General features: G+C 48.1%; 2 protein-coding genes across 3 annotated transcripts; one reads left to right on the forward strand and one right to left on the reverse strand.

Moving 5' to 3' along the window:
* The first annotated feature begins 25574 nt into the window (after positions 1–25574).
* On the forward strand, positions 25575–27104 carry C14H16orf54 (chromosome 14 C16orf54 homolog). The gene is made up of 2 exons (XM_069486628.1): positions 25575–25660; positions 26289–27104. Exon 2 carries the CDS (start codon positions 26289–26291, stop codon positions 26961–26963), a length of 675 nt encoding a protein of 224 aa, XP_069342729.1. The 5' UTR covers positions 25575–25660; the 3' UTR covers positions 26964–27104.
* Positions 27105–45806: 18702 nt separating this feature from the next.
* On the reverse strand, positions 45807–59923 carry QPRT (quinolinate phosphoribosyltransferase). 2 transcript variants are annotated; one of them, XM_069485977.1, is made up of 5 exons: positions 59832–59923; positions 56743–56781; positions 47259–47794; positions 46654–46785; positions 45807–46584 (listed from the first exon to the last, which is right to left on the reverse strand). In XM_069485977.1, exons 1-5 carry the CDS (start codon positions 59842–59844, stop codon positions 46378–46380), a joined length of 927 nt encoding a protein of 308 aa, XP_069342078.1. In that variant the 5' UTR covers positions 59845–59923; the 3' UTR covers positions 45807–46377. The 2 variants fall into 2 exon arrangements, with proteins under 2 accessions (XP_069342078.1, XP_069342079.1); XM_069485978.1 differs by lacking the exon at positions 56743–56781 and having other exon boundaries at positions 59832–59921.
* Positions 59924–63454: the final 3531 nt, after the last annotated feature.

Consider the following 63454-nt stretch of genomic DNA (forward strand, 5'->3'; position numbering starts at 1 on the left):
GAATAGTCGGACACTACCACCACCAGCTTGCACCCACCACCAAGCCTTCTCTCACAAAGGTCTCAGCTTTCAGCCCCTCTGCTTCAAATAGAATTGTTATTCCCTTCTCTGGCCTCCTATGCTGCTTCCCGCATCCCTCTGTTAGGGCTCTGATTACCCTGCACTGCAATTTATCTGTTTACATGGAAGCCTTCCCCACTAAATTGACAGCTCATTCTAGGGCAGGGACCATGTCTCATCTTCTCTGAATTCCTGGCCCCTAGCTTCACACCTGTCACGGAGTGGGCCCTCGTAAATGATTGTCAAATGACTAAGCAAGGCCTTTGGCCTTTGGTCTGGGCTGCAGCAAGATGTCTAGTAAATGTCCCCCTTTGTCTTTGTACACGTCTATGTCTCTTTTCTTCCAGGGTTTGTATTTAGGTTTTAATTTTTTCATTTGTAATTTGTATATTTTAGAGACAAGATCTTGCTCTGTTGCCCGGGCTGGAGTGGCACCATCATAGCTCACTGCAGCCGCAGACTCCTGGCCTCAAGTGATCCTCCCACTTGGGTCTCCCTAAATGCTGCGACTACAGGTGTGAGGCACCACACCTGGCCAGGTTTTCTTTAGTTTCTTATTTATAATTCCTTTGGAGAAATTCTGTACTGGGAATAATACTGGACGTAAGGACAAAATTCTGGGTGTGAATTTACAGAAGCCATTTCATTCTCTGGAGCCTACATTTCTGCATTTATAAAATGAGAAAAATAAATGAATTCTACCTCCCTCAAAAGGTAAGGTTCAAATACAAGTTCTCTATATACAAACACTCTTTGTTCAAAATTGTCAGGCTAGGCGTGGGTTGGGACACCTCTAGGGCAGCCTGGGTGGCTACAGCAGCACTAGAGAAGGTCCAGAGACCCAGACGCAGGTAGGTAAGGACACAGTGCTGAAGCCAGGAACCTGCAGCAACGCACCACGTGTTTGAGGACAGAATCTTGTCTTACAAAGAGACCTGGGCTCAAAGCTGGGCTCCAGCCCTTGCCCGATAGGTGGCCTACTGAGCTTTAGTTTCTTCATCTGCCAATTGGAGATAATAAAACCAACCAATTTTTGCCAACCCCCTGGCACAAGCCTGGGATGAGGTAGGTACTGAGTAAGTAAGTGTTTATTCTTTCTTCAAATTTTCATAAAATACTGTGGTCTTTCTTTTTGGCCCCTTTCAGACAAAGTGGATCTGGGCAGCTATTATCTTACTTGCCTGCGGTTAGCTATATTTCATGGTTGAGCTTGAGCTCAGATACTAACGAGACTGTCAAATGCATCCTAAGACTTGAAAATGAATTTTCAGTCAGTTGGTTTGGACAACTGAAGCTCGAGTTATTTGTGATCCTGGTTTTCATTTCCTTTTTTACTGAGGTGTAACTCACATGGCAACTTTGTTTAGCCTCTGAGTTTTCGCTTGCACAGTGTCCCTATCTTTTACTGAATTGCCTGACAGCTGCAACTCTTTTCTTTTCCTTTCTTTGGTTTATTTCCCCTTCGTTCCTTTTATTTGTTTTCCTCCTCAAAACAGTCATCACTCTCCAGAATATGTGACAATATGACATTCTAAGGGATGAAATTCCTGTCTACCTGAAATGTTAGAATCAGCCAGACCTAGTGCGCAACCACACTGGACAACTCGCTACCACAGCGGGACGGAGCCGAGGCTCTCCCGCTGGGATGCATTGATTTCTTGCTGTGTGTCGGGAAGAATTCATCTAAAAATATGAGCAGATTTGGTTTCCTTTGTAAATCGCATGAGGCTCAAGGAGTCATCTGCTCTCTGCGTGCGATGTCTGCAACGTGGGCAGTGTGGGTGCCGGTTGAAAGCAGACTCTGGCGTGTGCCTCGGGCACGTTGTTTTGCTTCCCTGTGCATCTGTTTTCTCATCTTGAAGAAAATAAAAGCGGGTGATGGCCGTAATTACCTTTCAGCATTGCTGTGAAACGCTGCGCTGCCGTGGGCGAGGCGAGTGCCCGGGAAGGGTTTCTGTAGAAAGCCACAGAAGTCCTAACCCCCCCCTCGTGTTTTGGTTTATAAACCTAAATGGCACATTCCCAGCACCCCATACGTAGGCTTCCATTTTGTTCTTTTCCTTCCCAGCTGGACGCACTGCGGAGCGACCGGAGCCCCGCGCACGCGCAGCTGCAGCCCGTCCCTGCGTTCAGCGTCCACTGCGCTTCTCAACTTTGTCCCAGTTGTCCCAAGTTTACGAGATCTGCGTGTCTTCTCCAGCGTCATCACTTCTTCACGCCCACTCATTTTATGCAAGCAGCGGGCCGGCCGCCCCGGCGGAGGAGGGAGCCACAGCTCTCTGGCCCCGCGGAGGAACAAGACAGACGGAAAACGAAAGCATGCCATCGCACTCATTTGAGGACAGTGCTCAACTAACCCTGGAACACTGTGACACGGGCAAAGACAGCTTGAACTCCACGTGATCGAAGCCCTTACCGAGGGCGCCAGGGAGGGGGACGAGGCGCGTGTTTCCTGCCCGGGCGGGGCGCGCAGCCTCAGAGGGGCGACAGAAATGAGTACTGCTCCACGGTGCGGTGGGGACAGTGGGGCATCCCTGGGACAGGAGGGAATGTGGCCCCTGGCGGGGCCAGGGAAATGTGGTCCCAGCTGCCAGAATTGCAGAGTGAAAAGATTGCAACCTTTAGTATTGTAAGGTTTCTTTGAAGTAGTCGCACCGGAAAGACGAGCAGAGTTGAAAGGGATAAGTAAAGAGGCTTTATTGGGGCGCTCCCGGGTGGGGGTGACGAGTCCCCGAGAGAGGGACCCAGGCGAGCCTCACAGTGCCACGAGTGGAACTAGAGACGCCGCGCTGCCCAGAAGTCTGAGTGGGTTTATATACGTTTTTGGGGGGGGTGGGGGATGGGAGCCTCTTTGGCCAGGAGATGTCGGCGCGAGGAATGAGGAATTTCTTTATTTCAGCTTTGAGGTGGGTATTCAGGAATAGGAGGGGCTTCTTTTTCATTAGGGAAGGGAGAGGTGCCTGCCACCAGCCTTACAAGTGTCAGAGTGTAGTGATTTTTATAATCTTACGTTGCTGCACCAGCCATTTCAAAGGTGTTTAGCTTTCTCGTGCCCAAAGCAGGGCCCGGCGACACTGGACACAGTTGCCAGTTCTCTGCCTCCTCCAGACGCTCAGTGTGGTGGATCCAGGTATCTACCTTATACAAGCGCCTCTGTGGCCACCTCCCCCTGGGACAGCTGGATACAGCCCACTCGACTCAGCCCACTGACACCGGCACCCCCTGGGGACTGTGCACACGTGCCACAGTGCCCCTCTCGGGCATGGCGAGACCACCTAGAACTCGCGCCCGCTTGCCTTAAACACTGGGTCAGTACTTCCCCTGGGGACTCTGGACCCCAGTAAAGGCTTTGGCTCTCAGGTCTCTCCCCACGCTGCCCTCTTCTCTCTGGGTCTGTAAGTAATAAGAAACTGTCTCTTACTTCGTGTGTTTTGTTCCGTGGTCTCTGCTGTGTCTTACTTGACCCGCACACCTGAACCTGTCTCTCGTTCCAGGCAGGGCTCTCGTAGCGAGCGGCTGTCTTAGCTCATGGCCACTCTCCAAAGAGGGACCTCAGGGCCAAATCAGAAGAGATCACGACACAAAGCAGGCGAAGTGCAGTTTTGCCACTCATCTCAGGCAAGTTATGGAACGTTTCTGAGCCTCAGTTTCCTCATTAGTAAAGGAAGAATAGAGTTCCCTTCGAGGGGGTGCACTACATGAAATCTGAAAGTGTGCTTCGCAAATTCCTAGGGACATAGAAGACTCACACGGGAGCAGTGGAGACGGTTGGACGGGGCAGACAGTCAGCAGCAGGTGCAGAGCGGGAGGAGGAGGAGGAGAGGACCGGCACAGCTGTGGCTGCAGGACCTGGAGTGCTCGCTAAGTCCTGGCGACAGGACTAAAGGAAAGTGGCTGTACTGGTCCAAAGTAGAAGAGTTACGAGGAAGGTGTGGCAGGCACACAAGGCTGGCGAGTGCTGGCAAGAGCAGCTGAAGCAATGCAGGATAAAGCCAATGTCACAGAGGAAGTGGAGTGAGGTCAGGCAGGTGCAGAGCCCGTGAGGGACTCCGGGGTGTGAGCTCCAGTGTTGACAGGGCCCGTGCATGGAGTGGAAGAGGCGGCAGGCTCAGAGCCCCAGAACAGGACGGCCGACATCGAGCAGCCCTGGATGGTGACAGGTTCATCAAAGGATCTGCCCCTCCTGACATGGACCAAGGCGGGGGAACAAAGTGTTGAGTGCCTGCTGTCGGGAGGCACTCGTAGCTTATATGAACCATCTCATGTTATCCCCCCACAGCCATTCAAGATGGAGATTAGTGAAAACTAGAAATTCAGACCCAAATTAAGTAGCTTGCCAAGGGTCTCACAGCTGTTAAGTAGGGGGCTCAGATTTGATCCAGGGCTAACAGGCTGCAAAGCCAGGTTCTGTCTACCCCACATTTCCCCCAAAGAGGTGGCACTTGGGAGCTTTCTAACGCGCTCTCATTATCTTTGTCAGCTCTCAAGTTTGGAATCTTGGCAGCCACATAGAGGAGAGGTCTGGCAGGCCCTGAGCTCGGCTCTGTCTTTGTTCCCTGCTGGCAGCAATGTGGCCATGGGTGAGGGCCAGGACCCTTCCCTGGGTCGGGCCCCACTGCAGAGAGGTGAGGGTGAAGGCAAGGACAGCAGGAAGCACCTGGACTCTCTTGCTGTGGACTCGAATGTGCCTCACGTGACTGACATGCTTGCTAAGCCGTTCGTTCAGTGGAGGGAATAGGTCAGATCTGGGTTCAGATTCTGCTCTGGCACCTGCTAGTCATGTCACTTCAGATGACATTCACCAACGTTCTCAGTTTGCCCAGGATTAGAAGGCTCAGTGCCAAAAGCAGGACAGTGCTAGGCAAAATGGGATAGGTGATCGCCCCAGACAGCCCCTTAACCCCCCTGGGCCTCCGTCTCCAAGTGTGAAACAGCCGTGCGCTGCTTGCTCTTTTAGCTCAGACCTGCCTCCTCTGCCTCTCGCCATCTGGAGTTGTGATTTTCTCCAGAGAACGTCCGGGCAGGAGTGCCACCGAGCCCCGCCGGGACAGGGAGAAGTCGGAACTGGCTGCACATTCCTTCATCTGCTGAAGCCCAGCTTCTGCAGGGCAAAGCGCCTTTCCGCCAACATTCTGTTTGGAGGCCTCAGCTTTTGCTCATGTTGTGGCCTGGACCACAAATCGTGAACCTCCCACCCTTGATCACGTCCCCTACCACCATTCTTGGCTTCTGCCTCTTGCCACCAGCAAAGCATGGCAAGGTCCAAGCACACCGTACTCAGCAGGGAGCGGTGGGGTAGGGGCTGGGGGTGCATAGATGAACGCACACTGAAACACGAGACCCAGAGCTCTGGTCACGGCAACATCACATAAGGAGAGGTGTTTGGGCTGCAGCCGAGATGGGTGGCTTCAAGTGTGGCAGGAAGAAAGACAACACTCTCCCTGGCGGACTGTCTCCCCCGAGCCTGCTGTCTGTTCTCTTCTGGCAGGAGGCTGGTGGCCTCCACATTTTGCCCAGTAGCAGGTTTGTGCTGTGTTCCTGACAGTGCGGGGAAGGGAGCGAGGGGCCATTGTTGCTGCAGGAGTGTGAGTTCTGAGGAGAAAGTAGGGAGAAGTGGGTGAACTTAGCAGCTGTAAATTTGGCCACCATAGTTCCTCAAAAAGTTAAACAGGCTGGACGCGGTGGCTCATGCCTGTAATCCTAGCACTATGGGAGGCTGAGGCGGGCGGATTTTTTGAGCTCAGGAGTTCGAGACCAGCCTGAGCAAGAGCGAGACCCTGTCTCTACTAAAAACAGAAAGAAATTATATGGACAGCTAAAAATAGATATAGAAAAAATTAGCTGGGCATGGTGGCGCATGCCTGTAGTCCCAGCTACTTGGGAGGCTGAGGCAGGAGGATCACTTGAGCCCAGGAGTTTGGGGCTATGGTGAGCTATGATGACACCACTGCATTTTAGCCCAGGTGACAGAGCAAGATCCTGTCTCAAAAAAAAAAAAAAAAAAAAGGGAACAAAAGGAATGAAGTACTGGTACGCGCTATAGCACGCATGAACCTTGAAAACATTATGCTACTTGAAAGAAGCCAGTCACAAAGGGTTACATGTTGTATGACTCCGTTTATATGAAATGTCCAGGATAGACAACTCCGTAGAGACAGGAAGTAGATGAGGGGCTAGGGGTAGGAGGGGCAGGACAGAATGGGGAGTGGCTGCTAATGGGTTTGGGGTTTCTTTTGGAGTTATGAAAATGTTCTGAAATTAGATAGTGGTGATGGGTGCACAGTCTTGTGAATACACGAAACCCCACTGAATCGTATAGTTTAAAAGAATGAGTTATATGGTATGTGAATTATTGCTCAATAGAAATAATAATAATTTTTTAAAATTTGGGCACCCAGTCCTGCTTCATGCAGAAAGTGCAGCAGTGGAGTGATGCATTTAGGATCCAGCTGATGCCCCTCGGCACTGAGATGAGAGTGACAGAGGGTAGAATTTGGCTGGATGAGTCCCTGGGAGCCAGGACACAGGTGGGTTTCGCAGTTGGAATTCAGGCAGCTGCCGGCCCGTGGAGGGAATAAGCCTTCCTGATGAATGGGGCAGTTACGACCAGGCAGGTCGTGGAGGGCATGAAATATGATTTCTTGAGAAGATCCATCTCCTGCAGAACCAGGCTGGGCCCCTGAGTGTGGTCAGGCCTGTCACACACAGGAGTCTGGAAGAGACATGGCAGTCCCTTGGGTCCTCCTTTCTCCTGGGAACATCTCACGGGCAGCAATATGTCACAGGGTTTAGGGCCAGGAATGGACATTGGTGACTTTCCAAGTGGCATCATGACAGAGAAATGGGACCCGCAACGCGTGGCTGTGTGATCAGGGTTTCCCCTATACATACTCAGCTCCATTGATTGCTTCTTTCTGGGGGACCACAGAGATCCATCAGCTCACTTCAGTTTCGGGCTGCAGAGAACCGTTAAGGTAGGTGGTGGCCGGATTGGGAGGGCGGGATCCAGGCAGAAGTCAAGGAGGTGCCTGGGGTCCGTTAGCAACCCCAGCGGGTAGCTCACCAACCTCCCAAATCTCTGTTCCTTTGAGGACCATGTACACTGGGCCTGGCACCATCTGGACCTTCTGATTGGAGAGGACATAGCCCAGAACTGTGGCCTCCAGGTTTGCAAACACGTTCCCTCAGAGGCTACACTGCTGGAAAAGTCTGCTTCCTCCCCTCCCATCTGCCCCCTCCCCAAACAAATCAAGCAGTTCTATCCAGAAAGCCTTCCTAGGAACACAAAGGAGGGGCACGTGATGAAAGTATACTGAGACGAGCAGGAGCTTGGGCCATATTGGTTGCTAGGGCTCAAGATACTGCTCTGTAATTGCTTGGTTGCTTGTGTGTCTCCCCCGATGAGTGCAGGGCCCATGTCTGATTGGTCACTGTTGAATCCTGGTGCCTAGCACAGTGCCTGGCACATAGTAGATAATAAATACTGCTTGGATTTGTAGTTTTACTCGTAGCCAGCCACCCAAACTCAGTTTAGGGTCGACAGTGTTGTGTTTCCCTCCAGCCAGTAAGGAGTCCTAAAGGCAGGGCTCCATACCTGAAAATAGCTGGCTCCTTTCCAGACCATAATCATAGCTACCTGCTGACTACAGCTCCATTCGGCTGGCATTGTCAGGGATTCTGACACTCCCAGACACACATGAGCACAAGCACGTGCATGCATGCACACATACACACACACACACACACAGAAGTGGGAGCACACCTGTATACACGCACTCCAATCCCTATTGGCTTCTCTTCCTGAAAATCAGGTGTCCAGCCTCACTTCCAGCATGATGTATCTGCTAGTGGACTTGGCTTGGCTGCCTTTTTTGTGAATCTAGGCCAATCCATCCCAGGTGGTTCTTGATCATTTTTCTTGGAAGCAAGCCCAGAAGCAGAGTCATTCCTTAGGCAATCCCGTGTGGGTAGACAAGCATCATTTACTCCTGGAAGCCTTCCCTGCACGCACTTTCCACCCACCACAAAGAGAACCCCAGCTCTTCTTAGTCTTTGGAGAAGTCATGAAGGCATCCAAAGGGATAAGGTTTCAGCTGAGTCTTGCTGGACTAGCAAAAGTTAGCCAGATATAAGGTCATTCCAACCTGAACAGGAAAGGAGATCATGTATCCCAGTACCTACTAAAGTGCCAGATCCCTGGACTTCTACTGGATGGATGAATGGATAGATGGATGGATGGATGAATAAATAAGTACATGCATGAGAAAGTCAGACAGTGAACCTGGGGAGCTGTGAATTGTCTGAATGTGAGATGGTGGCATCAGTGTTAAAATTCAGGCTGGAAATTTGCGTTTGGAGACAGATTATGAAAGGCCTCGTGTGCTAAGTGGGGGAATTTCAACTTGATCTTGTTGGCAGCAATAGGCCCTCAAAGAGTTTAAAGCAGGAAGGTGATAGGATCAAATCTGTCTTTTTTAAATTAATTAATTAATTAATTAATTTATAGAAAACAGGGTCTTGCTCTGCTACCCAGGCTAGAGTACAGTGGCCCAATCATAGCTCACTGTAGCCTCGAATTTCTGGGCTCAAGTAATCCTCCTGCCTCAGCCTCCCAAGTAGCCAGGACTACAGGTATGCACCACCACGCTTGGATAATTCCTTTAAAAATTTTTTTTGTAGAGATGAGATCTTACTATGTTGCCTAGGCTGGTCTTGAGCTCTTGGCCTCAGGTGATCCTCCTGTCTTGGCCTCCCAAAGTGGTCGGATCATAGGTGTGAGCCCCCATGCCTGGCCCATATCTGTCTTTTTAAAAGATTACCCTGGATAAGACTGGGATGGAGAAGAAATGAGAGTGAGGGCAAGGACAGCAGGAGTCTAGCAAGATAGACAGGGAGAGAGTCTGAATTGAGGTGGTGGTAGTGGGGAGGGTGAGAAGCAGACAAATTTGTAGGTATTTTACATATACAATCACCTGGCCCTGCTGGCTGTTGAAAGCAGTGAGGAAAAGGAAAGATTCCAGGATCTATTTCTGGAATGTCTAACTCAGCAAACTGGGCTGGTTGTGATGCCATTTATTTAGACAGACATGAAGGAGAACAGGTTTAGGAGGAGGAGATGATGGGTTTTTCAAAACTTTTTATTAAGAAATTTTACATAAATATAGAAAAGTATAAAAAAGGCAATGTGCTCCATAATAATAAAGCTGTTGTTTAAAATGTTTTTTTTTATTTCAGCATATTACAGGGGTACATATGTTTAGGTTATATGTATATTGCCTTTGCCCCACCCAAGTCAGAGCTACAAGTGTGTCCATCCCCCAGACGCTGTGCACTACACCCATTAGGTGTGTATATTCCCATCTCCTCCTCCCTCCTCCCACCTGCCCGACACCTAGTTCGGACTTCCAGCACTATGTCAAATAGAAGTGGTGATAGAGGGCAACCTTGTCTGGTTCCAGTTCTAAGCAAGAATGCTTTCAATTTTTCCCCATTCATTATGATGTTGGTTGTAGGTTTGTCATACATGGCTTTTATCATTTTGAGGTAAGTCCCATCTATGTCTATTTTGTTAAGTGTTCTTATCATAAAAGGGTGCTGAATTTTGTCAAATGCCTTTTCTGTGTCTATTGAGAGGATCACGTGGTCTTTGTTTTTACTTCTATTTACGTGGTGAATTACATTTATAGATTTACATATGTTGAACCATCCCTACATCTCTGGGGTGAAGCTCACTTGGTCGTGATGGATTATTTTTTTGATAAGCACCTGTATTCGGTTCGCTAGGATTTTATTGAGAATTTTTGCATCTATATTCATAAGGGATATTGGTCTGTAGTTTTCCTTTTTTGTTGAATTCTTTCCTGGTTTTGGTATCAGGGTGATGTTGGCTTCATAAAATGTGTTGGGGAGGATTCCTTCCTTCTCGATGTTGTGGAATAATGTCTGCAGGATAAGCACCAGTTCTTTGCAGGTCTGGTAAAATTCGGGTGTGAAACCATCTGGTCCAAGAATTTTTTTTAGGAAGGTTTTTTATTGTTGCTTCAATTTCGGTACTTGGTATTGTTCTGTTCAGGAATTCTATTTCTTCCTGATTGAGCCTAGGGAGGCTGTGTGTTTCTAAGAATTTGTCCATTTCCTCCATGTTTTCAAGTTTATGTGCATAGAGATTTTTACAGTATTCATAGATGATATTTTGTATTTACATGGTATCAGTTGTGATTTCTCCTTTCTCATTCCTGATTGAGCTTATTAGAGTCTTTTTTGCTTCTGGTTAATCAAGCAGGAGGTATGTCAATTTTGTTTATTCTTTCAAAGAACCAACTTTTTGTTCTATTAATCTTCTGTATAGTTTTTTTTTATTACTGATTTCATTTAGCTCTGCTCTGGTCTTGGTTATTTCTTTTCTTCTACTGGGTTTGGGATTGGTTTGCTTATCTTTTCTTTGAGATGATTCATTATATTGTTGATTTGTGATCTTTCTGTCTTTTGGATATATGGATATAAATTTTGGCATTTATGGATATAAATTTTCCTCTCAGGACTGCTTTAGCTGCGTCCCACAGATTTTGAAAACTTGTGTCTCCTTTATCATTTAGTTCAAACAATCTTTTGATTTCCATCTTAATTTCTTCCTTAACCCAATAATCATTCTGCAGAAGGTTGTTTAGTTTCCATGACTTTGTGGAGAGATGAGTGTTTCTGTTGGAGTTGATTTCTAATTTTATTCCACTGGGGTCTGAGAAGATGCATAGTACAATTTCTTTTTTTTTTTAAATTTGTCGAGACATGTTTTGTGGCCTAGGATATGATCAATCTTAGAAAATGTCCCATGAGCCAATGAGAAAAACGTATATTCAGTGGGTTTGGGGTAGAATATTCTGTAAATGCCTGTCAGGGCCATTTGTTCTAGAGTTCCCTTTAAGTCCATTCTGTCTTTGTTTATTTTCTGTTTGGAGGATCTGTCCGGTTCTGTCAGAGGGGTGTTGAAATCCCTGGCTATTATGGTGCTGCTGTTTATTATGTTGTTTAGATCAAGTAGGATTTGCTTCATGAATCTGGGTGCAGCTGAGTTAGGTGCATAAATATTTAGAATCGTCATGTCTTCTTGTTGAATTGTACCCTTCACCATTATATAATGACCATTTTTGTCTTTCATTACTTTTGTTGATTTGAAGACTAAGTTATCTGAAATCAGAACTGCTATGCCAGCTTTCATTTGGTTTCCATTTGCATGGAATATTGTTTTCCATCCCTTTACCCTGAGTCTGAATGCACCGTTGTGGGTTAGATGTGTTTCCTGAAGACAGCAGATACTTGGCTTGTGTATATTTGTCCATTTGGCCAACCTAAGTCTCTTTAGTGACAGTTCAAGCCATTCACATTTATTGAAAGAATTGATAAGTGGGGTGGATTTTTGTTCATCCTGTTGAGTTGAACTTTGTTGCTTTGTTTTCTCTCTTGAGCCATTGTGATATCTGGCCTTTGACCTTTAGCTTTTGGATGATTTTACACTGGTGAGTGTCTGTTGTGCTGATCCATGTGTAACACTTCTGAGTACTTCCTGGAGAGCAGGTCTTGTCTTGATGAAGTCCCTCAGTGCTTGCTTGTCTGAGAAGGTCTTTATTTGTCCTTTGTATGAGAAACTTAGTTTTGCAGTATACAAAATTCTAGGCTGGGCATTATTCTGCTTGAGAAGATGAGCATGGGGCCCCAGTCCCTTCTGGTTTGTAAGGTCTCAGTTGAGAAGTCTGCAGTCAATCTGATGAGTTTTCCTTTGTAGGTTTTCTGCTGCTTTCACCTTACAGCTCATAGGAGGGCCTCTTTTGTGTTTATTTTGGCCAGTCTGATGACTATGTGTTGTGGTGTCTTCCAGTTTGCAATAAATCTCCCAGGAGTCCTTTGAGCTTCTTGTGCCTAGATATCTAGATTTCTAGCAAGGCCAGGGAAATTTTCCTCCATTATGTCCTCAGATAGTTTATCCAACCCTGTGTATTTTCTTCTTCACCCTCAGAGATGCCTATGATTCTTATGTTAGGCCTTTTCACATAATCCCACATTTCTTATGGGCTTTGCTCTTTTCTCTTATTTCTCTGCTCTATCTCTGTGACAAACTTGTTCAATTGAAAGGTGTTGTCTTAATCCCTGAGATTCTTTCTTCTGCTTGATCTAGGCTATTATTGAGGCTTCCCACTGTGCTTTCTAATTCCTTGAATAAATTTTTCACTTCCAGAAGTTCTGATTGATTTTTCTTTAATATTTCAATTTCTTTAGTGAATTTTGCATTCATTTCCTGGGGGTGTGTGTGTGTGTGTGTGTGTGTGAGATTTCTTTGTTTTGGGTATCCATTTTATCTTGCATTTCATTGAGTTTTCTTACGACCCATGTTGAAATTCTTCTTCTGTCATTTTAGTGCACTGAATTTGGTTAATGTCCATTGCTAGAGAGCTGGTGTTCCCTTTTGGGAGTGTCCTTTCAGTTTGATTCTTCATGCTTCCAGAGTTCTTTCGCTGATCCCTTCCCATCTGGAGCAGCAGTTGCTTCTTACCTTTGGCTTTTCATTTAGATAATCTCATTTAATTTTAATTAATTTGAATTTGAAGAACCACATGTGGCTAATGGCCACTGTATTAGACAGGACAGGTCTAGTGGATCTCGATGAGGGGTGGGCATATCCGAGTAACCAGCTTGTGCTCTTATTACTACTGCATTCCTTCTCACCCTCCCCAACTCAGGTCTTAACAATGGTATAAGAATCTGGCAAAGGAGGGTGAGGGATGCCTAGGGGTAAAATAGGAACACTTAAGAAGATCCCACAGGTGATTCTGAAGTGATATCCTTACCCACCCGGTAAGAACCATTGAAGTGTAGTGTTCCAATTACCTATTTTTTAAGAGATGGGGTCTTACTATGTTGTCCTGGCTTGAGTGCAGTGGCTATTCACAGCTGTGACTATGGTGCAGTAAGGCCTCAAACTCCTGGCCTCAAGTAATCCTTCCGCCCTCAGCCTCCCAAAGTGCTGGGATTATAGGTGTGAGTCAATGGGCCCAGACTGTGACTGACTGCTAATGAAGAGAATGCAGCAGAAGTGACACAGTATGACCCAAGGCTAGGTTAAAAAAAGGGATAGAGCTCCCACCTGGCTTGTGCTCTCACCCTGTCTCTCTTTTTCTTACTTTCTCTCTCTCTCTCTCTCTCACCTCCCCATGCTTGCCCTTGGAACCCAGCTACCGTGTTGTGAGGAAGCCCAAGATACCTGTACGTGCCCTGGCTAAAGTCTCAGCTAGGGTCCCAGCTGACAGCCAACATTAACCACCAAATGTGTAAATGAGCCAGTCTTCAGATGATTCCAGCCCCAGCCTTCCAGCTCCCTCAGCTGATGCCAAGTAGAGCAGAGATGCACTATCCCCATGCAGCCTGGCCCAAAGCACAGATTGTTAGAAAAATAAATATTGCTATTAGGTCATTAAGTTTTGGGGTGGTTTGTGATGTAGAAATAGGTAACTGGAGCTGGGCATGGTGGCACATGCCTATAGTTCCAGCTACTTGGGGACTCCTGAGCCCAGGAGTTCAAGACCAGCCTGAGCGACATAGCAAGACCCCACCTCTATAAAAAATAGAAAAATTAGCTGGGTATGGTGGCACGTATCTGTAGTCCCAGCTATTCAGGAGGCTGAGAGAGGAGGATCACTTGAACCAAGGAGTTTGAGGTTGCAGTGAGCTATGATGATGCCACCACACTCCAGCCTGGGCAACAGAGCAAGACCTTATATATAAAAAAAAAAAACCAAAAACCAAAAAAAAAAAAAAAAAAAAACAAACCAACCAGTCACTAAGACCAGCCCACATTCAAGAGGAGAGGACTTAGACCCAGCCTTTGGATAGGAGGAGTGTCAAAGAATTTGCAAACATGTTTTAAAACCACAACATATGCTGAGGAGCAAAGAGGACCAAGGACAGAACTCCCAGGAGCATCACTATTTTAGGGGACGACTGAGCCTGTTCCTGCTTAGATTTTCCCATCACACAAGGTTCAGTAACGCGTAAGCACACAGCGGCCCAGAAGCCAGCTCTCTAGTCTATGAACAAATAAAGTTTTCTCTCACTGGTTCTAGGCACAGTCAGGCTCATCCCTGAACACCTGGCCCCAGGAGTACCCCCTGCCCAGAAGACATCCCCAAAGGCCTGTTTTCTGGGCTTCTGACCTAGAAACTTGTCTCTTGCACATACTCCTTGAGTAACTTCCTGATTCCATTTCCAGAAAGTCTTTCGTGGTGGAATGGAGGGGGTCCTGAGGGGCGGGACTCCTGGGTTCTGACCCCCACCCTGCAGAAGGCTGTAAAAACAATGCAAGTTTATTTGGGAGTGGGAAGATTATAGGGGATAATTTTCTTCTCCATGTTTGAATTTTTTATAATATTAGTTTAAATTTTTTATTGTGATAAAATATGCATAGTATAAAATTTACCTTTTTAACCATTTTTAAGTTATAGTTCAGTAGCATTAAGTACCTTTATGGTGCTGTACAGACATCGCACCACCCATCTCCAGTTTTCCAACTGAAAGTCTATACTCAGGCCGGGCGCGGTGGCTCACGCCTGTAATCCTAGCACTCTGGGAGGCCGAGGCGGGTGGATTGCTCAAGGTCAGGAGTTCGAGACCAGCCTGAGCGAGACCCCGTCTCTACTAAAAATAGAAAGACATTATATGGACAACTAAAAATCTATATAGAAAAAATTAGCCGGGCATAGTGGCGCATGCCTGTAGTCCCAGCTACTCGGGAGGCTGAGGCAGTAGGATCGCTTAAGCCGAGGAGTCTGAGGTTGCTGTGAGCTAAGCTGACGCCACGGCACTCACTCTAGCCTGGGCAACAAAGTGAGACTCTGTCTCAACAACAACAAAAAAAAAAAAAAGAAAGTCTATACTCATTAAACTGCAAATGCTGTCAGAATAAAAAAAGACATGAGAAAACATACTTAAACACAAAAAAATTACTTCTGCAAGGACATCTGTCCAACAACTGTCTCCAACCTCAGACTGGCGTCACCCTTGTTATTGATCTTTGTAGCCAGGGATAATTATTTCAAAACAATTATGTCGTCCTCCTCACTTTTCCTTCAAAAACCTTTGTCTTCCTTTACCTCCCTGAATATGCACATAGTTTACTATGGCAGGCACATTCCCGCTGCAATGCCTAGTCCCAAATAAACATCATCTTCTCTTAGAGAGCCTCTCTGTTATTTAGGTTGAAAGATAGGGTGTCAGAAAGGGGACCTGGAAAAGATCACTGTCGGAAGGAAGTGGCAGTTCTTGGAGCTCTCTGCCTACATGGCTCGCCTTTTCTGCCCAGTGAGTCTCCTCTCAGGCCAGACCTCCTTCTTTCTGGTAGATGCTCTTGAACCTTATTTGGGATCTGATTTGGATAAGGCCACCTTAATAACGAACCATGTATCCCTTCTGGGATGATAAAAGACTTTTTGTCTTTTCTTAAGTCCGTTCTGGTATAAACACAAGTGTCTTTGGGATTTTACAGAATTTACAGAATTCTTCACAGAATTCTGTCTGTGAAGCATGTCTTTTCTGGTGAATTTACTTTCATTGTGGTCTGTGCGCTTAGTTTAATATTTTGTTTGATCTGCACGCCTGGGTGAAAACTCTCATGAACTCTCTTACCTTGATTTCTTTTGGTTTAGTTTGATGCCTTTCCTTGAACTCTAAAAATCTTCCAAGAGCAAAAATAAACATTCTAAATGGTGAGTACAGAATGGCTAATTAGAAGCCACTAGGGTGGTCACGACCATCTAAAACACCAGTCTAAACTCCTGAAATTATCTGACAGGATTTATAGGATGTTCTTTGCTCAAGGGATTAATAAGAGATGGAATGAGATTCTCAAACATCAAGGCATGCCGGGTTTTCTGGGACTTTAGCTGGCTGCATTTTTATGTCTCGTTCTTGTGCACATGTTTAAACCAATGGGCAAAATTACATCAATGAAAATTCAGAGCTCAAATGGTCATTATTTGAAAAACCTTCAGGCATAGAGTTAGCATGTAGAGCCTCCTAAGTTCTCTATCGCTACTCTTTTTTTTTTTTTCTGCCTACCTTGAATCTGCTGACTTTTCTACTAGGGTTGAGGTAAAACTCACTGCTATGGCCTTCCAGCCAAGAATAGAAGAGTTAAAGGGCTTTCAAATTAATGGCTTTACAAATTACAACAGCTCCATTGTAACCAACAACCTAGACTTTTTTTTTTTTTTGAGATGAGGTCTCACTATCTCGCCCGGGCTGGAGTGCAGAGGCTATTCACCGGCGCAAGTACAGCACACTACAGCCTCGAACTCCTGACCTCAAGTGATCCTCCCCCTCAGCTTCCTGAGTAGCTGGGACTATAGGTGCACACCACCGTGCTGGCTAGACACCTTTTAAAAATACAAATTAATTTTGCTTGATTAACAATTCCTTACAGTGATAGAACACTTAATTGAAAAATTAATAATCTAAAAGAAAAAGAACTAGACAAATGTTTATAAAAGTTGGGCTCTCAGATCAAACAGATCAAAATCTTGAGCTCAGAGCAATGATGTAAGGTATCTGTGTCTACCATAAAAATTTTGCTTTTTCTGCCACACAGGGTCCAAAAAGCAAAAACAAAACAAAAACCTGCTAGAATTCGTTCTTGCCCACATTTGCTAAGCAAGCAAACAGACTGGCAAACAAAAGATGGATTTGTTATTAGTTCAAGGTTACTTGGAAATTTCATTATTCTTATACAATGCAGCCAGTCCTGACTAAAATGTAAATGATTAGAAATTTAACCCTAAACTCATTTGAAAATGAACAAAAGAAAAAAGGGGGTAAAACAGGTTTGGTTTTGTTTTTGTAATCAAACTTCCCTGGAAACTGCTTTATCCAAAATTTTGATCCATGGTCTTCATTAGACCACCCATCAGGACAAATAAAGTTTAGCCATGTGAACGGGTCTCAGTTTTGTCAGAAGTATAATTTGGATCCAACTGTCTTTTGTAAACTGATGAGTTGATATTACTATCTCATGATAAAAATTCTATTAATAAAATGAAAGCTATAAGATCTTTATTTGCGTGTGTGTTTACGCAAATGTACATATACTTCACGTATTATGCTATATGTTGTGTCTGCGTGGTACAGTCTGGCATACTTGGCCAGAAAGCACTTAAAGAATTCTATTTAGATAAATAGGTGTTCATGTAAAATATAAAATAATTAACCCAAATGCTTTTTAGTTCATGTGACTTAAGTGAATCTTCAGTAAATAAGCTGGCTTTAAAATTATTGGTAAAATAAAAATAGAAATGTCTTCAGAATTGTCTGCATGCATTTTTGCCTGGGTTAACCGGTTAGGCAGTTTTATATTTGTCTCTGCTAGATGTTTTAAAGTATCAGGATTTGACACGAAGGTTTTAAGACTATAAACCCAGCCTCAACCAAAATGATCTTTGTATAATTTTTTGATAAGACTAATTTAATATTGTTGATTTAATAAAAACAGCTGTACCTTCTGCATTATCAATAAAGTACTCATATATTTAATTTTAAGGCTCGTACTTTGTTGAATAACTGATATTCACAGACTACAAAAATGGTTAACAGGGAAATAATGAAATAATGACTAGCTTGGTCTAATATGTAGTTTCCGTGAGTAATCTAGGTAAACTGTTAAAAAATAAATAAATTGGGCGGGGCGGGTGGCTCATGCCTGTAATCTCAGCACGCTGGGAGGCAGAAGTAGGAGGATTTCTTGAGGCCAGGAGTTTGAGACCAGCCTGGGCAACACAGTGAGACCCCATCTCTACAAAAAATTTTAAAAATTAGCAGGGCATGGTGGAATGCATCTGTAGTCCCAGCTACTCAGTAGACTGACGCAGGAGGATTGCTTGAGCCCAGGAGTTTGAGGTAGTGAGCTATGATAATACTACTGTGCTCTAGCCCAGGCAACAGAATGTGACCCTGTCTCAAAAAATACATAAATAAGTAAATAAAGTGCGCCAAAAATAGATATGCTTTTAATAAGAAAAAAATTATTTTAAAGCACATAAAATATGTTTTTTAAAAAAGTAATTTTGTCTAATTCAGAGGTTATTTAGAGGTTATTTCAAAACATGGATTTAGAAAGGAAACAGAAACACAATAAAAAGGAACTAGTAAGTAGGAAGAAGAGATATTTAAAATGTTATGGATATTAAAAGTGTATTTTTGGTAACAAAGGTTTAAAAAATAATAATTTTGCATAAAGAAGAATAAATAAATTTGCATAGAAAAGAATGTTGGGTGGTAAATTTTTGTCCTAAAATAAAATAACTGGTTATTTAAAAAAGAAAGTATAGTGCAAAGCAGAAAGTACAAACATGTCATAAATGGCCAGAATAAGTTGTGACAATGTTTGTAAAGGGGAAATTTACGAAAGGAATTTTATGTGTAAATTTGTGAAAGGAACTGATTTGCTCTTAGTAAAATTGCTAAAAGTTTTGATTTTTAATTCTGAAATGAGTTTGTTTAATAGCCATCTTCCAAACTATGGACAGTTTCTATTTCTTCCACATTTCTTCCTGAGATCTATGTAATTTCCCTAATTTCAGGTTGGAAATGCTGTCTTTTTCATTCAGAGTGGTAATTTCATTTCTCAAGGTAAAATTTTTGTTTTTGACACTTCTCGGATTCGCATCTCCAGGGTTCAGCTCGTGGGGTATCAGGTGTGTCTTGCCGCACAGGCTTTGCAGGTCGTGCATCATTGCCTTCCGCTCCCCTTTCTCCCCTTAGAAAGGTGTATCTTTTGCTTGACTGAAGTGGTAATTCTCCCCTTCCACCTTTTCATCAACTTTTATAACTGTTTTTCTTGAAGTCTAACTCTGATGCTGAAATGTTTATCTTGAAGGCCTAGAAAAGCAATGTTTTCCTCCAGTATAACTTGATTCTGTACTCTTGGCTTTTCTTGATGTGTATGAATTATTCCATGTAACTGGGAAACTTCCTATGCTGCTCAGGGTACTAGTTTTCTTGTTTACATTCCCCTATGATATGGTGTACACTTATAAGGCTGGACACATTCTTTGAATGTCTGATTAAATTCAGGTATCTTTTTCATCAGGTTTGACTTCCAAGTTATCTAAACGGGCTTCCCATAAAGAGAAGAGATCACACTGCAGGAGGGGTTTTTTGTTTGTTTGTTTGGTTGGTTGGTTGGTTTGTTTTATTAGAGATGGGGTCTCACTTTGCTACCCAGGTTGGAGTGCAGTGGCTATTCACATGTACAAACATAGGGCACTCACTACATCCTCAAATTCCTGGGCTTAAGAGATCCTCCTGCCTCAGCCTTACAGGCTGTGTCACCATATCTGGCTTGCAGGAGGTTTTTCTTTACCTTTTTGGTTAACTGGCCTGAAAACAAAGAGTTTATGTTTCATCAAGATAATTTCCTGTGTTGTCTTTATTAGGTTTCTGATTACTTAGGAAAACTAAGCTTCAAAAGGGGTAAGGTTTTTATATCCATATAATGTTCTGTATTGCCTTTGAAGTCTTTTGATTATAACTCTGGTTAAACAATTGACATTATTTTACAGTGATCTGTGATTCTGTTTTGATCCAAGTGTTTTGAACCTTTTGACATCTTTGGCAGGCTGCCCCAGGATCAAAATCCTAAATTATGTCTTTTTGACCTAGAATTAACTTGGCATTTTCCAGTTGGGCCCTGGAGAGCCACAAAGAATATACTTCTCGTCTTGCAGAGATTTTTTTTTTTTTTTCATTAGAGATAGGGTCTCACTCTGTCGCCCAGGCTGGAGTGCAGTGGCAGGATCATAGCTCACTGCAGGCTTGATCTCCTGGGCTCAAGTGATCCTCCCACCTTAGCCTCCCAAGTACGTAGGACTATAGGCGCACACCATCATGCTGGGCTAATTTTTCTTATTTATTTATTTATTTGTAGAAACAGGGTCTCACTGTGTTGCCCCAGCTGGTCTTGAGAGATATTAAATGATTGGGCTTATTTGGTAAATTGTATGGGAGACATTGTCAAATGATAAGTGACACTAGATCTTCTTTCAGTTACATTTAAGTATGTTAATAACATAAACGTTTCAAAAATTGGCTGGGCATGGTGTCTCATGCCTATAATCCTAGCACTCTGGGAGACCGAGGTGGGAGGATTGCTTGAGGTTAGGAGTTCAAGGCTAGCCTGAGCAAGAGCGAGACCCTGTCTCTATGAAAAATAGAAAAAAACTAGCCAGGCGTGGTAGCACCCACATATAGTCCCAGCTACTCGGGAGGCTGAGGCAGGAGGATAGCTTGAGCCCAGGAGTTTGAGGTTGCTGTGAGCTAGGCTGACGGCACGGCACTCTTGCCTGGGCGACAGAGCAAGACTCTTGTCACAAAAAGAAAGTTTCAAAAATTATTTAAGTTCATAGAAATATAATAGATTAGTCATAATTTTGGATGTTATGTTAAACCTTTTCTAAAGTTATATTTGTATGGCTAGGTTATTGATATGAATATCCTAATGATTATATAAAATTTATAAAAAGTCTGATGATCCTGATGTGATGCAGTCATGATTCTGGTTGATATCTTAACATGCTGCACATAATAGAAATAAAATTTCCTTGTCAATCATGAACTTTCACCAGATTTTTAACCATGGATATTGGTTAAAATATCAATATCCATATTTTTGTCATCCACAGCTATCTATTTGAATTCTTCTCTAAAATAATTTGCAATCAGCTATAGTCCAAAATTGCTTTTCATGGAAAAGACTCTACGTAATAAGTGCTCTTGAACACAGATATTCTGACAACATTAAGACCCAAATAAAAATTTAGACTACATAAAAATTTTCAGAACTCTACTAAAAAAACTGATGGGTTCATAAAACTGCTAATAAAGATCAAACAAAACAAAAAACTAATTGTGTGAAATTGAGTAATTGATGAAGATAATGTTTTTATGGCTTTTAATTAAAACATTGTTGGTTCTTTACTTAAATGTTTTATTTTCCAGATTTAAGAAGACTCTTGTCTTAAGCTATCTATAGTTTACAATCATTTGGTAAAGTATACTTTTGTAAACAAAGATGGAAGCATTTGCTTTTTCTCCTTACTTGATTCCTCCAAAATTTGGAAACTATTCATGAGCATTCTTATTATTTATGACAATAAAATTATTTACATAAGTTCAACAAAAATCAGCTCTCTCTTTATAAGCAGGCTACAATTAGAAACATTGGTTGCATTACCAGAGCTTTGACTGAAATATCATATTGAGAATGTGGGTGACATTCCTGGCTTCAAGAGTTCCCAACCTTACAGTGAGTGAGTAAAAACCATCATTTCTTGGCAGGCCCAGAAACCTTAAGAGTGTAAGTAAAATCTAAAGTCTGCCTTGGTTTGGCTTCCTAGTCTCAAAAGGTTTCTAAATTTGAGATTCCCGTGTGATCAATGCAGAGAGAAAAAGGTCCGTTTCTAAAGACTGTGATGCGCCTGTTGCTGGATTGTAGCCCTGTGCGCTGTTTTCAAGTTCTTGTTCCCTACCTGTAGACCGGACTGGATCCTAAATTCTCCTTATTTCCTACAACTCTCCAAGTAAAAACAAAAACTTCTGTTTCTGTAGCCCTATAAGCTGAAACTAGATGAATTTTCAGAAGCAAGCCTTGTGTCTGCTGTCTGAGCCACACAAGTTTACCAAACCACTGGATGCTGGGACCAGAGACATCCAAACTGCACACCTGGAGGAGAAGTTGACATTTTCATGCCATAGACAGCTTTTCCCAAGATGTCAGAAGAAGATCCCATATCATAACGACTCTCTTACCGCACTTAATGCTACCTTTTTTACTTGGCAGGATAATGATGTAATTGAAATTTCACAATCAGTAGCTTCTGCTGGTAACTTAAGAGAACCTAACCTAAGGAATCCTTTTAGTCTCCATTGCTTTAATAAGAAAATGTCTGTGCTATTGCTAATACTACATGCTTTACCTGGTTGTATTCCTCTGGAAAAGCTGAGACCCGTGCACACAAAATAAGAGAACGGTACACATGGACTGGGCACCGTGGCTCACTCCTGTAATCCTAGCACTTTGGGAGGCCAATGCAGGAGGACTGCTTGAGCCCAGGAATTCGAGACCAGCGTGGGCAATGGTGAGACCGTGTCTCTACAAACAATTAAAAAACAAAACAAAACAAAAAACAGGCCACACGGTTATAAAGGTCTCACCTAATTCCCAATGGTCATTTAATTTATTCAACTCGTTGGGTTTTGTTTTTTTTTTTTGAGACAGAGTCTCGCTCTGTCACCCAGGCTAGAGTACTGTGGCGTCAGCCTAGCTCACAGCAACCTCAAACTCCCAGCCTCAAGCGATCCTCCTGCCTCAGCCTCCCGAGTAGCTGGGACTACAGGCATGTGCCACCATGCCCAGCTAATTTTTTTTCTATATATATTTTTGGCTGTCCAGATCATTTCTTTCTATTTTTAGTAGAGACGGGGTCTCGCTCTTGCTCAGGCTAGTCTTGAACTCCTGACCTCGAGCTATCCTCCCGCCTCTGCCTCCCAGAGTGCTAGGATTACAGGCATGAGCCACCATGCCCAGTCAACTGGTTGTCTTTAAGCCTAGGTTCATGGTTCAAAACCGTTATGCAAACTGGAATTGTCATATTACTATTCATTTTACTTTGTATCCCCTTTTTAAGCTTTTTATTTGTAATTTGTTAAATTTTTTGCAGAAGTACAATTCCTAACAAAAGAATGCTGGCCCAATACATTGAGGTGATAGCAAAAGGCAAGGAACAGACAAACTGAACTTAATAATGAACTCCAGGTAGACTTAGCCTGAGAGCTGCTCCCTTCAAACCTCCCTTATTGCTCAAATGTGGCCAAGAGGGTTTGACACTGATTCCTAGTTGCCAAACACTCCTCCATCCTTGGGATGAGACCAGCGACTGGAACAGGTCCATCCTGGCATCAAGGGACATCAAAACCTAACTATAGGATGATTGATCAGTAATGGTTTCAGTGAAAGATCTTGATTAAAAGGGGATATGATCAGAATCAAAATGGAGTCACTAGTGTTAAAAAAACAAAGAGAAAACCTGACAAGCAGAGCCTGGGAAGGCCACGAAGAGAGGCTTCTCATGCCTGGTAACAAAACTATCACGAAAAACTCTGCAAAAACCACAACCTTGCACAAATGTCATTGCAACCTTACACACACAAAAAAAATACTTCTGCAAAGACATCTCCCCATTAATGGCCTGTCCAACCTCAGACTGTTGTCACCCTCTTATTGGTCTTTGTAGCCAAGGATAATTATTTCAAAACAATTATATAATCCCCCTCATTTTTTTCCTTTAAAAGCCTTTGTCTTCTTTTACATCTCTGAATATGCACATAGTACACTATGGCAGGCACATTCCTATCACATTGCTCTATTCCCAAATAAACATCATCTTCCTTTAAAGAGCCTCTTTCTGCTTGTTATTTAGGTTAACATATTAATCCCCCTCCCCCCAGCCCCTGGCAACCACCCTTCTACTTTCTGTCTCTATGAATTTGACTACTTTAGGTACCTCATGCAAATGGAATCACATAATATTTGTTCTTTTATGACTGGCTTATTTCACTTAGCATGTTTTCAAGGTTCATCCACATTGTAGCAGGTATTAGAATTTTCTTCCCTTTTTTTTTTTAGATAAGAGACGGGGTCTGGCTCTTGCTCAGACTGGTCTTGAACTCCTGACCTTGAGCGATCCTCCCGCCTCAGCCTCCCAGAGTGCTAGGATTACAAGCGTGAGCCACCGCGACCAGCCAAGAATTTTCTTCCTTTTTAAAGTTGAATAATATTCCAGTGTGTTTGTGTGTGTGTGTGTGTGTGTGTGTGTGTACATTTTGTCTATCCATTCATATACCAATGGATGTTTGTGTTGCTTCCACTTTTTTGGCTATTGTGAATAGTGTTACTGTGACCATTAGTGTATAAATATCTGTTCAAGTTCCTGCTTTCAATTCTTTTGTGTATATGTGTAGAAGTGGTAGAAGTGGAATTGCTGGATCATCTTTATGTTTCATTTTTTGAGGGAACAGTTAAACCTTTTAAAGCTTCTGTTTTAAGCAAAGAAAGCTAAGAATCAAAACAGCCAGTTTGATAACCTTAGTCACAGAAAACCCATATCTGATCTTTCCGGTTTTTAAGAATGTTTACTCTTCTAGAGGTTTTTTTTTTTTTGTTTTGTTTTTTTTTAATTGAGACAGGGTCTTGCTCTGTTGCCTGGGCTGGAGTGCAGTGGCAACATCACAGCTCATTGCAGCCTTGAACTCCTGGGCTCAAGTGATCCTCCTGCTTTAGCTTCTCAAGTAGCTGGGACTACAGGCACGCACCTCCAGGCTGGGCTAATTTTTTTTTAATTTTTTTGTAGAAATGGGGTCTCACTGTGTTGCCCAGGCTGGTCTTAAACTCCTGGGCTCAAGCAATTATCCTTCTGCCTCGGCCTCCCAAAGTGCTGGGATTGTAACCAGCCTAGAGGGATTTTTTTTCCCCCTAAAGAAAGATAATTAAAAGAGGACATACATAATTTTCAGGTTTTACTTATTTATTTGGATTTTAAAAAATAAAACATTTTTTGATTGTAGTAAAATATACATAACATAAAACCATCTAAACCATTTTTAAGTGTATACTTCAGCGGTATTAAGTTAAGGTTTTATTTCTAAGGCTTGTAGTCTCATTAAATTCTAACGCTAAGGCTCAGAGTTCTGGCACTCTCCACTCCCCCCTGCCGGGCTGCACCCTGTGCTCCTCCTGGCCCCTTCCTCCAAACCACCAGGACAGAGCGGTCTGAGTCAGGCTGCTCTTGTGACCGTCTTTTGTAAGACACTAACGTTTCAACATATTTTTGTAGCCTATCACATTAAATAGTTGTCATTTTGCAAAACAATATTTTAACACCTATTAAGGGCTGTGTTGTGTGCCGGGAGTTTGCCAGACCAAGTATTTATAGCCATGCTCCACCCCCCACTGTCACAGGCACACACACACACACACACACACACATAGGTTGTGTGACTTTGGGCATGTCACCTCCCTTCCTTAGACTTACTTTTGTCATCTGTCAATGCGAGAGTCAAACTAGACAATCTCTGAAAGGCTCCTGGACTCCAGACCCTGAGGGCGCTCCAGCACACTCTGCCCCAGGCTCCTCCAACCCAACCGCAGGACCAGGAGACAGGAACAGAGGTGGCAGATGTTTGGGGTCTTGGAAACATTCGCCCTGGGGCTGGGGCCTAGCTGTGGGGTGAGACCGAGCGCCACAGTCACTGCCCATTCCGGCCCCGCCTTACCCCAGGAAACGCCTCCTCACCGCAGAGACCACATCCCCTGGGTTGCCTTGAAAACAAACACTCCAAGGGGCAGGGGAGTTGGGGTGCAGTTGCCCGGCAACAGGTGGTGCCCTCTTTTCCGCCCACACAGAGGCCAGGCCTCTCGGCGCCTTTCAGCTGCCTGTCCTGCGTCCTCCCGGCCTGCGCAGGGGAGAGCAGCTCTGGGAAGAAGAGGAGCCGGGGACTGACCCCAGGTGAGGTGAGGCCCCTGTAGGTGGGAGTCTGGGGACAGAGAGAGGTGGGCAAAAACAAAGGGGCTAGAGGGGCTAGAGACCAGGCATGCTGGAGAGCTGGGCACAGGTGCCGAGGTGGCGCCTGAGACCTGGCCAGCAGCAGATCTGCAGAGCCTAGGAGACCAAGATCAAGTCCGAGGAGAGGGGTGGGAGGCAAAGGAGCCTCCAGGGGCCAGCGAGGGGCTGGCATCGGGCACACAGCAGGGAGGAGGCTGGAGGGTAGCGTCTCATTGCCTCACCCACCACTTCCTCTCCAGGCCGAGCAAGACCTCCAAGCCGGGACAGAAGCCCTTAGGGCGCTTAACTTCTTGTCTGAGGCACCCTGGGGTCTGGGAGGGAACTGGGCTTCTGGAAAGGGCTGGCGGGCTGGCCAGGGTAGGCTCTGCGGATCTCTGGCCACGCCTGGCCTCTCCTGCCCCTCCTGGGTCCCCTTTGGTCCTGAGTCCCCTTTGCTCCTGTCCCCCAAGCCTGATACAGAGTCCCGTTAGCCCTTGGCTTTCACGCGTGCTTTTGGACCCTTGCCGCCTCCTTCCCTCGTCTGCATCGCGTCCCCTCTCCCTCACTGGCCTCCTCTCCCCGCCCCGTGTCTCCCAGATGCCTGCGACCCCGGAGCAGCCGCTTGGGCACGCGGAGGGCCCCCCAGCGTCGGAAGCGGCCCCGTGGCCCCCACTGCCCTGTGGGCCCTGCGTCCCCATCATGCTGGGCCTGGCCTCGCTGGCCGCGCTCTTCGTGGTGACCACGGCCGTGCTGGCAGAGCGCCTGTTCCGCCGCGCGCTGCGCCCGGAGCCCGGCCGCGGCGCGCCCACGCTGGTCTGGCGGCCCGGAGGGGAGCTGTGGATCGAGCCCACGGGCACCCCGCGGGAGCGCTCCGAGGACTGGTACAGCGCCGCCGTGCCCCTGCTGACCGACCGGGCCCTGGACCCCCCCACCCCCGGCGGCACCCTGGAGGCCCGAGCCACCGCCCCGCCGGCCCCCTCTGCCCCACACTCCGCCCCCAGCTCCCTGGGCCCCCAGACCCCTCCCGAGGTCCCAGCGCGCAGCACCTTCTGGGGCCCCCAGCCCTGGGAGGGGAGGCCCCCCGCCGCGGGCCTGGTGCGCTGGGCGGAGCCCGAGCAGAGGCTGGAGCCCCCCGTGCAGTTTGGGAGCCCCCCGCCCCGGAGGCTACGGCCTGGAAGCCCTGAGCCCGACTGGGGCCTCCAGCCTCGGGTCACCCTGGAGCAGATCTCGGCTTTCTGGAGGCGTGAAGGCCGCACCAGCGTGGGGTTCTGAATCCCCGGGGCCTGGAAGACTGGCCTCCAGAGACCCCTGGGGAAGGGCCTGCGCGGAGGGACTGTGAGACCCACGGCTCCAGCATCTGGGCCTGTGCTGGGGCTGTCCCAAGGAGGAAGGCCCTCTTTTAAGTCTGGGTTTCAATTCCCCTGGGTGCGAGCCGAGCCGCGCGGGCTGCGTGTGCGCAGAGCCCCGGTGCAGGGCGCTCAGCGCTGCCTCTGCTCGGCTGCCGGGCTGGGGCTCAGAGAACGGGAGGCCGGGCTGACTCTGGGCCAGCAGCCTCCAAGATCGCATCCGGATTAAGAACTGAAGGTACCAGACAAGCAGGAAACAGCATCAACCCAGCCACTTCCGCCTTCCTACAGTGTCTACCTAAGATACTAAGATCAGTCTTGCAAATGCTCTGGTGTGGCGATGACAAGTGTCAGTCTGTGTTAGCAGGACCTGGCAGGACTGCAGCTTCCCGGAGCCACAGATCTTACCCCTCCTCAGCCACTCGCACCCCCACCCTCAGGTCCTCCAGGAAAATACACAAAGAGAAGACAACCAGCCAAAGGAGCACTTTATTACATACGAACTGTGGCTTTGACCCCCAAGTGGCAACTAGGAACGTGCGGAGCCAAGCTGGAGCAGCCTCTCTTGCCTGGACTGGGGACCTAGGGTCAGAGAAGACCCACAGGCTCCTCTGCCCATCCTCTTGTTAATGGGAAAAAAAGCCAAGTAATTTTAAAGAGATTTACTCTGAGCCAAATTTGAGGACCATGACCCAGAGCCACGCCCAAGAAGCCTTGAGCAAGTGGACTCGCTGTGGCTGGGTTACAGTTTGGTTTTATACATTTCAGGGAGACAAGGGTTACAGGTAAAGTCATCAGTCAATATGCGGCAGGCCTACATTGGTTTGGCCCGAAAAGGTGGGCCATCTCGAAGGGGGGTGGTACTTACAGGTTATAGGTGGGTTTAAAGATTCTTTGGCTTGTAATTGGTTAAAGACATGAAGCCGTGTCTAAAGCCTTGGAATGTTTCAACACAGTTGCTGTTTATCAGAGATGAGCCACCGGACATAGATTTGTTGTGTAAATTGAGGACCTGCAGGTGTGTCTTATAAACCCTCAGGCCTGTCAATGGGTTACAAAGAATGTCCCCACGAAGGGAGGGGGGCATGATGAGGCATGTCTGACCTCCCTCCTCCTGGCAGGCAATTTAATTTTAGGATGTTCTTTTGGCCACGAGGGGGTCCATTCAGTCAGCCGGTAGGGGGATGAGCCTTAAATTTTCATTCACACTCTATAGCTGCACACGTCTCAGCCCTCCCAGTCTTACCACTCCATGGCCAGGAGAGCCGGGGCCAAGGAGGCCTGAGTTTGATCCGGTGTGGAAAGGAGCATTGTCCCAGAGCAAGGCAGCTCCCACAGTGCAGCCTCCAGCCATCTTCCCTCCCAGCTTGCTGGAGTGGTCCAGAGAGACAGATTTGCAACAAGACAGATTTACTTATAGGAATGGGAGCCGTGGCTCATGCCTATAACCCCAGCACTTTGGGAGGCTGAGGTGGGAGGATTGCTTGAGACCAAGAGTTTGAGACTAGCCTGGGCAACATAATGAGACCCTGTCTCTACAAAAAATTTAAAAAGTATCCAGGTGTGGTGGCACATGCCTGTAGTCCTAACTACTTGGGAGGCTGAAGTGAGAGGATCCCCTGGGGCCAGGAGGCCAAGGTATGGTGAGCTATGATTGCACCATTGCACTACAGCCTGAGCAACAGAGAAAGACTTACTTAAAATGCTCCACCTCATAGAAATGGAGCCCCAAATGCCTTTAGCCCTATTTCCAGTTTGAATTAGCTGACCTCCCCTTTAGGAGAGGGGCCGGGGTGGGGAAAGCCAATGGAGTTTCCATTTCCTAGGGGTCTGATTGCCCAAACTTCAGCCATGAATATTAGGATTTTTGCCCTATCAGTTTACCACCTGTACTATAATTTACTTTATATTTTTCTTTAAATTGGTTCACTATTCACTTAATAAACATATTTTAAAAGGAATTTTTTGTATTACTTCTGTAAATGGAAAACCAGTATCACTTGCCATAAATAGAAGGTAGAATATGAAAATAAATACAAGGTAAACAACACTGCTAAGTTTTAAGTATTGTTCCCTGCCAGAGGCATTGATTCAAAACTCTTCTTTTTGTTAAAAGGGGATGGATGGGTCAGCAATTCAGAAAAGTGTTAGACATTCTAGCACCAAACTGAGACCTTCCCCTGGAGGTGCTGAGGAAGAGAGAGCCCTGCACGGGGGACAGTGATCCTGTGTTGTTTACTGCTGGCCAGGAACCTCCCAAGTTCACCGGCACACAGGGAACCCTCCGCTCTTCCTGCTTAGGAGGGCTGAGGAGCACTTGGAGCCTCCCCTCCCTTCCCTTGGCTGCTGGCAATTGAAGGAGCAGCCAGGAATGAGAAGCCCCCAGGCAGAGGGATCAGCCCAGCCCAGCCTCTCCCCACAGGTGTACCCATCCAGCCTGAGTGCTGAGCACCTTCTCTGAGCCGGGCGCTGGGTGGGGGACCTGGTCCTGCCATCAGGGAGCTCACAGTCTCTCTAGTGGCAGGCGTTGGGGAATGGAGGCAGGCGTGAGGTAAGACATGGACACAAAACTGAAACCAGGTAGAGATCAAGACGCCCGGCCCATCTGTGTCACTCGGGAGCTGGGTAATTATGTCACTTCTCGTTGTCACCCTCAGCTGCCAAGACGGGGTTGTGGGGACTCATGTGAGTGAGCAGTCCACCAGGGAATCAAGAGAGATGCGGGTCAATGCCCCCATGCCGAGTGCTTAGGAGAGGCAGTCCAGCATGGAAGGGACACGCGGGGACAAGACCTCTGGCTCTCCATCTGGCTCTGTTACCCACTCATTTGGAGACTTCAGAAAAGTGATTTTTGTGTTACTGGGCCTCATGTTCTTTTCTCTGTGCAACAAGAGAACTAAAAGTTGAATAAGATGCTCTGTTGGGACTTTTTTAGCTTTTGACATTTGAGGACGCTATACGGTGAAAGACAGATGTACGGATGGCCCTCTGCCCTCAGACGGTTCACTGAAAAATCAACTCAAAATAAGCAGATTGATAAGAGAAAATCTTACTTATTTTAACATACATGTCATTTATTTTAACGTACTGTTTTATGAGCCCCATCAATGGGTGTGTGGGTGGATGGGTGGGAGAATGGGATGGGTGTGTGGGTGGATGGGTGGGAGAATGGGATGGGTGTGTGGGTGGATGGGTGGGAGAATGGGATGGGTGTGTGGGTGGATGGGTGGGAGAATGGGATGGGTGTGTGGGTGGATGGGTGGGAGAATGGGATGGGTGTGTGGGTGGATGGGTGGGAGAATGGGATGGGTGTGTGGGTGGATGGGTGGGAGAATGGGATGGGTGTGTGGGTGGATGGGCGGGAGAATGGGATGGGTGTGTGGGTGGATGGGCGGGAGAATGGGATGGGTGTGTGGGTGGATGGGTGGGAGAATGGGATGGGTGTGTGGGTGGATGGGTGGGAGAATGGGATGGGTGTGTGGAGGGGTGAATAGGCAGATAAATAAATTTGTGGATACCTGGATGGACATGGACGCCTGTGAACCTCCTGAGGCAGAGTCCAGCTTGCTGTCCCAGAGTCGTCTTTGTATGTCCAGACCCAGACCATGTCTTAAAACATAGTAGGAACCCAATGAAAGGGAAACAAATGAGCAAGTGGATGGATTAATAGATTCATTAGCTTTATCCTTTCTTCTTTCTCTTTATTTTAAACATTTCCCTCTCATTTTTAACACCATCTTATTCCTTTCTTATCCTGACTCCTTCTTTTATGAATAGGTATTTAAAATATACTTGCTGTATGGTCTTTTGCCCAATAATTCTATCTTGTGGAGCTCCAGGGTGGGAGCTAATCCTGCTGTATGTTGTGTCTGCCCGCTTTCATTCACGACAGATTGTTTCCTCTTATGTTTTGTAACTGTGGGCTGTGAACTCAGGTGCAGAGGGCCTTGTCAGTGGGAATCCACATGACTAGTACGGTGTCTCTCTCTACAGAGGTTTTGTGTCTGCTCTGCCAAGAGTACTTCAGGGGTACTACCAACACTGGACCACATTATTTGATCATTTTATTTGGGCTCCCTGGACCATGCGGATGGTATAAATTGGAACCCCAAATCTAAGTGAGGGCAAGTCTTTGGTTATGAATTCTCAAGGGAGATCTTTTATTGTCACCTAGATCTCAGGGTGAGACAGACAAGGTCCTTCTATGCTCCCTGGGCTGAGGGCAGATTTTTTTTTTTTTTTAGTCCACTCTTTTACTGTAGCTGTCACCTTTTAAGGGTACGAGCTTTCTGTTAGGGTCTGTTTTTAACTTCCCAGGCAAGGCCTCCTCTCTAATCTCCAGGTGGCTGTAAGACCCAAACCCCTTCACCGCCAAGAGCCACGCCGCCCAGCGGCTCACGCAGCTCTGGTGTTGGACTTCGTCTGCGCGCCTCGCAGGGACCCCTTGCTTTCCTGCGGCCCAGCCGTGCTTGCAAAGGACGTTTGCTTGATTGGATGTAGCACCTGTAGGTGCCTCATTGTGGGGACATGCTTGTCAGGTTATTCCATTCACGATATCACAAAAAACACCCAGGCTACTTCTTCATACAAACAAGTTCACACCTCTCTCACCTTAAAACATCCAGCCAGTCAACGAATCGTCTACCCCAGCAGTCCCCTGCCTTTCTGGCACCAGGGACCAGTTTCATGGAAGACAATTTTTCTATGGCCTAGGCGGGGGGCAGGGGTGGTTCCAGGATGATTCAAGCGCATTACATTTATCGTGTACTTTATTTCTATTATTATTACATTGCAATATATAATGAAATAGCTACACAACTCACCATAATGCAGAATTAGTGGAGCCCTGAGCTTGTTTTCCTGCAACTAGATGGTCCCATCTGGGGGTGATGGAGACAGTGACTATAAACACAGTTGCAGCTTCGCTTGCTCACCTCCTGCTGTGCGGCCCAGTTCCCAACAGGCCACGGCCAGCACTGGCCCCAGCCTGGGGGTTAGGGACTGCAGCTCTACCCTTCACGCACAGGGCAACCTGTCACCTTCTTCACAGCCAAACTTCTGGAAGGTGCTCTCTCCTAGCTGTCTACATTTGCTCTTCTCCCTACGCTCTGCACCCAGCTGCAGGCTTCTGTGCACTTCCAGCACGCTACAGAAACTGCCTTTTCCAAAACCACGACCTGCACGTTTTAATCAAAGGACACTCTTGAGCCTCCTGCAGGCAGCATTAGACATTTCTCTTCCTGAAACTTTCTCTTCCTGTGGCTTCTGTGACTCTGCACACACCTGCTCCCCCCGCCCCCGGCCATCCTTTCTGACTTTCCTCTGCTGGCTGGCCTCTCGGAGGTCAGCCCTGGCCTGCCTTTACTCCCTGGGAAACCTCACCCACGGCCCTGGCTCAATTGCTAGCCCCTACCCTGATAATCCCCACGTTGCTACTGCCACCTGTGGCAGATATGGTTCTCCTGTGTCTATTCGCCCATTATTCTAAAGAAACACCATTTGTTTTTTTTGTTTTGTTTTTTTATTTATTTTTTATTTTATTTATTTATTTTTTTGAGACAGAGTCTCACTCTGTTGCCCAGGCTAGAGTGAGTGCCGTGGCGTCAGCCTAGCTCACAGCAACCTCAGACTCCTGGGCTCAAGCGATCCTCCTGCCTCAGCCTCCCGAGTAGCTGGGACTACAGGCATGCACCACCATGCCCGGCTAATTTTTTCTATATATATTTTTAGCTGTTCATATAATTTCTTTCTATTTTTTAGTAGAGGTGGGGTCTCGCTCTTGCTCAGGCTGGTCTCGAACTCCTGAGCTCAAACGATCCGCCCACCTCGGCCTCCCAGAGTGCTAGGAAGAAACACCATTTGTAACTGGCCTTGCGGCTGCCCACAAGAAAGGCTGCATTTCCCAGGCTCCCTTGCAGCTAGGGGCAGCCATGTGACCTGGCCTGGCCCCTGTACCTCACCCCCCTTTTTCTTTCCTGCTGGTTAGAATCCTCACATGATGGTGAGACATCGTAGATGAGGGCAAGATCTCAGGATGGCTGAGCAACAAGATCGAAGGAGCCTGAGTCCCCATGGAGCTGCCCACCTCACCATCATTACGTGACAGAGAACTAATACTTTCTTTTGTATAAATTACTATCACTCTGGTCCCTGTGAGGCCAAGCCTACTAAAACACCATGTCAGGTCTCTGCTGACTTCAAACCCTATCTCGCTATTAGCTGCCTGATATTCCCCCATGAAAGTCTCAAAACAATCTTAGGGTGCTTGACCACTCCCCACCACGCCTGGTCCTCTCCCTCCTTCCTCATTGGCTCCTTCTTGCCCTCCCTCTCAGCTCTCCCAAATGTCCCTGGGTTCTGCCCACTTCTCTCCGCACCTGCTTGCACGGTCCTGGTTCTGCTCCACACACTGCCCCTGAATTGCACCTAAGTGATCTCCCTGTCTCTGTTTTCCACATTGCACCTGCAGTGAGCCTGCTAAAAATGCTTAAAAGCTTTTCCAACTCCCCATAATCCCAACAAACACTCCTCCTCCTTTTGGAACATTCATCTCCCTCCCTCCCTCCACTTTGCCTTGGCTAATTCTTACCCTTTAGGTCTCAACCTAGGTATTACTCTCTAGGGAGGCCTTCCCTAGAGATAAACTAGCAGAAAATGAGGCCATATACAAAGTTTTTTGGGGGGTTTGTTTTTTTTTTTTGAGACAGAGTCTCACTCTGTTTCCCAGGCTAGAGTGCCGTGGCGTCAGCCTAGCTCACAGCAACCTCAAACTTCTGGGCTCAAGCGATCCTCTTGCCTCAGCCTCCCAAGTAGCTGGGACTACAGGCATGCGCCACTATGCCCGGCTAATTTTTTCTATATATATATATATATATATTTTTTTTAGTTGTCCAGATAATTTCTTTCTATTTTTAGTAGAGACGGGGGGGGGGGGGGCCGGGGAGGGGGGTCTCACTCTTGCTCAGGTTGGTCTCGAACTCCTGACCTCAAGCGATCCTCCCGCCTCGGCCTCCCAGAGTGCTAGGATTACAGGCGTGAGCCACCGCGCCCGGCCATTTCTTTCTATTTTTAGTAGAGACAGGGTCTCGCTCTTGCTCAAGCTGGCGAGTTTGTTGTTTGTACTCATACATAGTAATGAACCATGGACACTGCATCCATGAAATATACATGTATGTACGTGTGTGTGAGCACGCATGCACATGTGTGTGTGTGTGTATACAGAGAGTGCTCATTTTGTCATTTATCACCGGCACATCACTTCATTAGTAACAAACAGCATTTCTTTCAATAAAACCAATCATTTGTTATACAAACCTTGAAACTAAAAAATCTAAAACAAAACTCGGTAATACAATAAACAATAAAAATATTCTATCAATAAAAACAAATGTGGGCCAGGCGCAGAGGCTCATGCCTGTAATCCTAGCACTCTGGGATGCTGCAGCAGGAGGATCCCTTGAGGTCAGGAGTTCAAGACCAGCCTGAGCAAAAGCAAGCCCCCATCTCTACTAAAACTAATAATAATTTTTAAAAATTAAAAAATAAGAATAAAAAACAAAAACAAATGTGAACATTTTAAGTAAAATGAGAATATTATTTTTGATTTGATACTAGCAAAATCTTTGACGAATTCTTTTTTTTTTTTTTGAGACAGGGTCTCTGTCACCCAGGATAGAGTGCAGTGGCTTCATCACAGCTCGCTGCAACCTCAAACTCCTGGGCTCAAGAGATCCTCCTGCCTCAGCCTCCCAACGTCCTAGAATCACAAGCATGAGCCACTGCACCCGGTCCCTTTGATGAGTTTCATAACTTCCTTTTCTCTGCACCCCTGCCCTGCTATTGGGTTTCTCTGTTGAACAATGCTCGTACTTCATTAAAGACTGTTGTCTCAGAGTGTTCCTTCCAACGTCTTAAACTAGTTTTAATTTGGAAAGAGAACATTCTGTGGTAGATAGCGAGAAAAAATTCAAAAATCGAAATAATAAAGAACTTATTTTATGGGAAAACTTGCATTCACATTGTAGAGTTTATATTAACTCTAACAGGACTTATAAGACCAGTCGTTAGCCGGTTTCAGAGGCCAGACATTAGTACACATTTCTAGAAGACAGAAAATGGATGAGATCATACTGGCAGAGAAATCAGAGCAGGAGAACACTGGTCTGGAACCCAGGTGGGACAAGGTGAGGCTCCAAACAGGAGGTGCCGGGCGTGAAGAGACCAGTAGGAAGAAAGAGAGAAAATGAAATGATTGATTAAAGGATAATCTCGGAACCACTCCACAGCCATCCCTGGGTATAGTCAGTACTTGCCCCCAGGATAAAACCAGCAAAAAACAAAGCAAGAGTCATTAATTCACATGCATAAAGCAGACAAGCGGGAGTCACAGGCGAGGGATGTGGACCAGGGGATGCAGGTGGGCCTGACCACAGGGGCAGCTCAACCATGTCCATCCTTCTGATTTTCCAGGAGAAGCTAGGAATGTGGATTTTTAGGGGAAATCAACCAAAATGTTGATAACTTACAAATATGCATATGTCTATCTACCTATAAAAGCCAAATGAAATGAGTCTCACGTGCCTCATGGACCATCAACTGGAGGTCTCTTCTAAACAAAAATGAACAAGCCGCCTGGGAAGTTTCCTGAAGTGGGTGTGGAGGGACCTCCTTAGCTGGCCTTTGGTGGTGAGAGGTGGGGCCTGCGCGCAGATGGCCGTAAATCAGGGTTTCCCCAACCTTCTTGCCATTGACCTGTTGGGACAGGTAATTCTTCATTGTGGGGGGCTTCCCTGTACCTTGTAGAATATTTAGCAGCATCTCTGGCCTCTACCCACTAGGTGCCAGTAGCATTCCCCTAATTATGACAGCCAAAAATGTCTGCAGACATTCTCAAATGTCCCCTGGGTGGGAAGAAGGGAATAAGAACCACTGGCCTGAATGAAACATTTTAACCAAGTAACACACCTGCCTACAGAGCTTGCAACCCGTTCAGGGATAGACCGAGAGCGAACCGACCCACTCAGCTGCCACGGAGAACCACGTGGGCCTCTTAATTTCAGTGGCATCATAAAGGATTCGTATGAACAGACAGATCAGGCCTGCAATCCCAGCACTTTGGGGGGCTGAAGTGGGAGGATTGCTTGAGGTCAGGAGTTCAAGACCAGCCTGAGCAAGAGTAAGACTCTGTCTCTACTGAAAATACAGAAAAATTAGCCAGGCGTGGTGATGTGTGCCTGTAGTCCTTCCCAGCTACTTGGGAGGCTGAGGCAGGAGCATCGCTTGAGCCCAGGAGTTTGAGGCTGCAGTGAGCTAGGCTGACGCCACGGCACTCTTGCCAGGGAGACAGAGCAAGACTCTGTCTTGAAAAAAAAAAAAAAAAGGCAATTAAGAGATGGAGGATCAATTCATTCGATATTTGTCTAACAGAAGCTCCAGAAAGACAGAACAGAGAAAATGGAGGGGAAGAAATAATCAGACAAGATACTATTTGATTGAGAAAACATTTCAAAAAGAAAAGGGGTCTGCACCAGTGGTCCTCACCTCAGCTGCACATTGGAATCACTCAAGGAGTTTCAGACCCCTGGTGCTGAGACTCCTGCTTCTGGCCAGGGTGGAGTAACAGGGCCAGGTTCGCCCTCCTGCCTGGAGCAGCCACCGCCACCGCCGTCGCCTCGACCCAAGCAGCCCGAATACACGGAACAACAGTGTTCGAGCACTGACAGACTATAACGAGAGCAATAAAATCCCAAGATTGTCCAACTTACCACTTTGAGTGAGTTCCCAAACTGTGGGGCAGGGACGGGCCGTGAGGGACTTCCTGAGTTGAGGAAATGGAGCGTGGAGTCCAAGCAAGCCACAGCAGCTAGAGCTTAGAGGGCAGAACACCCCAGAAGGGGGACTGCACAGAGAACCCCGGAGAAGTCAGCGAAGAGCCACCAGCACGTGTGCGTGAGGAAACTATTCAAGGCCAGGGGAGGAACCACCTGAAGGCGCTGGAGGGCGCAGTGTCCGGGACTCACACAAGGCCGGCGCCGGGGCCTTTTCCCAGCAGCCAGACGGGAAAACTCATAATTCACAAGGCATCGGGTGGAGGCTCAGGAGGGTTTTGCCACAGTAACGGGGAATGATCAACCCTGGATTGAGCCCGGCTCTGGCCCTGCCTGACAAATCATACAGATTACACAAGTACGGGTGCGGCAGGGCAAAATTTACACTCTCTGGCAATCAAAGATTACTCCAGGCATAATGAAACAATTAACAGGGTGAAGAGACAACCTACAGACCCGGAGAAAAGATTTGCAAACCATACATTTGGTAAGGTGTTAATGTCCAAAATACACAAAGAACTCAAAAAACTCAAGAGTGAAACAACAAATAACCTGATTGAAAAGTGGGCAGAGGATCTGAACAGACATTTCTCAAAAGAAGACATACTAACGGCCAAAAAGTATTAAAGAAATGATTGACATCATTAATCATCAGGGGAATGCAAATTAAAACCACAATGAGACAGCAATTCACACCTGTCAGAATGGCTATTGGCAAAAACACAAAAGGTAAGTGTTGGCAAGAGTGTGGAGAAAAGGGAACCTTTGTATACCGTGGGAATGTAAATTAGTACAGCCATTAAGGAAAGCTGTATGGAGTTTCCTCAAAAAACTAAAAATAGGCCGGATGCGGTGGCTCACGCCTGTAATCCTAGCACTCTGGGAGGCCGAGGTGGGCGGATCGTTTGAGCTCAGGAGTTCGAGACCAGCCTGAGCAAGAGCGAGACCCCACCTCTACTAAAAATAGAAAGAAATTATATGGACAGCTAAAAATATATATAGAAAAAATTAGCCGGGCATGGTGGCGCATGCCTGTAGTCCCAGCTACTCGGGAGGCTGAGACAGGAGGATCGCTTGAGCTCAGGAGTTTGAGGTTGCTGTGAGCTAGGCTGACGCCACGGCACTCACTCTAGCCTGGGCAACAGAGTGAGACTCTGTCTCAAAAAAAAAAAAAAAAAAAAATGAAGGAAAAAAAAAAAGGCCAGGCGTGGTGGTGTGCGCCTGTAGTCCCAGCTACATGGGAGGCTGAGGCGGGAGGATCGCTGGAGCCCAGGAGTTTGAGGCCAGCTGGAGGCAACATAGCAAGACCCCATCTCTAGAAAAAAACAAAAAGCGAAGGCACAAAAGAGACATTTTCAAATATACAAAAGCTAAACCACCAGACTCACATCACAAAAAAATGTTAAAGGACGGCCTTCAAGCAGCAGAAAAAACAATACTAGAAGGAAATCTGGATCTACAGAAAGGAATGGAGAGCATTGGAAACAGGAGTTGTAGGGTCAATATGCATGACTGTTTTCTTATTTTTAAATACCTTTAAAAGATAATAGACTGTTTAGACAAAAATAATAACAATGGGCTGGACACAGTGACCGGTGCCTGTGATCCCAGAGCTTTGGGTGGGGGCTGGGGAGTGGAGGGGTTTGGAGGGAAGGATAGTTGAGGCTAGGAGTTCGAGACCACCCTGAGCAGCATAGTGAGACCCTGTTTCCAGGAAAAAAAATTTCAAATTAGCCAGGTGTGGGACTAGCAGCCTGTAGCCCCAGCTATTAACACTTGGGAGGCTGAGGCAAGATGGCTTGAGCCCAGGAGTTCGAGGTTACAGTGACCTATGATCATGCTACTGTACTCCAGCCTGGGTGCCAGAGAGAGACCCCGTCTCTAATTAATAATAATGTTATTATAATTATTATATGTTATTATTATAATAACAATGTATTGTAGGGTTTAGAACAAAGACAAAAGTAAAATGCATGACAATAATAGCATTAAGCCTGGGAGGGGAGAAATGAAAGCATACCAATATAAAGTTTTTATATTATCTATCATGTGGTATCATATCCCTCAAAGGTAGACTGAGATAAGTTAAAGATGAATACTATAAGCCCTAAAGCAGCAATTAACAGAACAAAGCAGAGTTATAGCTAATAAGCCAAAAAAAGAGGAAAAACAAAAACATAAAAAAAACCTGATTTCCAAAAGAAGGCAGAAAAAGAGGGAAAAAAGATATAAAGAACAGATGGGGGGAAATGGCAAAACGCTAGAGGCAAATCTAACCATAGCAGTAATCACACTACATGTACATGGTCTACGCCAGAGAAAGAAATAAAAGGCATCTAGATTGGAGAGAAAGAAGTAAAACTACATTTTCAGATGGCATGATCATGCATATAGAAAATCCTAAAGAACCAAGAAAAGTAATTAGAATTAATAAATTAGTTCAACAGATTTGCAGGCTACAGGATCGGTATACAATATATGTAAGTATATGAAAAGATGCTCAACATCATCAGTCATTAGGAAAATACAAATCAAAACCACAATGAGACACCACGCCACACACAGAAGGATGGCTAGAATCAAAATGACAGACAATAACAAGTGTTGGCAGGAGGTGGAGAAATTGGAACGCTTGGGCATTGTTGGTGGAAATATAAATGGTGCAGTGGCTTTGATAAACAGTTTGGCAGTCCCTGAAAAAGGTAACATGACTTAATTCTGTTCCTAGGTATGTATCCAAGAGAAATTGAAAATATATGTCCACCAAAGACCTGTACATGAATTTTGATAGCAGTGTTACTCATAATAGCCAAAAAGTGTTTCCAGAAAGTGGAAGCAACACAACATATCCATCAACTGATGGACGATAACGAAACGTGGTGTATCTACACAACGGAACACTGTGCGGCCACTAAAAGGAAGGAAGCACTGACACGCTAGAGCATGGACGATCCTTGGAAACGTGCTAAGTGGAGGAAGCCAGACACAAAAGGCCATACACTGAATGGTTCTATTTATACGAAATACCCCAAACAGGCAAATTCATAGGTACAGAAAGTAGAAAACTGGTTGCCATTGGCTAAGGGGAGGCGGATATGGACAGTGACAAGCAGGAAGTTTCCTTTGTGGTTATTAAAATGTTCTAAAATTATATGGCAGTGGCGGTTGCGCAACTCTGTGACTGTACTAAAACCCACTGAATTGAACACTTTAAAGGAGTGAATTATATGGTATATAAATTATACCTCAATTTTTAAAGCATCAAGAAAAGGGGATTAGACATATTTAAAGTTATAAAGATGACCAGTAGAAGGACTACCAACAAAAAATATCACTAACAAAAATAAAGAAGAGAAAAAAAGTGAGTGAGGCATTATAAATTCTCCATCCTTCACATCAGGGGGTCAATAGTGCTTAAAGCCATAAATGATCCTTTTCGCAGCTCAAGAGGTGGCTACCAGCATCAAAAACAGAACTCCTTAAAAGTGGTTACCTCACTGGCCTGGGAGTGAATGGAGATTTTTTACTTTTTCATTTTATTAATTAACAAATGAAAAAAGACGGGGGAGATAAATTAACTGTGTCAGAAAATTTATGGTTGAAATTTTTTGGTTCTTGTACACAGAGCATTGTGTACAAGATTGTGTACAAGATTTGTGTACATTGTGTACATTTGATTATTGTACACAGAGCATCACTGAATTCACTCAGGCCACGCAAACAGTTCTTTTGCATCTTCTGTGTTTTCCCTAATGGACTTTTCATTCATTGGAATTTGTTAGGCTGGAATAAAAAATGAAAGACTTGGTTTAGTCCTTGAAACTTACATTCATTTGGGAGTCAGTACCCATAATATAAAAATATTATACCAATATAAAAAATAAAAATATGCATTAAAAATATACAAATAATATAAAAATATATTAACTACAGTTTTCCTCCTAAAAGCTGCGAAATCTCAGCAAATTCCCCTTCTGCCTCATAACATATCGAGAAGATGAAGCAGATCATGCAAAAAATAAAAATTAAATATATATTTTTTTCTTTTTTTTAGATAGAGTCTCACTCTGCTGCCTGGGCTAGAATGAGTGCCGTGGCGTCAGCCTAGCTCACAGCAACCTCAAACTCCTGGGCTCAAGTGATCCTCCTGCCTCAGCCTCCCGAGTAGCTGGGACTACAAGCATACACCACCATGCGTGGCTAATTTTTTTTGTTTCTATTTTTAGTTGCCTGGCTAATTTTTTTCTGTTTTTCATAGAGAAGGGGTCTTGCTCTCAGGCTGGTCTGGAACTCCTGGCCTCAAGCGATCCTTCCACCTCGGCCTCCCAGAGTGTTGGGATTACAGGCGTGAGCCACGGTGCCTGGCCTTGTATTCAGCCTTTAAGAAACCAGTATTGTCCTTCACATATTGACATATTATTCCAACAAAGATGCTTGCTCCTGCCTTTGGTTAGAAAGCACCCAGTTATCTAGGGGAAGCAGCGGGTGGGACAGCTCTTTGCTGGTGCTGCCTAAAGCTCCTGGGTCTTTTAGCTGAAGAACTGGAAGAGAGAAAACAGATTACCCAGGGGCCCCCCAAACTAGAGATATGTGTGACAGTCTCTTTGCCCCTGATAATTTTCTGGGTGTGCTGTGCTGGATTCCAGCCGTCTAAAGAGCAACATGTACCCGAAATAAGAAAGGCCACGTTATCTGGGGCAAATCTGACACGATACAGAGATGGAGGGAGATGTCATCCACAGCCTCGTGGTCAGATCTTCTTCAGCACTTCGTATTTGGTCTCAGGATGCTGAGCTCCTCAGGGCCTCCGAAAGCAGGTCTTCGGTGTTAACTGAGTTCTGCCAAAATGATCTAGTACTCAGGAAGTCGTTGGAACACTGTATAAAGGTGCTGAGACTTTTATGGAATTTCACCTACCATATTGTTTTGAAGGGCTGGCAATAAATTAATATACGTGTCCCCAGCATAAGACTACAGTGGGATTTTTTTAAGGAGCCAAAATGGAGTTATTTGCAGATACAGTTTGGTTTACGAAGCATGTCTTGCTGTTTCTTAATGCTTTCACCCCTCGCAGTCTTGGCACGCTAAGCTCATGCCCGCTGAGGGAACCCACTGACTCCATCAGCCTGGCTTGACCTCTTGCGGCCCTTGACCCTTTAGACTGCGTGCCCCAGCTCTGGGCTCCCATGGCGGAGAGGAGCACAGCCGGGTGGGCAGGATGGAGGGGTGGGCAGGAGGGCAGCTGGAAGGGGATGGTGGGAGGATGAGAAGGGTGGGTATCTGCTGAGAGGGTGGATGGGGTAAGTCGGTAACCAAGAGAGTACATGGAAGGGGTGGCTGGACAGGTGGGTGGATGGAGGAGGATGGGTGGGCTGGTGAGTGAACGTGAGCTGCTCGTGAACTTGGAGTACACAGGGCTTTGAAAAGTCACTGCGGTACCGGTACCTTGGGCAGCAGGGTGGGGATCTGATGAGGGGATTAAGCTTCTGAAAGTGGGTGGAAGAAAAAAGCGCTGCAAATTCCTCCTCAGCTTTCGTTCTGGAGCAGACGCTGTGCTTAGCACCCACAGCCTCCTTGCCTGTCGCCTTTGGGATCCAGAAGGGAGACGCAGGCAGAGGGGACGGGAAGCCGCGTGGCAGCAGTGCCCCCTGGTGGCTGTGAGGGGAGTTGACGTTGGGTAGTCTGCATATTCTTCCTTAAGAACTTTCCATTGTCTATTCTTCCCCAACCCCATACTAGAATATCAACTCCATGAGGACAGGGATTTTTATCCATTTACTCATTGTTGCATATCCAGCGTCTAGAATAGCTCCTGGAACATAGCAGGTGTTCAGTAAATGTTAACTGAATGAATGAATGACACAGATTTCAAACTCTGCTCCACCATTTTATTGACGCTTGACCCTAACCAGCTCTCTTAACTTCATAAAGCCTCAATTTCCTCATGGTAATATGGAGATGCTAACACCCCCCTCTCACAAGCATTAACAGGAGGAAAGAGACCTGCACATGCTAGGCAAGGGCCCTTGGTCACTGCTTGTCCCCTTCATCCTCCAGCCAGCACTGATGACACATCATATACTGACAGCAGCACATCATCTTCACGAAGAAACCAATTTGATGGGCACATTTGCTGAAAGAGCTTCCCACTGGGTGTAGGGCAGCAGGGGAAATAACCCCAGCCTGGTCCCAGGCTTGCCAGGCAAGGAGGAAGTGTAGCTAGATGGACAAGGGAAGGCCAGGTGAGGGGAGAGACCCCTCTTCCACCGTCCACGCCCCATCTCCCCACCCGCAGCCACACCCGGCCCTTCTGCCTGCCTTGAACCATCGGGCTCCCTCTGCCCTCCTTGCCTTTGCAGACGCCGTATCCTCTGCCTACATTCCCTTTTCCAACCCACGGCTGTGCCCCACGCCCAAGTCCTCTAGAACAGCTGCCTCCTGCTCTCCCTGTGGCCACTCTGGCCCTGCAAATCCATCTCCCTGCAAGCAGACTCACTCTAAACTGCAAATATGCTTACCTCACTTTCCAGCTTGAATCTGTTCTTAGGACAGAGTCCAAATCCTCTGACCTACCATTTTGTGGTCTGGACCCAGCCCATCTCCTAGCCATCTTGCCTTTCCCAATGCTGGCTTCAAATCTTACACCAGACAATCCAAGCCATTTGCTACCTCTGGGCCTTGGCCCACGCAGTCTCCTTTGCCTGGAAATCCACCCCCCCTGCATAGAGGGCTTGTGTTGCACTTGCCCGCCCAGGAGCCATTTCCTCTCCCTCTGGTAATGGAATCTGCTCTCCAGCTCTCAGATCTGGGGTTCTTGTAGGGCTGACTCATTTCGTTCAAGGGTGACCTTAAGGCTCAGCCTGGCAGGTTCTTTTTTAACTGGACTGCTGTGGGTGCAACGTGCACTCTCCCTTCTGTCTTATTCCAGCTTCCCCCATTTCGTTTATCCTGGAGGCACTAGAGTTTGCGGCTCCTGGTACAGACTCCTCATTGCTCCCTCTGTCAGGGTCTGATTCCCGCCTGGATCCCAGGTGTTCACTTCCAGTTCTCAGATCACCCCAGGCGCAACTTTCCTGCCCTGACGCCCAACATTGCCCCTGGTTCTGTGGGGATTCGGTTCTTCCCCTTCAGGTGTCAGGAGCTGGGGTTCGCCTAAGCATGTCCATATTTTCCCTTGAGGAAGGACAGGAGCACAGGCTAGAGGCGGGGACTAGAGAGGACGGGTGAGCTCCAGGGGCACCTCTGGGCTGCGTCCTGTGAGAATGGACCCTTTGACTCAGGGCATCGCCAAAGGCAGCCTCCAGCTGGGTCCCGCATCTCTGCCCAATGACTCTCCCCCTCTGCACGCTCAGAGTCTGGCCATGGCAGGCACTTGATGCAGGTTTGGTGAGTGAAGAATGAAGGGCTTGGCCTATCTGGGGCTTTCATCTCTATTAGCTCATTGTTTCCTTTAGCTACTGCCTTCCCAGGCACCTTGCCAGTGTCCAGGGTTGAAGAAGGGACAAGGGGGTAGGGTACTTCCTTCAAGGGAGACCAGGACCCTGAGACCCCATGGGGAATGAGCCTTTATGGACAAGAGCTGTTTCTCTCTAGTGGCAAAGGACGGAGAAGGGAGTGGGTCCTGGGAGGAGAGAGGCAGCTCCAGATGGGGTCCTGCTGGAGGAGGAGTCACCTTGGGCATCACCTTCACCTAAGGACCTCTCATGTCCCTGCTCCTCCCGGAGCGACCCTAGAAGGATTAGGATTAGAAAGAGGAGAGCCCTAGGCTTGGGTGAGGGTAGGGGCAGCCATGGAGGTGAGGGGACCTCGAGTGTGTGTGTACATCTGGGAAGCTGGCCTTAGGCCCTCTGCCTAGATCCCGGAGTCCTGGCGTGGCGAGGAAGGAAGTTAGACATTCGAACATGGAACTGCCCGACCCCGTCCCTCACTCCTTCCGCTGACCTCCGCTCTGGCCTCAGCTGCTCCGAATGCATCATCCTCCCCCAGCAAATATCAGCCCCACGGGACCAGATCCTAGAAGGCCTCGGCACCGAATTGGGGGTGTCTTTCACTCAGAAGAGGATGCGTGGTGGAGTCTGTGGGAGCCCCTAGCAGTGAGGAACAGACAGACTCTCGCCTCCACCAAAGAGCCAACCACAGCAGCCAGAAGTGAGAGGCCAAATTCTTAATAACTGGTACAACATGGGCATCGACCAAGTGGAACATTCTAGCTGAAGATGAGACCTGCTGCCAATCTTCAAACATAAGATGCCACTGAGTGGAGCACACACACATTATTGTTCAAATAGTCAGTTAAACTATGACCGATGCTTTCTTATTGTTTACAAGTTCTATTTTATACATGTTGAAAGAGCTCTTTTGGCCTATTTCAACATAGATTTTTATCACATACAGATGCTCCTTGACTTACAATAGGGTTAGGTCTGATAAGCCCCTCATAAGGTGAAAATATCTTAAGTTGAAAATGCATTTAATACGCCTAACCTGCCAAACATCATAGCTTAGCTTAGCCTACCTTAAATGTGCTCAGAACACTTACATTAGCCTACAGTTGCACAAAATTATCTAACACAAAGCCTATTTTAAAATAAAGGGTTGGCCGGGCTCGGTGGCTCACGCCTGTAATCCTAGCACTCTGGGAGGCCGAGGTGGGCGGATCGTTTGAGCTCAGGAGTTCAAGACCAGCCTGAGCAAGAGCGAGACCCCATCTCTACTAAAAATAGAAAGAAATTATATGGACAGCTAAAAATATATATAGAAAAAATTAGCCGGGCATGGTGGTGCATGCCTGTAGTCCCAGCTACTCGGGAGGCTGAGACAGGAGGATCGCTTGAGTTCAGGAGTTTGAGGTTGCTGTGAGCTAGGCTAACGCCACGGCACTCACTCTAGCCTGGGCAACAGAGTGAGACTCTGTCTCAAAAAAATAAATAAATAAATAAAATAAAGGGTTGAATATCTCATATAATTTACTAAATACTGTACTGAAGTGAAAAACAGCATGGGTGTGTGGGTACTTGAAGTGCGGTTTCTACTGAACGTGTATGCTTTCGCACCACTGTAAAGCCAGAAACTCGTAAGTTGAACCATCCTAAGTCAAGGACCCTCTGTATGTAGGAGATGCATGCACAGGCCACAGTGGCTTCATGGGGACAGCAGCCTGGCTGACAGTGACTGTGAGACACCGTTGATTAACGGTGACTTCTGCACATGTGAAAAAAATGTGCATCTTAGAATAAATGAACTATGATAACTTTTAGCATTTACTGATCACTTACTATATGTTAATTACCACTCCAAAAACCCCACGAGGTTAATCATTCATTAGTCCCATTTTGCAGATTAGGAAACTGAGCTGAGCAGAGGTGAAGTCAGCCCTGCCAGGTCACACGAGCAGTAGTAGGTGGCAGAGCTGGAGTTGAGCCCAGGGTAACTCCACGTGTGCCCTGCTGGCCAGTGATCTCGAGGGTGCCAGCAAGCCACCTTATCCCACTGCCAGTGTCATCCGCTTCGGCCTTAGGACCGGGGAGCGTGGGGCACTTCAGCAAACAGCTTGAGGGAGAAATCCAGGGCCGGGGCGGCCTGGGTCAGCATCCCCAAGGAGATGACGTCGATGTGGGGCCCACAGAACTGCGGGAGGTTGCCCAGCGTGACGCCCCCGCTGGCTTCCACGGCCACACTCGGGAACCGGGCCTTCAGCGCGGCAGCCGTGGCGTGCAGCTCCTGCAGGACACAAGCCAGGGCAGTGAGAGCCCCCTGCAGGCCCCTCCCCGGAAGCAGAGCCCGCCTCACCTCCGGCCTGAAGTTGTCCAGCAGGACGAGGTCGGCCCCTGCCTCGGCCGCCTGCACCGCTTCCCGCAGGCTGCTGCACTCCACCTCGACCTTCAGCGCGAAGTCGGCCGCCTGCCGGGCGCCCCGCACCGCCTGCCGGGCAGCGGGAGGGGGGCGGTGAGGACCGGATGGCACCTGGCCCTGCGGAGCAGGGAGCTGGGACCGGCATTCAAAAGGCCCCAGATGGTCACTGAGCTTGGGGTCCATGAGGAAACCAGGCATATTTGGCATTTGGACCTGAGTTCCATTTGACTCAGAGTATTAAGACCAGAAGGATCTCCCAGGACACCGCGCAGATGGGGAAACAGGTGCAGAGGGCTGGAGTGATCAGCACTGGCTTCCCAGCGGTTTAGCCTTTGTTCTTGAACATCATCCAAGGCCGAAGAAGAACAAAGAGAAAGAGCAAGTCCAGCCCCAGGCTGCAGAGGAGGGGGAGAGGGAGGAGCCTGACTCCAGCCCACGCTCTGCACCAGGCTGGGGGGAGGGGTGTTGGGATCTGGTGGGGGAGGGTGTGAGGAGCGGAGGGCTGGACCAGGGCCAGGGCAGGGGCTCAGGAGGACAAGTACCTTCTCCACACCACCGGCTGCCACGACGTGGTTGTCCTTCACCATCACCAGCCCTCCCAGGTCATAGCGGTGCGCGGCGGCCCCACCCACGAGGAGCCCGTACTTCTCCACCAGCCGGAAGCCTGGCGTGGTCTTCCTCGTGCCAGCCACGTGCCCAGTCCAGCCGGTCCCCCTGGCGGCCTCTACAGCAGCTGCAGCAGCGCTGGCCACACCACTGCAGCGAGCTAGAGTGTTAAGGGCCACCCGTTCCCCCAGCAGCAGGCAGTGGGCAGGGCCCCGGACCTCAGCCACCTTGGCCACGGGCACCAGCTTTGATCCCTCAGGGAGGAACCAGGAGACCTGGCAGTTGAGTTGGGCAAAGATGGCATCGAAGAAAGGCCGCCCTGCCAATAGCCCGGGAGATTTGGCCCACAGCGCAGCCTGCGAGGGGGCTGCCCCCGAGACCCAGGCTGCGTAGTTGAGGCCTGGGCAGTCCTCCCGGAGCCAGCTGTCTGCCAGGGCTGCCAGTGTGGTCGGAGGCAGCAGGAGTGCCAGGCCTGGGAGGGAAAAAGAGAACAGCTACTGCATTTGGCTGCCCCTTGCAGTCAGGGCTGATGGTCAAAATATGTAACTGGGCACTAGCCCATTGGGGTGAAGATCTGGGGGTCCCAGAAGAGGGACTGCAGCAGGGGGTGGGCCCCATGAGCTGGACAAGTTTGCTTTTCTCTTTTTTTTTTTTTTGAGACAGAGTCTCGTTCTGTTGCCCGGGCTAGAGTGAGTGCCGTGGCGTCAGCCTAGCTCACAGCAACCTCAAACTCCTGGGCTTAAGCGATCCTCCTGCCTCAGCCTCCTAAGTAGCTGGGACTACAAGCATGCGCCACCATGCCCGGCTAATTTTTTCTATATACATTTTTAGTCGTCCATATAATTTCTTTCTATTTTTAGTAGAGACGGGGTCTCACTCTTTCTCAGGCTGGTCTCGAACTCCTGACCTTGAGCAATCCACCCGCCTCGGCCTCCCAGAGTGCTAGGATTACAGGCGTGAGCCACCACGCCCGGCCAAGTTTGCTTTTCTGTTTTGTTTTGAGACAGAGTCTTGCTCTGTTGCCCAGGCTAGAGTACAGTGGCATCATCACAGCTCACAGCAACCTCTAACTCCTGGGCTCAAGCGATCCTCCTGCCTCAGCCTCCCGAGTAGCTGGGACTACAGGTGCGCACCACCACGCCTGGCTAATTTTTCTATTTTTGCGTAAAGATGGGGGTCTCACTCTTGCCCAGGCTGGTGTCGAACTCCTGGCCTCAAACAATCCTTCTGCCTCAGCCTCCCAAAGTGCTAGGATTACAGGTGTGAGCCACTGCACCCGGCCATAAAGATCAAATAATTTTTAGTATAAACATGTCCAAGGTGGTGATATTTAGTTCATATTCATACTGAAAAATTATCTGTTGTTTATCTGAAATTCAAATTTAACTGGGTGTTTGTATTTTATCTGGCAAACCTAGCGCTTGGTCAACAGCTGTATCAACTAGAAGAGAAGTATTTCAATATTTTCACAGCACATCCAACCGCCCGGCGCTCACAGCCTCAAGGGCGCCCTGCTGCTGTTCCAGCCTGCCTGGCCTGCAGGGACCAGCGACGTACCCCGCGGAGCGGCCAGGGCAGAATGTGAGCTTGCGTGTCTTTCATCCTCGTCTTCTCTAAGGCGCCAAGTATTTTAAAGCTGAAGTTCAGCTTTTTAAACATAGAGTCTGAGGACCACAGAGGAAAGGCAAATCGGCCACAGTACGCTGGCAGCAGAGTCCGCCGCGGCCGGGCGTGTGGTCACTCATGGCCGTCTGTCCCGTCTGCCTTCACGCTCTACCGCCAGCTCCCCCCCACGCCTGAAGCTTCAGCAAACTGTCACCGCTCTAGAGAGGGAGGCTGCACAAGGAGGAAAGAGCACGTGAAACTGGGTTGGAGCCCCTGTTCTGGGAGACATGGAGAGTCCTTTGCCTGTAAAATAAGGGTCACGGACGTGGTGGTTTCCAAGGTCGTCAGGCCCGGAGTGCAGCGGCCAACCGCCCTTCACCACCGCTGAACGGGTGACCGCGCGGGACCAGACCCCGTGCGACGTCGCCACCTGCCGGCCCGGGGAAGAACTGCCACCTCATGGGCACCTGCTTGCGGTGGACTTGGCTTCCCCCTTGAGGGCAAGGTGTTGGGTTCGGTACACACCCACACACACACACAGATACACACACACACACACACACAGATACACACACACACACACACACACACACACTCTTCTGGTCCAAGTTGAAGTTGAGGCCAGATATTCTTGCTTGCTCTGCTCTCAGAAGTCGCTCTCTCATCTGACCCTCCTTCCCTAAAGCCAAGCACCCAACCCGCACCCTCCCGCCCCACTTCTCCTGAGCCGCAGTCCACAGTGACAGCACCGGGCCCTCCTTCCCCACACGCCGTCCCTCGTCTGCCGCACAGGGCTCCGTTCCTCCGTGGAGAGCCAGCCGCGCCCAGGCCGGGCGCCGGGGACGAAGACCAGACATAGCGCCTGTCGCCCTGGCTCTGCCCAGCTAGGGAAAAGGCCCGTGACCACACCCCAGCCCACCCCGTGCAAACTAGGTGCAGTGCTTTCTTCTTAAATCGAACTTGAATCCTTCAGCTGGTAAGTATCAGATCAACTAACCATGATACACCCATACAACGGAATTCTACTCAGCATTAAAAAAGGAACCAACTCCTGATACACACAACAATAGGGACGTGTGTCAAATGTATTATTCTGAGTAAAAGGAACCAGATTCAGGCCAGGTGCGGTGATGGCTCACGCCTGTAATCCTATCACTCTGGGAGGCCAAGGTTGGAGGATCGCTCGAGGTCAGGAGTTCGAGACCAACCTGAACAAGAGTGAGACCCCGTCTCTACTAAAAATAGAAAGAAATCAGCTGGACAACTAAAAATATATAGAAAAAATTAGCGGGGCATGGTGGCGCATGCCTGTAGTCCCAGCTACTAGGAAGGCTGAGGCAGGAGGATCGCCTGAGCCCAGGAGTTTGAGGTTGCAGTGAGCTAGGCTGACGCCACGGCACTCTAGCCCGGGCAACAGAGAGAGAGACTCTGTCTCAAAAAAAAAAAAGGAACCAGATTCAAAAGGCCACAGTCTATGTTTCCATTCATATGGCACCAGATCAGTGGTTGTCTGGGGCATGGGAGGGGTTGACCACCAGGGGCAGCACAAGGGACTTTTTGGATGTGACGAACTGCTCTGTATCTTGTCTGGGGTGGTGGCTGAGCAACTGATGCATTTGTCACCACTCATAGAACTGCACACAAAAAAGGATGAATTTTCCTGCCTGTAACTATACTTCATTAAATTTGCCTTTAAAATAAAACAATAAAAAAGTACATTTGAGTGGCTCACTCAAAGATTCTCTCCTTGATGAAACTCTACTCAGGCTCCCCTGAACTCTTTTTCAACTAGGTTTGGGCTCCTGTGTTTGCCTCTGCATTGTCCAAGTTTAGCAAGAATCCTGCTAAGCCAGTTCAGCCAGAACCCCCCATCCTCTGCACCTAATCACCCTCAATATCTGATCGGGCCCCTCATCCTCCACCTTCCCCCAGATGACGTCTGACCGCCCTGGCCTGCCTTCAGCAAGACTCCTGCTAGGTTGGTTTAGCCAGAATCCTCCTTGCCCCTGACCTTTCCTCCCGGTAATTTTTCACCCACTGCCCCCACCCTGCTCCTTGGCTATAATCCTCACTTGCCCTTGTTGTATTCAGAATTGAGTCCAGTTCTAACCTACTGCAATAGTCCCAAATAAAATGTTTTCACTGCTGTAACTACTGTCCAACTCTGGTTTTCTTTGATAACTCTCCTGCTGAAAACCCCACTTTCATGGCATTAGCTCCAGCTCTCTTAACTTCTTTCCATCTTTCATCAATTCTTTTGACAAATTCTTATTTTCTTTTTCCTTCTGTTTTGAAGCCTGCAGCACCCGGTATTCCCAGGCAATCTGTCATCCAAGTACTAAGCAGGCCCAGCCCTACTTAGCTTCCAGGATCAGAGAAGCCCAGGCGCGTTCAGGGTGCTGTGGCCGAGATGACAAATCCTTCTTAGCACCTGCTTTGTGCCAGCTGCTAATTGCTGGGACATGCTGCTGACAGCGTGGCCAGTTCTTTCACCTCTCGGGCTCAGCCCACGCTGTTCCAGTGTTGTCCCTCTGCCTGGAAGCACCTTCTCTTACCCTCTTACCCTTATCCTCAAACTTCCCTCTGTGGGGTCTTCTCTTAAACATCCTCAGCAGGGTCCCTCACAGGCCCTCCCCCCCAGTTAGGCCCTAGGCCCTCTCAGCTCCCATCGTCATACTCTGTAGATGTTTCCTCTCTAGGGGCAAAGGCTGTATCTGTCCACTGAGTTTTTCACTCAATCCCAAGTGCCTAGCACACTGAATCATACAATTTTTCTGCTTTTATGGGTCAAAACCAGTCAAATCTTGGCAATTTTATATTGTTTAGTTTAATAGTATGTGCTCAATGATACTTATCCCATCAGAGAAGCCACGTAGCAGAGTGAATTAGAGCCCAAACTCTGGGGCCACACACCTGGGTTCCAATACTGGCCCTGCCACTTTTTGCTAAGTGATGGTGGGCCGGGGACTCAGCTTCTCAGGGGCCTCAGGTTCCTGGCCTGTAACAGGGTAATAGTAATAACAATGACCTCATAGGGTTGTTATGAAAAAGAAGAGTTTGTATTTTGCAAAACCCTTAGGAACATTGTCTAGCACAGGGTGGGCGTGTTTGCTAAAGAAAGGACGGCAGCATTTCCCAAGCGTGGTGGGTGCATGCGAGAAGAAATGACTAAGTGTCCCCGAGGGAGGATGAGTGTTGCTTGCCAGGCAGAAGCGTGAGGTGGGGGCAGGACATTCGGGCTGACGGCGCAGGCGTGCAAGGCTCAAAAGCACTCTCGGGGTGTGTGGGGTGGGTGTGTGCGGGATTCACAGGACAGAGGGAAGGAGGGGAGGCTAAAGGGCCAAAGGACTAAACTACTTAGTTGATAGACTTGGCCAGATCCCAGGGGCCATCGTAGAATTTTAAGAGATGGTATGACATGATTATGATTTTGTTCCAGAAGGGTCACTGCAGCCACCAACTGGCAAAAGGAGGCCAAGGCAATCGGCCAGACAAAAAGGGATGAAGAGCCGGGCGCGGTGGCTCACACCTATAATCCCAGCACTTTGGGGCTGAGGGAGGAGGGTCACTTGAGAATCCTCAGGATCCTCCTCAGCAGGAGTTCGGGATCAGCCTGAGCAAGAGCAAGACCTCGTCTCTACACAAAATTCAAAAATTAGCTGGGCGTGGTGGCTTGTGCCTGTGGTCCCAACTACTTAGAAGTCTGAGGTGGGAGATGGCTTGAGCCCAGGAGTTGGAGGCAGCGGTGAGCTACGATCACTCCACTGCACTCCAGCCTGGGCAACTAAGCGAGATCTTGTCTCTAAAAAATAAATAATTACCAGAGGGTGGGCAGGAGGACGGCTCTGCAGTTCAGGAGAGACACCAGGAAGCGTCAGCAATGAAAGGACAGACAAAGTGTGGCCATCACAAAGAGAAGCAGCAGCAGCAGTGGGTGTCTGGGAGGGAGAGGAGGGTTTCAGGAGGTCAGGTGTGAGCAGAAGCAAGTAGACGGAAGATTGAAATGGACTGAGCAACTTGGAGGCCTTTGCCAGAGCAGTTTTGGTGCTGTGTGGTGGGGACAGAAGCCACGTTGTCATGGGCAAGGAGTGCGTGGGAGGTGGGGAAGTGGAGGCAGTGGTTGAAAAACCACTCCTTTTAGGAGAACTTGACAAAGCAGGGCCTTCAACATGGGCTGCATGTTAGAACCATCTGGAAGCTTCTCAAACTCTCGGATGCTCAGGCCTATTCCAGACTAATTGAATCAGAATCTCTGGGAGGTGGTTCCCAGGCATCCAGGTTTGGGACGAGCCATGCCCACCCCGCCTCATGACTCAGATACACATGAGGGTTAAGAACCAGCGCTCACTAAGACCACATATGGTGCCTCCACTGACGTGACATGTCCGGAAAAGGCAACTCGGTAGAGACAGACAGCAAATTAGTGGTTGCCAGGGGCTGGGAATTAACTAAAAATGGCACGAGGTCTTACTGGGGTGATGGAAATATTCTATGGTGACAGCCGCGCAACTCAGTAAATTTACTAAAGATCATTGAATACGAAAACAAACAAATAGGAACCAGTGCTCTGATGAAAGGCATGAACCATTCTGCAACCCTTAGTGAACCAGTGGATCCAGGCATTGAGCATCCAAGGCCAACATCAAGAAGAAAGACAAGCCCTGGGCCAGTGGCGCATGCCGGTAGTCTCACCAACTCAGGAGGCTGAGGCAGGAGGATTGCTTGAGCCCAGGAATTCAAGATTAGCCTGGGCAACAACATAGCAAGACTCATCTCCTTAAAAAAAAAAAAAAGAAGAGAAGAAGAAGAGGAGAAGGAGGAGAACATCCCACCACCTGTGAGGCTCTCTCGCCAAAACAGCTGAACCTGAGTCAGACCAGACTTCTGGAAGGAACCACCAACTTAAAAGAAAACCAGAGGACAGAGGCACATGTTAAACTACAAAATGGGGATACAACACACAAAATTCAGACCCTAGAAAACTCTGCCAGAAAATAGATTAATTTCTTCAACAAATAAATTGCAAGGAAAACAAAAGATTAAAAGAATCTTAAAACACATACTAACCAGTCACAGTGTGTGGGTCTTCTTTGGGTCCTAATTCAAACAAACAAACTGAAAGCAAACTGGAGCATTTATATGAGACAATTGAAAATTTGGACACTGGATATTTGATAACATCAATAAAATTTTTAAAAATTTAATTGTGACAATGGTACTGTAGTTGTAGTAAAAAGAAAGGGTCTTATCCTTTAGAAAAAAACATGCTGAGATGTTCATGTATGAAGGGATTCAGGGGCTGGTTTGCTTTGAAACGCTGGATGGTCAGAAGCACAGGCATGGCGGACGGCTGCCCAAACGCTGGTGGTGTTGGGCTGGGCGAGGGCTACACGGGGTCATGATGCTTCTCTGTCTACTTTTGTGTGTGTTTGAAATTCTCTAGAATAAAAAAATGAAAAAATGTAAGTAAGTAAAGGAGAGAGAGAGTCCCCACTTGAGGTAGGATCAAGGAGAGTTTTTTAGGGTAGCGTATATGAAAAAAGCAACAGTGTTTCTTGTCTATACCCTCACTCAACACAGAACACTTCTGTGACCAGATTGTGGGGTTTTTTTCCCACATCAACCAACTCTCTGACACTAGCTGGGTGTCCTGCAATTCAGCTCCGACCTCGCACGAACCAGAGTTAGGGCCCCGCAGGGTAAGGGCTCCGTCTGACAAGACCGCCCTGCTCCAGATGCCAATGCCAAGCAGTGCGCTCCCAGGTGACACACAACTTCCGTGTGACTCGGCTACAAACCAAAGGCTCTCACACTCTCTCCTTGGGTTTGATCATTTGCTACAGCAGCCCAGAGAACCCAGGAAAACAATTTCTTACTAATGGCAATTTATTACAAAGAATATTTTAGAGGACACAGGTGAGCAGCCAGCCGGAAGAGGTGCACAGGGCAGGTGCGGGCGAAGGGTGGGGGCTTCCGTGCCCTCTTTGGGCTCACCGTCCTCCTCACAGCACCTCCACGTGTTGCACAACCCGGGAGCTCTCCAAACATCATAACTCAGGGACTTTTACAGAGGCTTCGTCACATCGGCACCGTTGATTATTAACTCAATCTCCAGCCCTTCTCCCCTTCCCAGAGGACGGGGGATATGGCTGAAGGTTCCAACTTCTATTTAGTAATCATGGCTTGGTCTTTCTGGCATCCAGCCCCCATCCAGGGGACCACCAAGAGTTGCCTCATTGGAACAAAAGACACGCTAATTGCCCGGAAAATTCCAAGGGATTAGGAGCTCTGTGTCAGGAACCAGGGATGAGGACCAAGATACATATGTCTTATTATAAGTCACAATGCCATAGGGTAGGGCAGTGGTTCTCAACTTCAGCTACACAATGGAATCATCTGGGGAGCTTTGCAAAATGCTGATCGCCTGGCCCCCGGGCCCTACCTCTAGAGATGCTGATATAATTGGTCTGGAATGTGGCGACATAATTTTAATTTGTAGAAGAGTGGCGAGATTCTGAGCTACAGGAAGAGAATAACCAATGCCATAATTGGTGCTTCCATGTGCCAGGCACTTTCCACACATTGTCAAAAATCCCACCTGCTGTCCCTCAAGGTAGGTATCATCGTAATTACAGATGGAGAACCCAGGCTCAGAAATGTAAGGAGAGATTACCCACAGGGCAGAGCTAGGAAATGCTAAAGCCGGACAGTGATAAACAGACTCAGCCTTCCCTCTCTGCAGCCGGCTACTTTGACAACCTCACAGCTGCTTCCGCTCCCACGGGCCACCCTCTGGCCCCCTTCTTCAAGATCAGTTGTTCTGATCGTCAAATGTAGAGGTGGAATGTTGCACGTTCCATGTTCCATTTGTGAAAAATAAATAAATAGGCCGGGCGCGGTGGCTCACACCTGTAATCCTAGCACTGTGGGAGGCCGAGGTGGGAGGATCGCTCGAGGTGAGAAGTTCGAGACCAGCCTGAGCAAGAGCGAGACCCCGTCTCTACTAAAACTAGAAAGAAATCAGCTGGACAACTAAAATATATATATAGAAAAAATGAGCCGGGCATGGTGGCGCATGCCTGTAGTCCCAGCTACTCGGGAGGCTGAGGCAGGAGGATCGCTTGAGCCCAGGAGTTGGAGGTTGCTGTGAGCTGGGCTGACACCACGGCACTCACTCTAGCCCGGGCAACGGAGTGAGACTCTGTCTCAAAAATAAATAAATAAATAAATACATCTGGTTTTCTTTAGGCTCCAACTCTCTCATACATTTCCAACAAAAGGGATTCCTGCGGGTAGCTTTGCAAATGCAGGGCTCTCCTAACTCCAGCGTTGCTGAAAGGCACTCCAGACAGACGAATGCCGCTCTGCAGCTGCAAGAGGAAAGCCGCCCAGGGGGCTCATCCAAGGGGCTGCTGCGCCGTGGAGGAGACAGCGACACCCACCCTGTCCCGTGTCCTGTCCTGGTGGCTGCATGTGTAAAAGTTCTTCCAAGATGCCTGGACTTCAGAGATCATAGTTTTATCCTGTGGGGTGTAAGCCTGATCCCTCAAGATGATACCTTTCTAATTGATCGCCCAAAGTTAATAAAGCTCTAATAAAATTGGCATCTCTGTTTCTGAGAGTATCCAGCTATCTTGGGATAATTTCTGTACTTATTCTCTCTTTACAAATAACGTAACGGGATACACAGAACCACGCTGGCAGGACAGGTGAAGATTGCTCCCCTCCGGCACTTCTAGATTGTTGGCCGATTTGTACTGTGTTTCTGCGTTACCCCTAACTTACACGCCGGGTGACCTCAGGTGAGTCGCTAACCTCTTTGAGTGTCAGTTTCGCAAGGAAATCCTGGGGCTGCTGGGAGGACAGAATGAGTCAATTCACACAAACCGCTGGGCCAACGCCCGGCCAGGTGTCTGCACGCAGGCGTGGGGCTCCGGCAGCGCCCTCTTCCGTTTGTTTGTTTGTTGATTCTCTCGGCAAACACCAGATGGAGACAGAGGCTGGTCAGCACCACGGTTCTGGCTAAATGTTCTTCTCCTTCCGCCTTCACTCCCCAGAGAAGAGAAATGACCTCCAAATAGGGCCCAATGCGATCGATCGGCCATTACACAAGCGGTAGAAGGATCCGCAGAATTTCAGAGTGGGGAGAGATGACCTGTCCTTAAGCTGGGAAAGGTTGTCTCAGAGAATGGGCTGGAATTTGACAGGGGGCGGAAAGCTCGCCAGGCAGAGAATGGGGGAGCACAGGCCAGGCAGCAGAGGCACAGGGGCACGTGGAGCTGGCGGTGCCCGGCCGTGGGCGTGGGGAAAGAAGGCTGAATCCTACAGCAGGGCCAGACAGCAGGCCGTGGATGAGAGGACGAATCAGGGTTCTCTCCTGGGGGAAGTCACTACAAAATTTTGATCAGAAGTCACTTGCATCCTTCAAGAACCCTAAAGCATGCAAGTTGGGAGGCTGTTGTAAGGGCCTGGGCAAGAAGAGCCGAGCGGGGCAAGCTGTAAGGAGAGGGCTTCCCTCCCAGGGCCGAGGAGAAGGCCACACCACTGGATTCCTCACCCAGGGACACTCAGACTGGCTCTGCCACCCCACACTGGCCCCAGGCGGACCACTCTGCCTGTTAAACAGCAGGTGTGGACACGGGTGAAGGCAGCGGATGCCTCCAAACAGGCTGCTGCCGCTGGGGGAGGAGGCGGTGGGCACAGAAAGGAAAGAGGGTCGGGTGACGCCTCAGGGGTACGTCCAGAGGACACACGGCAACTGTGGATTTGGGGGTATGAGGGAGAGGGAGCAGTCAAAGGTGACACTGAGGTTTCCAGACTGAGCAGGAGGATGGTGAGGCAGGAACAGAAACGGAGATGTCAGAGAGAGGAGCTGGTGGCAGGGGAGGACTTTGAGTTTGACGTGCCAGGGAGCTATCAGGTGGAAATGGACAGTCAGGGGTTTTAAAAGTAGAACTGGGGCCGGGTGCGGTGGCTCATGACTGTAATCCTAGCACTCTGGGAGGCCGACGTGGGAGGATCACTTGAGCTCAGGAGTTCGAGATCAGCCTGAGCAAGAGTGAGACCCTGTCTCTACTAAAAATAGAAAAATAGCAGGGTGTGGTGGCACACACCAGTAGTCCCAGCTAGTTGGGAGGCTGAGGCAGGAAGATCGCTTGAGCCCAGGAGTTTGAGGTTGCGGTGAGCTACAATGACGCCACTGCACTCTAGCCAGGGTAACAGAGCGAGACTCTGTCTCAAAAAAAAAAAAAAAAAAAAAACAGAACTGGAACCTGGGGAGGTGCCAGAGATACAGACATGAGGAACCAACAACATCACCAGCAAAACTGTCACCATATGGTTTCTGTGTGCCAGGCCCTTGAGATACTAATGCATGTCATCTCACTGAATCCTCACCATTGTTCACACTTTATCAGTGAGGAAACAGGCACAGGGAAGCTAAGCATCGTGTCCGAAGCCACACAGCTAGCAGGTGGCAGGGAGGGAACTGACTCTGAGGTCATTCCTGAACTACCCGGTGGGCCGGGCATGGTGGCTCACACCTATAATCCCAGCACTTTGGGAGGCTGAGGTGGGTGGCATCTCTTGAGCCCAGGAGTTTGAGACCAGCCTGGGTGATAGAGACTTTGCGTCCACAAAAACAAACAAAAACTACTGCACGGGGAAGCCACAGAAGTGGGTGTGTCATTGGTGAACGTCCTTGACATTTTGAGGTTTTCATTTACTCTTTTAAGAATCTGGATCTGATGAAAATTACAGATCTCCTTCCCAGAAAAGTGCATAACTATGTTCTCACAGAGACACACAATTTCACATACAAATTTGGGGTTCATGAACTCCCCCAAAGCCCACCCACGATCCCTCAGTAAAGAAACCCGGCCCTAAAGGAATCAGATCGAGGTACCTCACCATCTGCTAAGGTGCCTAATTCTCACCACAGCCCTGTGAGAACAGCATCGTCTCCATTCTCCAGATGTGGACACTGAGGCCCCTACAGGTTAAGTAACTTGCCGAGGTTCCCGCAGCTGGCGAATAGCAGCTGGGATTCAAATCCAGGTGGTGTTATTTCAAAAGAGAAAGACACAACTGGGATTGAAAGGTCCCCTGGGTGCCACCTTGCAGGGGACCCCCAAGAGCTGGCTCCACAGCCAACAAGAAGGGCTGGGTGTGTGGGGCCAGCAGGCCCTCCAAACAGAGGCAAGGTCAGAGGGTGGGGAGAGTCCCCAGGGAGAAACCGGAAGAGGGAAGGTGACAAGGCAGGGAGCTTGAGGAAGGGCTTCCTGTGCCCCAAGCACAGGCACTCCATGCCTCCTGTCATCAGTCCTCCCCACAGCCTTGAGAGCAGGGAACTATTACTGTCATTTTACCAATGCAAGGAAATGAGGCTCTGAGAAGTCAGGGGCCTGCCCGAGGTCACATGGCCTGTCCCTGGTGGAGCCTTTTGACTCCAGAGCCAGCCTCTTCTGGCTCTGCATGGGGCCTCCAGGGACTCCCAGGACTCAGGCCCCTCCCCCACCCAGCCACAAATGGCCTGGGACTTTGCCTCTGCTGCTCCTGAGTGGCCAGTGAGGGCCAAAGTCCAGGGCTGCCCCCTGTCTACCCTCTCCCCTCCCCCACCCCTGCCTTCAGGGGACGCGGCCTCCCCTAGGCTGCTCCTGCCCTTTCCGGGCCTCAAGCCCCTTTCTTCCTCAGAGCTTGCTGGGGACCCAACATAAAAGGAGAGAGATGAGAAGAGGCCTGTGGGGGTTCAGCGAGGTTGGCGGGACACGGGGTGGTGAGAGCGTGGACGGGGAGGCCAGCGGGGAGATAGTCTCCCCAAGGGCAGAGGCAGGTCGGGATGGGGAGAGAGCCAAGGCAGTGGGGCAGACGGGGGTGCAGGGACACTGGGGAGAGTGCCCCTTTACCTTCAGCGTCCATGGCGACTTGGGGCTGTCAGGGCTTGTGTGTCCACTGCTCAGGTCCAGCGCTCTGAGAAGCCAGGCCGAGGGCAGGGGTGGGACTGCTGGGGAGGGGGAGGGGCCGGGCGGCAGCCAGACCAGCCCTTCCCCCTCCTCCGGCCTCCCTCCTGCCTCCTCCAGCACCCTCGGGCTGTCCTCACCTCGGTGTGCTCCCCTGGCTCAGCAGACGGCTCTCTGCTGCGAAGCCCCGAAGTCCTGTCTTCCCCGGCGCCAGCCAGCCAAGGGAGCTGGAGGCCCTGTTCTCTCCCCACCCCCAGCCCTCCTGGCCCTGCCCAGGGTGTGAGGCTGGAGAGGGAAGAATGTGCTCCCGTGTGAGGGCTGGAACGCGTTTGTGTGGCGTACTGGGACAGTCACAGGCCTCGGAGCTGGGTTCAAATCCTAATTCCATGCTTTTTGATCTCAAATACCTTTTTACCTTCCTCTGTGCCTCAATTTCCTTAGCTACAAAACGGAATAACACCTACCTTCATGGGCTCAACGGAGAATCAGCTGAGAAAACTCTGCAAGGGACACAGAGTCAACTAATGAATACCCAATTCCTTTCCCTTTCCCCTGCCCAAGCAACAGTAAGGGCACAGGTAACGCAGAGCTCCGTTCCTCAACAGGAAACCTGGGAAACTGCCAGTAGCCGGTACGGGTCCTTCAGACAAGGTCCTGTCCAAGAACCTCAAGGGCCTTCATTTCTTCATCGGAAATCTCTTGCTAAAGTCGCTCACAGGGACCACTGGTTGCCAAACCCACTGGCATCTTCCCAGCCTTCTCCCGTTTCTTCCCGTTTCTGCAGCACTTGCCTGCCAGGACCAGGGCTAGGTACGATGAGCCAGGCACCCAGGGCGCAGAAGTCAAGGGGCGTCACCCTAGGCTCACTCTCACCCTCACACCTTGCTTCCCTCATTCCAGTCCTCTGCCTGCTTCTGCCAGCCCTTCTCCAAATTTTCTTCTCCCTTTTTTCCCCAAATGTCATTTTTCTCCTGGCCCATCTTTTGAGGCTGTTTTATGCAGGCCCTTCTTCCTACATCCGGCCCCCACATTTTGGTGTTCCCACAGTGTGGTGCGGACTGTGTCTCTTTTCCTCCTGGGAACCTGGCTGAACTACATTTCCCAGCCTCCTTTGCACCAAGGGGCCACGTGACTGAATTCTGCCCAATGGGGTGTGGGCAAAAGTGAGGCCTGCAGTTTCCAGACCTGGCCCATGAAAGCCTTCAGGTGAACCCACTCTCTCCCCGGCCCATCAGCTGGCTGAAAGCAGAACGCTGTAAGTCCTGGAAGGAGAGCTCCACAAAGTGGAAGAAGACTGGGTCTCTGGATGACCTTGTGGAAGCAATAAACTGTTACATAAGCAAGTAAAAAACTTCTCTTGAGTTATACCACTGAGATTCTGGAGTTGGTTCTTACAGCAGTCAGCCTGCCCTGACTATTACACTAAGGTACAGTCCTCTACAGTCCTCTCGGTCTACGTGGTGTAGTGGATGATATAACTGATGTATTTATCCATCCACACTGTTACTTGAATTGCTATCTATAGCCAGATGACTCTTAAATCTCTATCTCCAGCCCTGAGTTCCCTCCCAAGCTCCAGGCCTCTATTTCTAACTATCTCCAAAACATCCCTCCTAATAGTTCTAAAAATGAACTTACTGTTTTCCCAAAAATTGCTCATCCCCCTGCATTTCCAGACAATGATGTCAGCATCTCGAAAGTCTAGCGTCGTTCTTCTCCTTATCACCTCAATAGCCAATTAGTTCTAAAATCTTTTTCTCTGAATAAATCTATTTCAAACCTGACCTCTTCTTCCTCTCTGGGCCAGACGCCTGCCATATCTCACTTGGACTAGAAAAAATGCTTTCATCTTGGGCTGCGCTTCCTCAGGCATCTCTTGGACGGCAGGGTTAACTCAAAAGACAGACCTGATCTTGCCCTACGTTTATTATACAACCATCGTCTGTTCGTTTGTTAATTCATTTATCTTCCTATTCAGTAAACACACACTAAGTAGCTGCTGCCTGCTGGGCCCTGGACTCTGGAGTTGGAAAGAGGCCAAGTGGCTTTGGAGGGGCTCACACTCTAATAGTGAGGGACACCCTCACACCAATGTAGCCGATTACTCATGCTGTCACACCAGGTGCTGTAGGAGTGGAGAAGAAACACTAGGTCTGCTTGGGGTGGGGACAGCAAGGGCGGCTTCACAAAGCCAGTGACATGTGAGCTGAATCTTGACGGTTGAGGAGGAGTTGGCGGGAAGTCAAGATGTGGGTGTTGTGGGGCCAGCTGGGGGTGGCTGGCTTCAGGCAGACCGTGTGCAAATGCAGGGGCGAGTATGTGGCTCTCTCCACGGCCAGCACAGCGTCCGCTCTGCTTAAACTGGCATCTCGGCAAGGGTTCAGCCAGGCTGTTCTGATGCCACGAGCTGGGCAGGCAGGCTCTGAGCACCACAGGGGGTTGGTGACACAGGCACCCACCGACAGCTCATTGTTGGGAGCAAGTAGATTGTCTCCCAAATGCCCTCGGGTTTCCGTTGTCTAATGGCCCTGCCCCAAACTGGCCCTGCCCCAAACTGGCCCTGCCCCAAACTGGTCCTGCCCAGGAACTGAGCAGTCACCACTGTGTAGGCTTTTCCACCTAAACATCCTCTTAGGGTTAGAAAGTTTCTCTCTACTTTTGTTCAGGTCTGATTTTGTTACTACTTTGGGAATTTAGAACTTTTTGATTGTATTCCTCTCTTGTTTTGTGAACAGTGATCTGCCTCCTGGCACAAAGTCTGAACTTGGCAGCTCAGGGACGGGGTCTGTTTCTGGGTCCCTCGCCCAAGAGCAGCAGGCTCAGAGCAGGGCTCACGCGAGTCACCTGTGCGGGCAGCCCCCAGGTGGCCCATCCTCTCTCACCAGGCTTTGCCTGACCAACCAAACTCGGTCAAGGGTCAGAAACGGGGCTGCAGAGGAAAAGTGAGTGTAACTGCACATGTTCAGAATGGAGTGCTCTTAGGACCATGCATGGAGGCCCTTTCCTGCCGTAAAAGTAAACTGCATTAGCAGATTTCTCCAGACCCTCCCCATCCAAATTTTTCTTCCATCTGGAATTTTCACTGTGGATGACAAAGCTTTATTTGTAAACATGATTTTAATGAGTACTTTTGACAATAAAATAGAAACATTTTAAAACATAAGATGAAGTATAACATATCATATGAGAGAGAGAGAGAGTGTGTGTGTGTGTGTGTGTGTGTGAATTCTGTTATTTAAGAATCTGGAACGTGCTGGTAATTAAGTTTTTCAAAAGAGAAAAAAAATGTTATTTTACTGTCAGAACAAAACAAATATTTTCAACATTTTAAACTATTAATCCAACCCCCTTCTCCCATCCCCCCCCCCCAAAAAAGGCACATGGCATACTCAAGGAGCAGCAGGGATTTGACGAGGCTTAGAGTGTCCGGGCCAAGTGCTGGCCCCACCTGGGTGGGCAGCGGAGAGGCAGGCCAGCCTGGGGGGATCTTATACTCCATGCTAAGGAAGGAGGGCTCCACCCGGATGGCCTTGGGGTGCAGAAGTGCCACCTGGACAGAGCAGCCTTTT

This window comes from Eulemur rufifrons, chromosome 14, assembly GCF_041146395.1.
Source record: "Eulemur rufifrons isolate Redbay chromosome 14, OSU_ERuf_1, whole genome shotgun sequence".
Taxonomy (NCBI): domain Eukaryota; kingdom Metazoa; phylum Chordata; class Mammalia; order Primates; family Lemuridae; genus Eulemur; species Eulemur rufifrons.

Bases quoted from the DNA above. Each gene is read 5' to 3' on its own strand.
- C14H16orf54 (XM_069486628.1), top strand. From the start codon at position 26,289: ATGCCTGCGACCCCGGAGCAGCCGCTTGGGCACGCGGAGGGCCCCCCA.
- QPRT (XM_069485977.1), bottom strand. The intron at 46,786-47,258 runs GTACTTGTCCTC...GCTGCCCGGCAG, and splicing joins CAGCCGGTGGTGTGGAGAAG to GCGGTGCGGGGCGCCCGGCA. The intron at 46,585-46,653 runs GTGAGGCGGGCT...TGTGTCCTGCAG, and splicing joins TGGACAACTTCAGGCCGGAG to GAGCTGCACGCCACGGCTGC.